This window comes from Hypanus sabinus, unplaced genomic scaffold (genome assembly GCF_030144855.1).
Source record: "Hypanus sabinus isolate sHypSab1 unplaced genomic scaffold, sHypSab1.hap1 scaffold_88, whole genome shotgun sequence".
In the NCBI taxonomy this organism is placed as follows: Eukaryota; Metazoa; Chordata; class Chondrichthyes; order Myliobatiformes; family Dasyatidae; genus Hypanus; species Hypanus sabinus.
In genome coordinates, this window is record NW_026781732.1 from 903,942 (window position 1) to 962,000 (window position 58,059).

At 44.3% G+C, this 58,059-nt stretch overlaps 1 protein-coding gene across 1 annotated transcript; it reads right to left on the minus strand.

Annotated features, from left to right (window-relative positions):
• Positions 1–11,883: 11,883 nt before the first annotated feature.
• On the minus strand, positions 11,884–42,690 carry LOC132390382 (NACHT, LRR and PYD domains-containing protein 12-like). The gene is made up of 9 exons (XM_059963000.1): positions 42,523–42,690; positions 32,425–32,517; positions 25,718–25,884; positions 24,652–24,823; positions 24,488–24,553; positions 14,012–15,749; positions 13,070–13,156; positions 12,747–12,914; positions 11,884–12,600 (listed from the first exon to the last, which is right to left on the minus strand). The coding sequence occupies exons 2-9, from the start codon at positions 32,483–32,485 to the stop codon at positions 12,513–12,515; spliced, it is 2,547 nt and encodes an 848-aa protein (XP_059818983.1). The 5' UTR covers positions 32,486–32,517; positions 42,523–42,690; the 3' UTR covers positions 11,884–12,512.
• Between the last annotated feature and the right edge of the window lie 15,369 nt (positions 42,691–58,059).

The following is a 58,059-nucleotide window of genomic DNA, read 5'->3' on the forward strand; positions in this document are numbered from 1 at the left end:
GAAGGAAATAATTTGCCATTGCTTCCCTCAAATTGAGAGGTTGTGAGTTAATGGGCAGTTCCGTGATTGCAGTAGTAAATCCGGGGTTTAGTGTTCAATCCGTGTTTGGAAAGTCTCTCTCACTGTCCCCTACAGTCAGCTAGTGGGAGTCAAATAGAAACTCCGGAACGAGAAGCTGAAGACAGACGCATCGATATTACAGAAGTACCTGCATTACAGTGGTATACAAGGAATTACAGAGGCATGAGAGGGGAAATTGGCCAGAATTGATGAGAAATGATGGAAAACTGCAGGGCAGAAATTTGTAGGAAATTGGAGGATTGGTGAGGTTGTAAAAACAAACAAAAGGCAACAAAAGCTGTTAAAAAAGTAAAGGTAGTGTACCAAATTAAACGAGCCAATAATATTAAAGAGGCTCCTACACGTTTCTTCAGATACATAAAGTGTAAAAGAGAGACACGACGGGATATCAGAACGCTGCAAACTGGGGATGTAGTAAATGGGACAAGGAATGGCGGATGAACTGAAGATGTATTTTGCACTGATCTTCACGGAGGATGTCATTAGCAGTATAATGGAAGCTCAGGGGGCATCAAGTGTGTGAAATGACCAGAACCAGAGAGAGGTTTCTTGGGAAACTGAAAGGTTTGACATTAGATATGTCACCTGGACTTGATGGCGGGTACCCCAGAATGTGGTCTCAGGGTACTTGGAGACCCATAAGAAAATTGGCCGAAGTCTTGTCTGACAAAACTGATGGAGTTCTTTGAGGAAATTGCAAGCAGGATAGACAAAGGGGAATCGGTTGATGCTGTGTATTTGGATTTTCAGAAGATCCTTGTTAAGCTTCAAAACGTAAGGTTGCTTAACAAGCTACGAGATCACGGTATTACAAGACAGATTCTAATATTGATAAAGCACAGGGTTCTGCGTTGGGACCGATTATTTTACGTCATATGCTAATGACGATGGAATTGATGACTTTGTTGCAAAGTTTGCAGACAGAACGAAGATAGGTAGAGGGGCAAGCGGTTTTGAGGAATTAGAAAGTCTACAGAAGGACTTACACAGTTAGGAAACTGGGCAAGGAAATGGAATAATGTGTCGAGAAATGTATGGTCATGCACTTTGGTAGACGAATGAAAGGGTTAGTTATTTTCTAAGTACAAAAGAAAACTGAGGTGCAAAGGGATTTAGGGGTCGTTGTGCAGGATTCCCTGAAGGTTAATTTACAGGTTGAATCTGTGGTGAGGAAGCGAAATGCGATGTTAGCATTCATCTCAACAGGACGAGAATATAAAGGAATGATGTAATGTTGAATCTGTATAAAGCACTGCTGAGGCAGCACTTGGAGTATTCTGAGCAGGTTTGGGCCTCTTAACTTCAAACAGAATATGGTGAAACTGCAGAGGGTTCAGAGGCTGTTCGCAAAAGCGATTCCACGATTGAATGGCTTGTCATGTGAACCGCATTTGATGGCTCTGGGCCAGTACTCACTGGAATTCAGTTGAATCAGTGGTGACTTTATTGAAACCTATCGAACGGTGAAAAGCATTGATAGAGTTGATGTAGGGATAATGTTTCCTCTGGTTGGATACAATACGAGCGGATGACCCTACTTCAGAATACAGGGCCCCCTATTAGAATATGGCGAGCAGGGATTTCTTTTACCAGAGAATGTTAAATCTGTGGAAGTTTGTTTGTTTGTTTATTTTTTTGCCACAGACATCTATGAAGGGCAGATCTTTATATATAATTAAGGCAGAGGTTGATTGGCTCTTGACTGGCGAGGGCATGGAAGGATTTGATGAGACGGCAGGAGATTGGGAATGTGAGGAAAATTGGATCAGCCATGATGAAAGTGCGGAGCAGACTCGATGGGCCAAACGGCCTAATTCTGCTTCTATATCGTATGGTTGAATGGAGATAGGACATTACTTAGAACATAGAATAGTACATCACGGGAACACGCTCTTTGGAATCAAACCTGGAATCATTTTCCTGAACCTCCTTTTAATCCTCTCCATTTCAATCATCCTTTCTCATGTTAGGGCCCCATACCTGCGCACAATACTCTCAGTGCTGCCTTATCAGGGCTTTTTCACCTTAGCAATTTTTAATGTTTTAATGTTTAACCTTTTAGCAATACTCAACAACTCAATCCTTCTGGCGTCCTCTAATACCTCAGAGGCTGGTGCTTCCAGACATCTATCAACATCCATTGCTGCTGATTTTCCACACACAAATGAATCAAAAGGGATTTCCCCAAAGAAATCGATAATTAATCAATACGCCCACAAATCAGTTCATATCCCGGACGCAGGCCCCAATTTTTTCTGAATCGTAACGCTTTAGAAACGAACCAGCAGCAATAGACTACACCTGGAGTCTGTTTTTGATGTTAAGACTATGTTTATTAGAATCTACTTATAATAGAGTAACTTAAGCAAGATAAACAAAAGTTTACAATGTTTTGTATATACGTGTGTAAATAAAACTCCCAAACTATTGAGCTTGGGGGAAACAAGGCTTGGAGTTTTGAGATGGTAAAGTATGAAAGTTCAGTTCAACCACGGGATAGGTGATGAAAGAGATCTTTGTAATCCAAGGTAAATGTTGAGAGAAGGCAATTATGACGAATTCCACACTTTCTATGGTGGTAAAATGCGAGAACATTCGCTCTAGATTTTATCCATCTTCTTTACAAATGTACATACGAATTATCAGCTAAAGTGACTTGTCATAAGGGATATCGTCTTCAAGTGAATTACCACACCACAGTCAGGCAAGGGTTAACACATAAGTGGTCTCCGCAGAATATCCCAAATCAGATCCACTCCTATGGATCAAACGAGGTGACATCACCACATTCGATATATGATGAATCGATAATTAACCCACCCTTGTGGGCATAGGAAAATTCCAAAGAGTGACCTTTGACCACTAGTCCCCTTGCTTTGCTCCTTCGTCTCCGTCTGACTTTGAGTGTCTGTGTCCTTGGTTAAAACAAAACAAGCGGGAGTCTCCTGGTGGCGCTCATGGAGTGAAGTTTTAACCTGGCTTCGCTCGGTTCCCTTTACTTTTATTACCTGTAGCTACCCTCTTTTGCCCTTTTTTATACCTATACCAAGGTTTATGTATTGATATATGTTTGGACTTCGGCTTTAATTCGTTGGAGCTGAATACCAGATCACGAGAAGCAAAGAACGGAAAAGTCTCGGATCCTAGTGGAAAAGAGATGCTGACCCTAAACAATCTCAGCAATGCTGATAACTTTGGAAGCGATGTGGAAACTTACAGATGAAAAACTTAATGAAGAATTTACTGTGATTGAAGGAGATTTAAAGACGGTCGAGGATCACTTAAACGTGAGGATGACCTGCAGAAAGCAACAATCTCAGAACTCGATAAAGAGACCGAAAGGTTGCAACTTTGGAACAAAATTGAGCTTCGATGTCTCAACAGCTGGATCATTATAAATTGAAAGTTACCGACCATGAAAACCATTCTCGAAGACAGTATCTACGGATAATCGGTCTCCCGGAAGATGATTCTATCAAGTTCTTCTCTCAATTCCTATTCGAGGTGTTTGGCAAACTTTTGGACGAACCTCCATTGATCGACCGCGTTCATCGCTCGTTACGTCTGAAATCGAATTATCCACGGCCAGTAATTCTTCATCTCCATTATGTTCATTTCAAGGAACGTTTGACTCGCTCAATCAACGGAAAGGCATGTTTACATTTAAAGGTTTTCAATTCCGCTTCGTTGAAGATTATAGCCCCGAGGTTTTGAAGGAACGAATGGCATTTAAACCTCTGATGTCAGAATGTTTTCGAAGGGGTCTCAAACCAGCGTTGCTCTTCCCCGCCAAATTGAGGCTTGTCCTCTCTGATAACTCTCGTTGTCTTTTTAAGACATTAAGATAAGCTCAACATTTTCTCGATCAGCAACTTTCCTCAGCTAAGGTGTAACGGTTTCCGTTTTTTTTTTGGGGGGGGGGTTTACTTAAATTGTTAAGGGATCGGTCAGTTAGAATGTGAGGGTTCCTTTTCCTGGGTTGAACTGCAGGTATTTGTAGCATTTGGAGTTTAACCTTTCTGTTCCCTTTTGGGATTTTGTTTTTTTTTAATCATTTGAAACATTTTAGTAGAGGTTTTGGTGTTTGACTTCTTTTTGTTTTGAACAGTGGTACATTCGTTCTTTTTTATACTTCATGATGTCGTTCTGTTTTCTTCTTCCCATAAGAACTTTTTTTGCTGCGTCATTTTCAATTGTTTACGCTTGGGTTCTCTTTTTTGGTTTCTATTGTTGGTATGTTTAGATTAATCTCTCTGTTCCTTTCTGGGATTCTGTTTTTTTTTTAAATATTTTATGAAATTATTTAGTAAATGTTTTGACATTTGATTCCCTTTTTTTGAATGTAGTTACATTTGTCTTGTTTTTTTTTTACACACACTTTAAGATGTTTTTACACAACTCGGACTTCATGAATTTCATTAAGGAACAGATTGATTATTTTTATTTTCAATAAACACCACTGATGAAATTTCTAGCAGGGTTTTATGGGATGCCTTTAAACCATACAGCCGTGTTCAGATTATCTCATATTCTGCTGGACTGAAAAAACGGATTAATGAAAAGGGATTGGTATGTTGGTGGATAAGATTGAAGCAATTGACAAGATATATTCTATCACTCCTACTCTGGAATCTTATTAAAAAGAAAGGGTCGAACTTCAAATGAAGCATAGTTTACATTTAACATCATCGATTGAAAATCAATTAATAAAGTGTAAGAGCCATTTTTAATTACATGGTGATAATTCTGGTAATCTATTAGCCAGCCAATTGAAATCTGCTTCGGTTAAACGTCAGATTGATAAAATCCATAAACGAGATGGAACTATGACGGTTGATCATGATGAGATAAACACATCTTTTCAAGAATTTTATACCTCCTTATACCAATCAGAATCTCCTGATGACCTCACTACAATGCAGGAAATTTTTAAGGAAATTGAATTTTCTGAAACTATCACCTAACAAACGATTAGCATTAGATGTTCCTATTACTGAACAAGAAATACAAGATGCTATTTCTTCATGAAACTCAGGTAAAGCACCTGCCCAGATGGTTTTACAGTAGAATTTCCAATTCCTTTTCCACTGTACTTTCTCCCTGACTATGTGAAATCTTCAAGAAAGCACAACTTATAGCTAAATTACCAAAACCTTTCTATGGTGCCTCTATTTCCTTAACTCTTATAAAAAGATAAAGATCCTACAGAATGTCCTTCATATAGGCCTATATCCTTAGTGAATACAGACTCTAAGATTTTTTTCGAAAATAGTAGCTACTAGATTGGAGAATGTATTGCCTCGAATTATCTCAGTCGGTCAGACCAGATTTATTAAAAACCGCTATTCTTCCTTTAATATTAGGAGATTGATGAATACTGTTTATGCCCCCTCATCTAGAATTCCAGAATGTGTCATCTCATTGGATGCCGAGAAAACCTTCGGTAGATTTGAATGTCCATACTTATTTAACACGCTTGAGAAATTTAATTTTAATTCACAATTTATATCTTGTGTTAAATTGATATATTATGCCCCTATGGCTTCGGTACTTAACAATAATATGTTATCTTCAATTTTTTTGGTTATTTCGCGGCAGTAGGCAAGGTTGTCCTATTAGCCCACTGTTATTTGATATTGCCCTGGAACCTTTCGCTATTGCTATCCGTGACTCACCTTCAATATTTGGCATCTCCCGCGGGAATGTGATACATAAGTTATCATTATACGCAGATGATTTGTTATTATATATATATCGAATCCTGAGAAAACCATTCCGGCTGTTCTACCCTTACTCGCTCAGTTTAGTAACTTTTCTGGTTACAAACTGAATCTTAATATGAGTGAACTTTTTGCTTTAAACATGACAGTTCCAATCAATAGACATTTACCTTTTAGACTAATTACGGATTGTTTTACTTATCTGGGCGTTAAGATTACTAAAAGAAACGTATGGATTTATTTAATGTTAATATCTCCCCTGAATTAATCAGGTCAAACAATCGTTTACTAAATGGCCCTTATTTTCAATATCATTGATTGGCTGAATTAATGCTCTAAAAATGATTATTTTACCTACATTTTTATGTCTTTTCCAAGCGATACCTATCTTTATTCCATAATCCTTTTTAGATATTATTGATTCTAAAATTTCATCTTAAATATGCCCGAATAAAAATACTAGGTTAAGTAAAAATATTTGCAGAAATCCAAAAAGAATGGTGGCTTGGCTTTGCCGAATTTAAGATTTTATTACTGGGCAATTAATATTCGATATTTAATATTTTGGACATATGAAGTGGATTTGAATGCTAGTCCTCATTAGGTTAATCTTGAACGCAATTCGGCACAAGGATTTTCATTGGCTTCCATCTTAGGTACTTCGCTTCCCTTGGTTCTCCCTAAATTGAATAAACAAATGGTTATCCCTATAATTAAACTCACATTACGAATATGGTTTCAGTTTTGTAAATTCTTTGGCTTGAATAAATTCATTTATTCAAGTCCTATTATATTGGATTTTTTCTTTCAACCTTCTGTCATGGTTTGGAAAATGAAGAATATAATATGTTTTCGTGATTTATTTTAGGATAACTGTTTCATGTCTTTTGAGCAGTTGTCTAATAAATACAATTAGCCCAAATCCCATTTTTTAGGTATTTCCAAATTAGAGATTTTTAAAATAAAATGTTACCGACCTTTCCGATTTCATATACAACTGAAATCATGGGGGGAGGGGAAATAGGCAGAAATCCTTATCAAAAGGGTTTAATAGCAATCATTTATGGCATGATTATGAATATACAGTCAGATATATCTGATAATATTAAAAATGAATGGGAGAAGAAACTTCAACTTTCTGTACCTTTAGAAAAAGTGGAGAAAATTTTACAATTAGTTAATTTTTTTCTATTTGTGCTAAACATACGTTGGTTCAATTTAAAGTGGTACATCGGGCACATATGTCCAAAGATAACTTAGCTCGATTTTATTCTCATATAAATCCGATCCGTGATAGATGTCATTCTGAAGTAGCTTCTCCAACTCATATGTTTTGGTCTTGCCCTCATTTGGAAAAGTTTTTGGAAGATATTTTGATATATTCTCCACAATTTTACATATGGATTTACAACCTCATCCAATTACTGCAATTTTTGGCTTACCAATGACTGATTTGCCCTTTGCAGCTCCGCCGATGATTGCATTTGCTACCTTAATGGCTAGAAGATCTATTCTATTGATCTGGAAAGAGATTAAACCGACAAACACATCTCAGTGGTTCTCCCAAACCATATTTTGTTTAAATTTAGAAAAATATTAGAAGTGGTATATTTGACCCCTTGGTTAAATATGAAGAAATTTGGGGGTCTTTTATTCAACATTTTCATAGAACGTAATTTGACATTTTCCAATTCCTTTAATTTTTATCATTGACTTGAGTCGAGGAGCGGAGTTGACGACATTATTCATTTTATATAACTGAATAGCCCAGCTTTGTTTAGTTTTGTTTTAGTTTGGTTTAGTTTAGCTTAGTTTTTATGTCGATTTCAATTTGTTTTTTTCCTCATCTTTTTATTTTTGTTTTTATTTTGGGTATCGAAGATTTGGGATGTCAATTATATATATTATAAATTATTATTTATAGCTTTTATTCCGATGTTAATTGCCAACAATGTAATTCCACTCCCTTTACACTATATGAACGTTATGTATTTACTTTTGAAAAACTTAATGTAAAGATTGGAGATATATATATATATATTCATGTTCTAATCCAGAATCCTATTGTTAATCAGCACATAACTTCTCATCGGTGATAATTTTCAATCAGTGCGTCATCCCCACCCTGTCGGTCATTTTAACTCCGCCTGTCACCCCCACTCTCTTGTCAGTGTATCACTCCCTCCATGCCGGCCATGAGGAACAAGGTGACCGCGGCCATCTTAATTCCGCCCATCGCCCCCTCCCTGGCGCCCATTGTCACTCAGCACATCACTTTCCCCCGGGAGACCATTTTCAGTCAACCTTTCACCCCCTCCCTAGTGAGGATTCTAAATCCTACTGTCGTTCCCTCCCTATGCACCATTTTCAATCAGGAGCCCCTCACAGGACAGACACTCTCGACCATCCTCCACTCGATTGCGCGGACTGTTTGTCACAAATAATAAATATATCGCAAACAATAGAGACCGATCTGACATCCTCATCTCCGGATCCTGTGCGTCATCACTCCGAGTGTCGTGGAGAGAGGAGGATACAGACACCAGGAATCGTGTGCGGTAATATTCCCGGTGTCGATACAGAGACCCGACACGGTGCGCAGTCAGACTCTCGGTGTGGAGAGAGAGATCTAGAACCGTGCCTGGCAAAATTCCCAGTTTGGGATTTGGAGACAGGGAACCGTGACCTGTATAACTTCCTGTGTGCTCTGTGGACACGGGGAACCGGGCGCAATGAATCTCCCGGTGTGGGGAAACTGAAACCATAAACCTCTCTCACACGCACCACCCACCCCCGCCATCTTCAGGCCCTTCAATCCGATCGTATCCACCGTCTCCTTCAGGATACGAGCATCGGCAGCTTTGCAAAGCCGTCAACATCCACACGACCCTGGACTTTCCCTGCAACTAATAAACCCATCGGCGTCCATGTCAAATTCCGTAAACGCCGCACTGCGTTCTGTCAAACACGGCATTCGGACCTCCCCGCCAATTTCCAGGTTCACAGACCCGTTGGCAATGAACTGGAAGGAGTCCCTTTAGGAGGCAGGTGGTGGGAGTGAATTGGAAGGGGTGGGGTCCCATTGGGAGTTCGGACGATAGGACTGAATGGGAAGCGGTGCAGACGGTGCGGGTAAATAGGAAGGTGCGGGTCCCCACTGGCAGGCAAACGGTGTGCTTGAATGGGAAGGGGTGGGGTCCAGTTGGAATGTTCGGACGATGGGAGCGAATGGGTAGGGGTGCGTCCCGTTAGGAATGCGGATGGTGGAAATGAACGGAAAAGAATGGAATTTGATTGGGATCGCGGTCCGTGTGAGTGGGTGGGAAGGGGTGGATACCCACTTTGCAAAATTATCCTCAACTTCGATTTCATCCTGGACTACTTCTCGACCCTAGAAGTCAAATGTGATTGTTAACCGCTATGGCTATGAATCCCATCTGTATTCCGCTGCCCGTTTGTGCCCCCACCCCTCCTACACTCTCCTGGTCTTTGCACACTGCATTCCTCCCCGTCTCTACGTATGTTTATCTCGTGTGTGTGTGTGTGTGTGTGTGTGTGTGTGTGTGTGTGTGTGTGTGTGTGTCTGTGTGTGTGTGTGTGTGTGTGTGTGTGTGTGAGTGTGTGTGTGTGTGTGTGTGTGTGTGTGTGTGTGTGTGTGTGTGTGTGTGTGTGTGTGTGTGTGTGCTACAATTCCGAGGAGAACACAATTAGAGTCTCCCCTGTAAATCTGTTTTAACTCAAGAGCAACTAATCTTTACTTTAAAAGATCATTATTTTCTGTGTCTGTCCCCGGGTGGGGGAGGGGTGTGTGTGATGTGACGGTGTGGAGGGCCCACTGCTACTCGGGACCTCATTGGACTGACGTCTGTTATTGCAGTCGAGTTTTAAATGTCTGCGGGGACAGGAGGACATCAGTTATTTGCTTATTTTTTATTAAACAAAATATACTTTATTCAAAAATAAAATTATGTACAATAAACCATTCAATGGCTCTCAGTCCTTTACAAATGTTTCCATTTCACTCTTTACATTTCCACACTTTTGCCACCCAGGTAGCACTGCTACTTCATATTTACATACACTTGTTGAGGGGTATACACCCCACCCCCAACCCCTCATCTCCTTCGGGAGAAGAACACTAGACTGTGGTCATTCCCCACCGGGCCCGACACCAAGTATCAGCGCGTCCCTCAGCACGTACTCCTGCAGCCGAGAATGTGCCAGTCGGCAGCATTACACCACGGACATCTCCGTGTGCCGGTAGACCATCAAGTTTCGGCCGACCAAAGAGCGTCTTTGACCGAGTTGATGATCTGCCAGCAACACCGGATGTCGGTCTCCGTGTGCGTCCCCGGGATCAGCCCGTAGATCAGAGAGTCCTCTGTTACGCAGCTGCTGGGGATGAACCTCGACACTGTCCCTTCCATCCTCCTCCACACCTTCTCCGCGAACCCACAGTGTGCAAAGAGGTGAGTAACTGATTCCGCCTCTCTGCAGTCCTCCCGTGGGCAGCGGCGTGTGGAGACGACGTCCCGGGCATACAGGAGGGATCTGACTGGGAGGGCCCCTCTCACCGCCAGCCAGGTGTGGTCTTGCTGCCTGTTGGTGATGTCTGGCGATGAGGCATTTTGCCAGATGTGCTGGGCGGTCTGATCACGGAACCACCCAACTGTGTCCATCACGTGCCTGCAGGACCTTACGTGTTGACCACTGTCTGATGGCCCTGTGGTCAAAGGTGTTGACCTGAAAGAACTTCTCTACGAAGGACAGGTATGGCGGCAATGACCAGCTGACAGCGGTGTTGCTTGGGATATCGGCTTGACCCATCCTACGTAGCCAGGGCAACAGGTAGAACATCCTGGACACATAGTTCTACCTGCTGCCCACATTCCTGGGATCTACACGCAACCTGATGCAGCCACACACGAAGCTGGCCATCAGGGTGACAGCGACATTGGGAATGCTTTTGCCCCCATTGTCCAAGGACTTGTGCATGGTGGCCCATCTGACCCTCTCCATCTTGGATCCACAGACGAATCTGAAGACGGCTCGGATGATGTACGAGATGAAGGAGCGGGGGACGGGCCACACCTGCGCCAAGTACAGTAGCATGAGAGAACCTCATACCTGTTGACCAGGTTGAACAAGATCCTGTCCAAAGTTATCGCCAACAGAGTCAAGTCTGCTCTGGAGCAAGTGACCTATCCGGACCAAACCTGTGCTGTATCGGGCAGGAAGATCTCGGACAGCCTCGTGCTGTTGAGGGACACAATCGCCTACGTGCAGGACAGTGGGGTGGACGCCTGCCTGGTCAGCCTGGACCAGGAGAAAGCCTTCGACAGGATATCGCACTCATACATGGCGGATGTACTCTCCAAAATGGGATTTGGGGAGGGAATCTGGATCAAACTGCTCTACCCGGACATCTGTAGCGCAGTCCAGGTCAACGGCTTCCCCATCAGGTCTGGAGTCAGGCAGGGCTGCGCTCTCCCCCCTGTCTTGTTCATGTGCTGCATAGAACACTTTGCCGAAGCCATCAGAAGGGATGTGTGCATGAGAGGGGTGATGCTACCAGGTAGTGGAGGGACCCAAGTCAAAACCTCCCTGTACATGGACGACCTCACCGTCTTTTGCTCCGATCCGAGGTCAGTTTGCAGGCTGATCAGCGAACAGTTCGAGCTGACGTCGGGGGCCAGGGTCACCCGCACGAAGAGCGAAGCTCTGCTCTGCAGCAACTGGCCCAACCGATCCAGCGTTCCCTTCACCATCAGGTCTGACACGTGAAGGTGTTGGAGATCTGGTTCGGAGTGGCCGAGGCGTGCAGCAGGAACTTGAAGGGTCAAACAGAAACTGGGATTGTGGGGAGGGTGCTCCCTAGCGATAGCAGGAGGCGGTCAGTTAGCCTGCAAGTGGGTTGGGTGGAGATCAGATCCTGGGCACCTAGACTCTGCCAGTCCGACCTCCCTCAGCCTGGAGCTTAGACGCTACTGTGTCAGTGTGAGGAGCTTCGACCCACTGTTGCGGTGCACAGGGTGCGGGGGACAGCAGAAACCTCAAATAAAACTCGAGTCCGGAGCCAGGACAGGAAGTTACAGCGGTTTATTTGATTTCATCATGACAAATGTAAATTAAACAATGGTTGAGCTGCTGACGTGCGGGAATAAATAAGCTGCTTCCAACTCACTCACTGTCACACACAATTAACTGACCGGCGACGACGAGTGACAGGTTGAATAATCAGTCCCGTTTCTCACCGTCAGTCTCCATCGGGGAACCGATGATTATAAAATCACACTTCAGGGCCGTGTCCGGGATCGCTGCAGATCCAGGGTCACTGCCGAGGAATTTGTCTATTTAACATCATTATATCGGCCAGACTGCCGAATGCACCGTCTTCAGGAAAGGGAGCAAATCGATTCTCTCCCAGATTGAGTCCCGGCGCCGGGGCTCTACCTGTCTGTGTAATCCCCCGGGGGCTCAGATGGGGAAGTCTCGAACCCGCACAACCGTCGGAAGTTAGGCCGTTGGACAACAGGCAGTATACGTCACCGTGCGAAAGCTTCCGAAGTCACAACGCGCCAGACTGGAGTCTGTTAGAACCATTGGGAATTACCCCGGCTAGCGGCCATTAAAGGGGAGTTAAAGTGGAGGACGGGGAATCGGCCAAAATGTCTCCATGTCGTGGGCGGGGATGTTTACACATTCAGATGTTCACACTGATACCCTCAGTTCCGGTCTGGGTTCCTGCAGAGATCTCAGTTCCTTTGCCCCGTTCTCACTGAACTGATTCCCCCACAGCCTGAAACAGATGGGAGAATAAAGATGAAACAAACAGAGTCAGTAATAGGAGACCGGGGTTAATGTTTCGACAACATTCAGAGACAAATATCACCAGAAAACACGCGGATCCAGTGATACTCTATCATATTGAACATTAACACTCACCAGATCAGCTCCAGACTCGGGTGGGTCAGTGTGAGAAGGCGGAGAACGGGGACAGATTGGTCGGTGAGTGAGTTTATTCCCAGGTGCAGCTCCGTCAGTGATCGGTTTGTACTGACAGCGGAGACGAGATCCTCGGCACCAGAATCTCTGAGACCGACATCGTTCAGCCTGCAGACGGGAGAGAGTGAGGGTGAAGGACACAGAGAGACAGGAGACGGTACAAATCCTCAATGTTTATCAGTAACACAATTACTGATCACATTAATGTTCACTGTCAGACACCCAGTGACTGTAAACAGAATCTCCCACAGTCTGGTACTTACCACAGTTTCTGTATTTTACACTCCGGGTTCCTCAGAGCCACAGACACAAGTTTCACTTCTGATTCTCCCAGTTCATTATAACTCAGTCTAAATAAAGACAGACAGATTGATTAACAAAGTGATTCAAACCGTGGATCTGAGAGAATTTCTCTCACTTGGATATTTCAGGAAACATTAAACCCTTCAGTAAATCACTGATCGGAGTTCCCATCACTGTCCATGTCCCTCAATGACCAGCTCCAGGATATTTGCCGAATGTCAGTAATTTTGTCTGTCGGTGTGACCCTGTAAACTGCACATGTTCTGTCCCATTGCCCGCTAGTTAGCAAAGTGTTACTGACAGAAATGCAGAAATGACAAAATCGAGCTAAAGGGATGTGGAAGAGAGATCCCACAGGAGGAAGTGGGATGGGGAAGAGAGATCACACAGGAGGAAGGGGGATATGGAAGAGAGATCCCACAGGAGGAAGAGAAGTGCCCATGGAGTCTGTGTATCTGGTAGTGAGCACACAGTGAAGGGCAGGGGAGGAATATCTCACAAAATTGTTTCTTTCCTTTTCACTGGGGCAGTCTACTGACGGTGTTTTGTCCCTCACCGGGAAGGGACTGTGAATCTTCAGTACAGTCAGTGTCGGTCTGGGTGTCAGTAACAGTGAGAAGGAACATTGTCAATGGACGTGTCACAGGCAGCAGGAAACACGGCCATTCCTGTGATTTACTACCATTAAACCAATGGCCGTTGTTCACTGATCTGATGAAGTCTCCAACATTCCTTGAAAAAAAAACACAGAACCCTTCCGTCCCTTGGGAATTACTGACCGATCCCCTGTTTGTCAATATTCTTCGCAATCTGATTTACTACAGTTTTATCCAAAATCACTTAAACTGAAACGACACAATGTAACAGTTTCACAGTTCAGTGTGAGAGATAAATCAAGTTACCTCAACTCCTGGCACTTGTGCAGCCCGGGAGCCAATCGCTGGATTCCTTCACACTGAATGCGGCAATACTCCAGGTCGAGGCCTTTTATTGCAACACAGAGTGCGATGACATAAGACAGGACCGCGCAGTCTATCGGGGTCAGTGTCATTCTACTGAATGAAAGTGTTTCCACAGATCCCAGTGCGGCCTGAGCCAGTCCACGATTCTGAGACTCAAACAGGTAGTGCAATGTGTTCAGGAGGCTCCTCTTACCAGCTTTACTCCTCGTGTTTCCACTTTGGCGTATAACCTCCTCCTTCACCCAGTCAATCACCCGGCAGGTTGTTTGATGAGGAAATGGACCCAGAAACTCCTCCAGGCTCCGAGCTGTCATTGGGTTGGAGAGACCAGCAACAAAACGGAGAAACACCTCAAATCGCCCATCTGTTGTGTTGTGGACTTCAGTGAGGAATTTCAGGATATCCCCGGGATGTGGATTCAGGAATTGTGCGACTGCAGCTACAAACTCTTCAATGGTGAGGTGTGGGAATGTGTACACCACGCTCTGGGCAGTATCCTCTCTCTCCAAAAGCTCCATCAGGAACCCGGACAGGAATTGGGAAGGCTGCAGTTTGTACTTGGTCAAATCTTCATCTGTGAACACAATATTCTTCCCGGACACTCCTCTGAAGGCCATCTGACCAACCCTGAGTAACACATCACGGGGGTTCTCAATCTCACGGCTGTGGTTTTTCAGGATGTTGTAAATATAGTAGGAGTACAGTTGGGTGATGGTCTTGGGAACTCGCTGTGGGTTCCTGACTCTTTGTATGAAGAAGGGGCCCAGTGTCAGAGCGAGGATCCAGCAGTAGGAGGGGTTGTAGCTCATGGTGTACAGGATCTCGTTCTCCTTCACGTGTTTGAAAACAGCTTCCGCCACCTTCTGATCTTCAAAATGTCTGATGAAATATTCCTTCCGTTCCTCACCAACAAATCCCAGGATTTCAGTCCAAACACTGATCTCTGCCTTTTCCAAAAAATGTAACGCAGTGGGGCGGGTGGTCACCAGCACTGAACACCCTGGGAGCAGCTTGCCCTGGATCAAACTGTACACAATGTCAGACACTTCACACCACCACTCCGGATCTGGACACTGGTGCTTGGGTTCTGTATCTCTCCGACTGTCAGCAAAATCGATTTTTTGTTTGAATTCATCCAAACCATCGAATATAAACAGCACTCCCTCTGGGTTCTTCCAGACCTCTCTCAGGATATTCCCAAAGTAAGGATACTGATCCAGAATCATTTCCCTCAGGTTTATTCGGCAGTTAATGGAGTTTAAATTGCGGAATTTGAAACTGAAGACAAACTGGAATTGTTGGTATATTTTCCCTGTGGCCCAGTCATAAACAATCTTTTGTACCATTGTTGTTTTCCCGATCCCCGGGACTCCGGCCACTGCTGCCGAACTCCCAGATTTGGATTTACTCCGGGAAAAGCTGCTCTGGATCAACTGATCCGCCCGGATTTTCTCCAGCTCCCCGCGGAGATGTTTCTCTCTCCACTCCTCGTGATCTCTGCCTCTTGCCAGCAGCTCATGTTCCACCAGTCTCAGATCTCGAATAGTAGAAATGACCGTGAGCTCAGCGTATCGATCAACCAGCTGGAAAACCTTCACCTTCTCCCTCATCAGGATCGTGTTCACTCTCAGTGTTTCAGTTTGTGCCCGCAGAGTCTCCTTGTGTATCTGTTGAACATCTTCCATGGGAACAGACAGTGGACAAACTGTTAGATGCCTCAACTCAGAACTCAGTATTTAAGCACACACGAGTTAGCTCAAAGCTATTGCATTAATTGGATTTGTCAATGGATATTCGTATAGTAAAGTAAATTCAATTTACAGACCGCTGACTGGACAGAGCGGCCTGCTCCAGATAAACACCGGATCATTTCAGCATTAACTGTGCTGTGAAGGTGACTATTTCCCTGGTAGTTTACTGACCTCCGACTGTCCCGCACCGGACAACTACTACTGTCACAGCTGTCATTTTGTCACTTTTCATCCCCAGTGTTGATGTGGCGTATGGAGATGGAGAAGAGGGTGGTGGGCATTCTATCAAAGAAACAGTTCGGGGAAATCACAGCTCCCCCTCCCCTCCCAGCGTCACTGATTCAAAATACAAGGAGGCAGCTTTGATGATCAGCATTTTGACACAAACACAGACAATTTCGCTCATCATCACAGACGCTGCTCAGCTCACAGAGGATCCAACGATTTCTCAAGATAGAGAATTTGCAGGAGAAGGAAATAATTGTGATTCTGGATCTGAGATAGGTCCCTGTCAAGGGTCTGCGAGGTGTCTCACAGTATTATCAGGACCCTGATCAGTGGCGTGTGTGGTCTCACAATTTGTTAAAACCCTTTCAGTGGTGTGTAGGGTCTCACATTGTGTCAGGACCCTGCCAGGGGCGTGTATGGTCTCACAGTGTGTCAGGAGCCTGTCAGGTATGTGTGCGATCTCACAGTGTGGCAAGTCCTGTCGGTGGTTTATGTTGCGTCCCACAGTCTTTAAAGACATTGTCAGTGGTGTGTGGTGTCTCACAGTGTGCCTGGACCCTGTCAGGGATGTGTGGGTGTCTCACAGTGTGTCAGGACCCTGTCAGTGATGTGGAACATCTCACAATGTGTTGGTACCCTTTCAGTGGTGTGTAGGGTCTCACATTGTGTCAGGACCCTGCCAGGGGCATGTATGGTCTCACAGTGTGTCAGGAGCCTGTCAGGTATGTGTGCGATCTCACAGTGTGGCAGGTCCTGTCGGTGGTTTGTGTTGCGTCCCACAGTCTGTAAAGACATTGTCAGTGGTGTGTGGTGTCTCACAGTGTGTCTGGACCCTGTCAGGGGTGTGTGGGTGTCTCACAGTGTGTCAGGACCCTGTCAGCAGTGGGTGGGCGTATCACAGTGTGCCAGGACCCTGTCAGGGTTCTGTGGGGTCTCTCAGTACGTCAGGACCCTGTCAGGGATGTGTGGGGTCTCACAGTGTGTCAGGAGCTTGGCAGGCGTGTGTGGGGTCTCACAGTGTGTCAGGACCTTGTCAGTGGTGTGTGGGGTCTCACAGTGTGTCAGGAGCTTGTCAGGCGTGTGTGGGGTCTCACAGTGTGTCAGGAGCTTGTCAGGGGTGTGTGGGGTCTCACAGTGTGTCAGGACCCTGTCAGGGGTGTGTGGGGTCTCACAGTGTCACAGTCCCATGTATGTTCACTTACCTTTCAGCTCACTGAGAATCTTTAGTAAAGGTTGAGTGGAAATTGGTCGATGGGAAGAATCACAACCTGTTTGAATTTAAAGAAATTGATAAAATCATTTTTGTAATACTTTAAAGTGTGCTGTGTTGCGATCAAGATTTGAATTAATGTCTGTTACAATCTCACCATATTCCTGTATTTCCTTCAGTATTTTGTCCAACTCTGGAACACCAATCCGCATTTTCACAAAGGTTTCCCACATCACCCTCCGGGCGCGGGAGCCTTTCTCCATCACCAGGCTCAGTAGGAGTTTAGAACTGTCCGCCCGCTCTCCCTTATCAGCGAGATCAGAGATTTTCTGTGAAGAGTAACGGTGAACATATTGGGGACTGACAGATTCACACAGAGAATGAGAAGTAAATGATGTGCTCTGTAACGGGATCACATTGAGCAGTCACCCGGACGGGTGCTGATCCTGTCTGGACATGGACTGTACATTCTGAGTGCAGAGCACACCCAGGGACATTCACCGTGAACCTGGTCCACCAGTCAATGAGATCCTGGCTTGTCTGTGACCGGTTCATTGACGTGGCTCCAAATCCATAAATAATTCCTCACTGGATTTGACAGTGTAAAACAGAAATCATAAAACAACAAGCACAGATGAAGAAAGATATCAGGAGGTTTTTATATAACAGATCGAATAGTCGCAGAGTAGTTGCAGAAAAGATGATCCGATTCATCCCCTCAGACCGCCAGTGTCCAACATGACAGCGGATTACCGGCTGACACCTGATGCCTTTCCTTTGCCTTTTCCAGTGGAGGTTTATTCAGTGATTACACATTACAACATGGCAGTATTCCCCGATCCACACTGTTTGCAAATACAGATTGAAACATAGTCACCTCCACCCAGAACAAAACACACTTGAGCTCCTGTGGCATTCACTGATGATGTGCCCGTTCTCACTGTCATCCTCCCGTCATGCTGCACGATCTTTCCAAAATGATACTTTTTCTCATATTTCCATTTAATACTGTAAGCCCACACAACTGTTTCCTGCTCAACGAACTCTGAATATTGAGCTGCCACCCACCATTTCCGCGGGATCTTCTCAATACTTTCTATCCCTGGTTCCAGGTTTACATCTTTGAGATTGCATGTTTAGTATTTATTTCCCAGTTGTTCATTTATCTAATTTAATATCCGATCAGTGAGAGGTCCGACACCCATCAGTCCTGTGATGTGTGAAAATTCAAACCCGTTCTCCCTCCCACTCACCCGATGTTCCTCTCCACTGAACTGATTCTCGGCCGTTAACGCCAGGCTCACTCCGTGCACCCCTCCTTCCATCGCCTGCTCCAGCCTGTCCCGGTAGAAGTCCGTCAAATGCAGCAGCTGGGAATCGCCAAGAGCTCGGTGATCACTGTGAAGGAAAATGGGGAAAATTAAAGACATTATCGAACACCTAATGGAACACAAATTTATCTCTGGAGCCTAAAGACGGGGATTCTGTGCAGCACGTCGCCAAACAGAATCGGAAATAGACACACCGAAGTGTTACAATTTGGAAAGACAGATCAGAGCAGAGAAGGAATTTCACAGCGAAAGGCAGGGCAGTGAGTAGTGAACTGAGGAAGATGGATATGTCCCCATGGATTTTAAGTGATTGAAAGTGGTGTCACGTGGAGTTAGGGGTGTAAATAAATATTTGATACATTGGATGTTATAAATCCAAACGTGAGTAGAGACATACACAAGCTGCTGTAAGAATTCAACAGTTCATGCAGCAACTATGGAAATGTGTATACAGTCGATGTTACGGGCCGAGACCCTTCGCAAACTGTCGACACTTTACTCTTTCCCATAGCTGATGTCTGGCCACTGAGTTCCTCAAGCATTTTGTGTGCATTGCTTAGAATTTCGATTTTCTCATCTCACAGAGTCTCAGGACCCTGTCAGGTGTGTGTGGGGTCTCACAGTGTGTCAGGACCCTGTCCGGTGTGTGTGGGGTCTCACAATGTGTCAGGCTCCTGACATGGGTGTGTGGGGTCTCACAGTGTGTCAGGCTCCTGACATGGGTGTGTGGGGTCTCACAGTGTGTCAGGACCCTGTCAGGGGAGTGTGGGGTTACACAGTGTGTCAGGACCCTGTCAGGGGTGTGTGGAGTCTCACAGTGTGTCAGGACCCTGTCAGGGGTGTGTGGGGTCTCACAGTGTGTCAGGACCCTGTCAGGGGTGTGTGGGGTCTCACAATGTGTCAGGACCCTGTCAGGGTTTGTGGGGTCTCACAGTGTGTCAGGCTCCTGACATGGGTGTGTAAGGACCCTGTCAGGTGTGTGTGGGGTCTCACAGTGTGTCAGGCTCCTGACATGGGTGTGTGGGGTCTCACAGTGTTTCAAGACCCTGTCAGGGGTGTGTGGGGTTACACAGTGTGTCAGGAACCTCTCAGGGGTGTGTGGGGTCTCACAGTGTGTCAGGACCCTGTCCGGGATGTGTGGGGTCTCACAGTGTGTCAGGACCCTGTCAGGGGTGTGTGGGGTCTCACAGTGTTTCACGACCATGTCAGGGGTGTGAGGGGTCTCACACTGCGTCAGGACCCTGTCAGGGGTTTGTGGGGTCTCACAGTGTGTCCGGGCCCTGTCAGGGGTGTGTGGGGTCTCACAGTGTGTCAGGAACCTCTCAGGGGTGTGTGGGGTCTCACAGTGTGTCAGGACCCTGTCCGGGATGTGCGGGGTCTCACAGTGTGTCAGGACCCTGTCAGGGGTGTGTGGGGTCTCACAGTGTTTCACGACCATGTCAGGGGTGTGTGTGGTCTCACAGTGCGTCAGGACCCTGTCAGGGGTTTGTGGGGTCTCACAGTGTGTCCGGGCCCTGTCAGGGGTGTGTGGGGTCTCACAGTGTGTCCGGACCCTGTCAGGGGTGTCTGGGGTCTCACAATGTGTCAGGACCCTGTCAGGGTTTGTGGGGTCTCACAGTGTGTCCGGACCCTGTCCGGGATGTGTGGGGTCTCACAGTGTGTCAGGACCCTGTCAGGGGTGTGTGGGGTCTCACAGTGTTTCACGACCATGTCAGGGGTGTGTGGGGTCTCACACTGCGTCAGGACCCTGTCAGGGGTTTGTGGGGTCTCACAGTGTGTCCGGACCCTGTCAGGGATGTGTGGGGTCTCACAGTGTGTCCGGACCCTGTCAGGGGTGTCTGGGGTCTCACAATGTGTCAGGACCCTGTCAGGGTTTGTGGGGTCTCACAGTGTGTCCGGACCCTGTCAGGGGTGTGTGGAGTCTCTCAGTGTGTCAGGAACCTGTCAGGGGTGTGTGGGGTTACACAGTGTGTCAGGAACCTCTCAGGGGTGTGTGGGGTCTCACAGTGTGTCAGGACCCTGTCCGGGATGTGTGGGGTCTCACAGTGTGTCAGGACCCTGTCAGGGGTGTGTGGGGTCTCACAGTGTTTCACGACCATGTCAGGGGTGTGTGGGGTTTCACACTGCGTCAGGACCCTGTCAGGGGTTTGTGGGGTCTCACAGTGTGTCCGGACCCTGTCAGGGGTTTGTGGGGTCTCACAGTGTGTCCGGACCCTGTCAGGGGTGTGTGGGGTCTCACAGTGTGTCCGGATCCTGTCAGGGGTGTCTGGGGTCTCACAATGTGTCAGGACCCTGTCAGGGTTTGTGGGGTCTCACAGTGTGTCCGGACCCTGTCAGGTGTGTGTGTGGAGTCTCTCAGTGTGTCAGGACCCTGTCAGGGGTGTGCGGGGTCTCGCAGTGTGTCAGGATCCTGTCAGGTGTGTGTGGGGTCTCACAGGGTGTCAGGACCCTGTCAGGGGTGTGTGGAGTCTCACAGTGTGTCAGGACCCTGTCAGGGGTGTGTGGGGTCTCACAGTGTGTCAGGACCCTGTCAGGGGTGTGCGGGGTCTCACAGTGTGTCAGGACCCTGTCGGGTGAGTGTGGGGTCTCCTTTCAATGTACCCGGTTGTGATAGGGAGCGTAGGAAAACATTGATTGTGGACATAGTTACTTTAGAGAATGTGATAGTAGTAGAAATGATGTTCTTCAATAATCGGGGAGTGTTTCTGCTTCATATTCAGAAAAGGGTGTGAGAATTTCACTGTTGTGTCTGTTCCCTTGGCAAGCAACATGAGGAATAGTGACGAACAAGTTTGTCGTGATTTACCAAATCCATTTTGCTGGGAAAGTGTGGGATTTCATTGAGCAGATGTGGACTGGAACACCATTGACAAAAGTGACAGAGGCATGATTAGTCTGTAAATTTCCTGATTGGATTACCAAGGGCAAATCATGCTTGACTAATCTGCTGGAGTTTTTTGAGGGTATAACAAGGATGTTAGACGAGGGTAAGCCAGTGGATGTTGTGTACCTAGATTTTCAGAAGGCATTCGATAAGGTGCCACATAGGAGATTGGTGAGTAAAATCAGAGCTCATGGCATTGGGGGCAGGGTTTCAACATGGATAGAAAACTGGTTGGCAGATAGAAAGCAAAGGGTAGCAGTGAATGGGTGTTTTTCGGACTGGCTGGAGGTGACTAGTGGGGTCCCACAGGGCTCTGTATTGGGACCACAGCTCTTTACGATTTATGTCAATGATTTAGATGAGGGCATTGAAAACTATATCAGCAAGTTTGCTGACGATACTAAACTGGTTGGCAGTGTGACATGCGAAGAGGATGTTAGGAGAGTACAGGGAGACTTGGATAGGCTGGGTGAGTGGGCAGATACTTGGCAGATGTCATTCAATGTGAATAAATGTGAAGTTATCCACTTTGGAAGCAGGAACAAGAGGGCAGAGTATTGTGTGAACGGTGTAGAGTTAGGTAAGGGAGAAATGCAAAGAGACCTAGGAGTCCTAGTTCATCAGTCAATGACGGTGAATGAGCAAGTGCATCAGGCAGTGAAGAGGGCAAATGGAATATTGGTCTTTATTACAAGGGTAATTGAGTACAAGAGCAAGGATGTCCTTTTGCATTTGAACAGGGCCCTGGTGAGACCACACCTGGAATATTGTGTACAGTTTTGGTCTCCAGGTTTAAGGAAGGACATTCTGGCAATTGAGGAAGTGCAGCGTAGATTCACTAGGTTGATTCCTGGGATGGCAGGGCTGTCTTACGCAGAGAGATTGGAGAGATTGGGCTTGTACGCACTGGAATTGAGGAGATTGAGAGGGGATCTGATTGAAACGTTTAAGATAATTAAATGATTTGATAGGATTGAGGCAGGAAATATGTTGCAGATGTTGGGAGAGTCCAGTACCAGAGGGCATGGATTGAGAATAAGAGATCAGTTATTTAAAACAGAGTTGAGGAAGAGCTTCTTCTCCCAGAGAGTTGTGCAGGTGTGGAATGCACTACCTCGGAAGATGGTGGAGGCCAATTCTCTGGATGCTTTCAAGAAGCAGCTAGATAGATACCTGATGGATCGGGGAATCAAGGGATATGGGGACAAGGCAGGGACTGGGTATTGATAGTGAATGATCAGCCATGATCTCAGAATGGCGGTGCAGACTCGAGGGGCCGAATGGTCTACTTCTGCACCTATTGTCTATTGTCTATTGTCTATTATCTCTGGTCCCGAGTTTAAATTATCATCTTTGGGATTTGTTCCTGTAAATGAGAGACCCTAAACCAAGGTTCTGGCCGAGATTCCTTATATTTCTATTGAGAGCTTCGAATAATCACATAAGTCTGATGCAATATTAATAAGTTTTGTGATATTTGTCTTTCCTACGCTCTCTCCTCTGTTAAATATGCAGTTGAGTAATCCAACTCAGTCTGTGATGATGATGTCTTACAATCTCTTGAGCCCATGCACTGCCCCGTGCTCCATTTTCACAGACATGACGGGCTTATGGATGTGGTGAGCTTCCCATCCAGACGGTCACAATTTAACTAATTGCAATATTATTTATAGATATTTCCAGTCCTTTGCACCTTCCTTGCCGCGATCCCAGAACCCTCGGTTTCTCTGTCCTAATTTCCATCTCTCACCCTTCCACAGTGTCCATCACACAACACCGGCAGACAGGAATCTCAGCTTCTGTTGGCTGAGCTGAAGAATATATCCCCCAGTCTCACCCTCTCTAACACTGTAGCAGTGTTTGCACTAGGGAGTGCAGATGTGAACACAACGGGTTTCACCTGCTGCTCTATGGTTGAACAGACCAGTTGGGATGTTCCCTGCTTTTCTAATTAAAGTGATGCTATTATTACTATTCGGTGACTGGAACTTCAGTGGACGCCCAACTCTAAGAAAAGATAATCTGCGGGAACTGGGGGAGTTTGGAAAATGGTTCAGGATGAGTCTGTTCAGGAGGGGGCAGTGGTTGGCAAGAGAAGGTTTTGACTTTTTGGTGTGAAGAAATACAAGATTATTTTTCCATTCTCCAGATCGCCCCTTCTCCACTCAGACTCCGGTGGGGATCTGTAGTTGCAGGACCCAGAGCGGTGTGACCACCTTCCTCAAACTCGCCAGCCCTCTGCCTCTTTCCTCAAAATGTCCTTTGAAAACTCTCCCGCTAGCAAACACGTTTCCCTGTGTCTCACTGTGTTCTCTGTCACAGTGTCAACATTTACCTGCTCAGATCCTTGTGGCTCAACAACTGAACCGCCCAACGCAAATTACACCCGTTGGTGGAAACAGAGGACAAGATTCAACTTGATGAACTCTGCTTCAGCCTCATCTGGGCCATTGCGTACCTTTCCGGTCACCCCACTACCGGAGGGATGTTGAGGCTTTAGAGAGGGGGCAGAAGAGGTTTACCAGGATGCTGCCTGGTTTTGAAGGCATGTGCTATCATGAGAGCCTGGATAAATTTGAAATGTTTTCTCTGGATCATCAGGGATTGAGGGAGCTCTGACAACTATCCGAAATTATGAGAATTAGATAGAGTGGGGAGAGAGAATCAGTCTCCTGGGTTTGAAATATCTGTTACTAGAGGGTGTGCAGTGAAGGTGAGCGGGGGTTGGATTAAGGGGGATGTGAGGGTATTTTTTTTTAAATCAGAGAGTCGTGGATGCCTGGAACACACTGCCTGGAAAGGTGGTAGAGACAATTTTTTAGAGACTTCTAAGAGACGTTTGGACAGGCACATGGATGTAAGGAAGATGGAGGCAGATAGACACGGTGAAGGAAGGAGAGATTAGTCTTCAGGTTTGTTTGATTTATTTCTTAGCTGTTTCAGCACAATATTATTTGCCTAATGGCCTGTTCCTGTGTTATACTCTTCAGTGTTCAATGCATGGTCACTTACCTTTCAGCTCACTGAGAACCTTTAGTAAAAGTTGAGCGGAAATTGGTTGATGGGAAGGATCACAACCTGTTTGAATTTAAACAAATTGAGGAAATCATTTTTGTCAAATTGTAACATGTACGGTATTCAATCCAAATTTGAATTAATCGCTGATATTATCTCACCATGTTCCTGTATTTCCTTCAGTATTTTGTCCATCTCTGGAACACCAATCCGCATTTTCACAAAGGTTTCCCACATCACCCTGCGGGCGCGGGAGCCTTTCTCCATCACCAGGCTCAGGAGGAGTTCAGAACTGTCCGCCCGCTCTCCCTTATCAGCGAGATCAGAGATTTTCTGTGAAGAGTAACAGTGAACATATTGGGGACTGACAGATTCACACAGAGAATGAGAAGTAAATGATGCGCTCTGTAACGGGATCACACTGAGCAGTCACCCTGACGGGTGTTGATCCTGTCTGGACATTGACTGTACATTCTGAGTGCAGAGCACACGGAGGGACATTGACCGTGAACCTGGTCCACCAGTCAATGAGATCCTGGCTGGTCTGTGACCGCTTCGTTAACGTGGCTCCAAATCCATAAATAATTCCTCACCGGATTTGACCGTGTAAAACAGAAATCAGAAAATAACGATCACAGATGAAGAAAGAAAACAGGAGGGCTTTAATAACAGAGCGAGCTGCAGAGAAGTTTCAGAAAATATGATGTGATTCATCTCCTTAATCCGCCAGTGTCCAACATGACAGCGGATTACCGGCTGACACCTGATGCCTTTCCTTTGCCTTTTCCAGTGGAGGTTTATTCGGTGATTACACATTACAACATGGCAGTGTTCCCCGATCCACACTGTCTGCAGTTATGGATTGAAACACTATCATCTCCACTCAGAACAGAACACATTCAAGCTCTTGTGACACCCACAGATGATGTCCCAGTTCTCACTGTCATCCTGCCATCACGCTGCACGTTCTTCCCAAACCAAAACTTCCTGTAATATTTCAATTTAATACTGTAAGCTCACTCTGAACATTGAGCAGCTACCCACCATTCCGCTGGGTCTTTTCACCCCTTTCTATCACTGGTTCAGATTCACATGTCTGGGATTGTATGTGGAGCATTTATTTCCCAGTTGTTCCTTTATCTAATATAATATCTGATGAGTCAGAGTTCCGGCACCCATCAGTGCTGTGATTTGCAAAAATTCAAACTCATTCTCCCTCCCACTCACCCGATGTTCCTGTACACTGAACTGATTCTTGGCCATTAACGCCAGGCTCACTCCGTGCACCCCTCCTTCCATCGCCTGCTCCAGCCTGTCCCTGTAGAAATCCGTCAACCGCAGCAGCTGGGAATCGTTACAACTTGCCAGGAGCTTGGTGATCACTGAGCCCGGACCTGTGAAGAAAAATAATTAGGAGCATTAAAGAAATTTCAACACCATACTGGGTGGTAACTTTCTCTCTGGAACCTAAAGATCTCAACAAAACACAGTCCGGGGGAGGGGAGGACACGTGATGACGTAGGATCGAGACGCGGGAAACCAGCTCTCCCGTAAAAAATCAGTAAATTAATGTTTACGTGAAGAAAAGTTAGTAAATACTTTCTAAAAGTTACTTATAAACTACTCCGGATTGTTTCAAACTGTGTCTCACAAACAGAAGATGAAGAAAACTACTACCGTGAAGACAACGCAAGTTGGAACAGAATCAAGGCCCGCTGCTGCCAGAGAATCGCGGGTCAGGTACATTTTACCTGCGGTGATGCAGAATAGGAAACTGCGGCAACATCGACCATTTCCAAAGAAAAAGACCAACAAGAACTGCGCAAACGTGAAGGAAGGAGCATGCGCAAACGCGAACAACCTGAAATACAAATCCCAGTTACGATTGAAACCGGAAGTGAAAGTGAATCTGCGGCAGATTCAGATTCTCTGGATAAATCAGACGAAGATGGAGGTAAAAGTTTTTCTGGAAATATAGAAAAAACTTTGATGCAAATAATGTGTAAATTAGAAAAAATTAAACGCATTAAAAGAAATCAAAAAAAGATAAATATGGAGATTATGTTTGATAAAATGATAAAAAGACAGGAAAAAATGGAAAAGGGAATTATAGTCTTGGAAGCCACAATGGAAGACATGGTTGAAAGAATGAATAAAACGGAAGATAATATCTCTGCCTGGACATTAGAAAGAAAACAATTGTTGGAAAAAGTGGATAAGCTAGAAAATTTGAGCAGACGAAACAATATTAAGATTGTTGGACTTAAAGAAGATATAGAAGGCGAAGATCCAATAATTTTTTTTCAAAAATGGATCCCTGAAAACTTGGAAATGGAACAAGAAACTCTAATTGAAATTGAAAGGGCTCATAGAGCCTTAAGGTCAAGACCTCAAACTGATCAAAGTCCATGATCGATTTTGATAAAATGCTTAAGATACCAAGATAAAGAAAAGATCCTGAAGGTGGCTGCCCAATGTGCGAGAAAGAGTAAAGGGACATTGGTGATAGAAGGGAAAGCAGTTCTTTTCTATCCTGATATAAGTTATAACCTTTTGAAGAGAAAGAAGGAATTTAACCCAGTGAAAAAAGTTTTATGCGAAAAGGGTTATAAATTCATAATGCGTCACCCATCAACACTGAAAATTTTTTTGGAGGATGGAAAAATATTTTTTACCGATTATCGAGAAGCGGAGGAATTCGCACGAAAACTCCTAGTTATTCACTAACTACACATAGAGATTTCCAAGCGTAATGGATTAAAGATGAAGACAGAGACAGTGAATGGAATTGATGGACATTTAAGGATGATACTGGGGGCGAAAGCCAAAATTTGAGAAATATGAATTGCGAGAAGTATTTTTTCTTTTTTTTTTCTTCTCATAGATATACTTTTTATGTCAGGGGGGAGCTGGGGAACGATTGCTACGGGATTCATGTGTGTAATCATGACGATTGCCATGACCCGTACAACAGATAGGGGTAATGTTGTGTTCTTTTTTATCCACAACATTAGTAGGAGGGTATTTTGTTTTTTACTTTACAATCTATTTTTCTTCTATTTCTTTTGGCCTGGATGATCAGTGGGGCGCACATGGCAACATGGAGAATTTTTTAAAAGATTCCCCAAGGTACCACGAAAGTTGAAAGATTAGGTATTGTTATAGATTGGAGTAACCCAGTTAAAAATAATGACTAATTTAAAAAATTTTCAAAGTTTTAATGTTAATGGGCATAATGGACCGGTGAAAAGAAAAAGAATCTTAACACACATTAAAAAAATGAAAATAGATATAACTTTTTTACAAGAAGCACACTTAATAGAGAAAGAACATCAGAAATTAAAAAGAGATTGGGTTGGAAATGTTATTGCAGCTTCATTTAACTCGTAGGGGAGAAGAGTTGCAATTTTGGTTAATAAAAATTTACCAATTAAAATACAAAATGTATTAATTGATTCGGCGGGGAGATATTTAATTATACATTGTCAATTTTTTTCAAGAACTATGGACTCTTATGAATATTTATGCACCACATGAAAATGATGTAAAATTTATACGAGGTCTGTTTGAATTTGGTTAACACACATGACAAAATATTAATAGGTGGAGATTTTAACTTTTGTCTAGGTCCAGTTTTAGATAGATCAACAAAGGTTGTCACAAAATCAAAAGTAGCAAAATTAACTTTAATATTGATGAAAGATTGATATATGGAGAATTAACACAAAAGTAAGAGATTATTCATTTCATTCAAATAGATATAAAACTTATTCAAGAATAGATTTTTTCCTATTAACGAATATTCAAGACAGTGAAAAATATGGAATGTAAAGCAAGAATATTGTCAGATCATTGATAATGACAATGATAATGATAGATAAAGAGGAATCAATTTATAGATGATTTAATTCAATATTAATAAAACATCAAGATTTTTGCGATTTTATGAAAAAGCAGATTGAGTTTTTTTTAGATACAAATTCACATTCAGTTGATTATAAATTTATATTGTGGGAAGCAATGAAGGCATATTTGAGAGGTCAGATAATAAGATACTAATAAAATTAAGAAGGAATATATGATAGAAATTGATCAATTGGAAAAAGAGTTTACAAAATTAGAATAAGAATCTCAAAGATATATGACAGAAGAAAAACGAAGACAACTTGTTAACAAGAAGTTACAATATAATACACTTTAGGTATATCGAACAGAAAAAGCAATTATGAGAGCAAAACAGAGATATTATGAACTAGGTGAAAGATCACATAAGGTTCTTGCTTGGCAGTTAAAAACAGACCAGACTTCTAAAACGATAAATGCAATTCGAACAAGAGTAAATAAAATTGCTTATAAACCTTTAGAAATTAATGAAACCTTTAAGAATTTTTATTCTGAACTGTATAAATCAGAACCACAAAATGATAATGTCAAGATAGAAAGTTTTTTATCACAAATAACTCTTACAAAATTGAATTCGGAAGAACAGAAGGGATTAGATATGCCTTTTACATTAGAAGAGGTCGAAGAAGCTCAATGATCATTTCAAAGTAATAAAGCCCCAGGAGAAGATGGTTTTCCGCCTGAATTTTATAAAAAGTTTAAAGATTTATTAATTCCTCCTTTTCTGGAGTTAATACGCCAAGTGGAAAGAATGCTTAAACTTCCAGAATCTTTTTCAACAGTTATTTTAATAGTATTGCCAAAAAAGATAGAGATCTTTTAAAGCCAACATCATATAGACCTATTTCTTTGTTAAATACTGACTATAAAATAATAGCAAAAATCTTACCTAACAGATTATCTAAATACTTACCAAAATTAATACACATAGATCAAACAGGATTTATTAAAAATAGACAATCGGCAGATAATGTAACTCAGTTATTTAGCATAATTCATTTGGAACAAAAGAGGGAGGAAATGAGTGTGGCAGTTGCTTTAGATGCAGAAAAAGCATTTGAGAGATTGGAATGGGATTTTTTATTTAAAGTATTGGAAAAATATGGATTAGGAGTATCCTTTATAAAATGGATTAAAACATTAAATACTAATCCCAAAGCTAAAGTAGTGACAAATGGTCAAATTTCAACGCCATTTCAGTTAACAAGGTCAACGAGGCAAGGTTGTCCATTATCACCTGCATTATTTGTGATGGTGATAGAACCATTAGCTGAATTAATTAGAATGGACCCAGATATTAAGAGTTTCAGAGTTAACCAGGAGGAATACAAGATTAACTTATTTGCTGATGATGTTCTGTTTTATTTAACAAACCCATTGTACTCGTTGCGTAAATTATCCTCTAGATTAGAAGAATATGGGAAAATATCAGGCTACAAATTAAATTGGGATAAAAGTGAAATTTTACCTCTTAGTAAAGGAGATTATAGTCAATGTCGATTAATAACTCAATTTAGATGGCCGATAAACAGGATAAAATATTTAGGTATAAGAGTTGATAATGATATAAAGAACATATAAATTAAATTATTTACCATTGTTGAAGAAAATTCAAGAAGATCTTGATAAATGGATGATATTACCAATAAAATTAGTAGGTAGAGTAAATACCATAAAAATGAATATATTCCCTAGATTACAATACTTATTTCAGTCACTACCAATACAACTACCCCAGAAGTTTTTTCAAGAGTTAAATAAATATGTGAGGAAATTCCTTTGGAAAAGTAAGATGTCAAGAATATTGTTGGAAATTTGACATGGAAATTTGATCTAGGAGGGTTACAACTTCCAAATTTTATTATAAAGCAAATCAACTTAGATTTATTGCATCTTTTTTTGAGAAAGATAGACTGGCATGGATTAGAATAGAACTGGATTAAATAGGAGAAAATACACCATAAGATTTTATATATAAATGGGAATCTAAATGGATACGGGAAAAGAAAGAATCTCCCATGTTAAAACATTTGATTGATTTCTGGAATAAGATAAATGTTGATGATGAGATAAAGAACTCTTTATTAGCAAAGAGATCTTTAATTCAAAATAGACTTATTCCTTTTACAATGGATAATCAAGTTTTATATAATTGGTTTCAGAAAGGGATTAGATATATAGAAGATTGTTTTGAAGGAGGTATATTAATGTCATTTGATCAATTAAAGAATAAATATAAAATATCAAACAACACTCTTTTTTGTTACTTCCAATTAAGGGCTTATTCAAGAGAAAAATTGGGTCAAACAAAGTTATTGCCGAAATCTAATGAAATAGACACTTTAATTCAAAAAGGAAAAACTAAAAAAATTATTTCTTGTATGGATAGTTTGATTCAAAAACAGGCAATTAAACAAGGAATCCATAAGTCAAGACAAAAATGGGAAATTGAATTGAATATTAAAATTGAAGAAACAAATTGGTCAAGACTATGTCTTGATATTTAGACAAATACAATAAATGGCCGGTTAAGATTAGTGCAATATAATTTTTTACATTAATTATATATTACACCACAAAAAATAAATAAATTAAACCCAAATTTATCTGAACAGTGTTTCCGATGTAACCAAGAAATTGGTACTTTTTTACATTCTACTTGGTCTTGTTCTAAAATTCAACCTTTTTGAACAAATTTCAGAGTTTTACTGGAACAAATTATTGGAAGACAACTTCCACATAACCCAATATTATTTTTATTCGGCGATATTGAAGGGATAAAACCGAAACCCAAATTGAATAAATATCAGAAAGAATTCATAAAAATTGCACTGGCAGTAGCCAAAAAGGCTATTGCAGTTACTTGGAAATCGGTTTCATACTTAAGTATAGATCGTTGGAAGAATGAAATTTCTAGCTGTATACCACTTGAAAAAGTTACTTATAATTTAAGAGATAAATATGAAACATTTTTGAAAATTTGGCGCCCTTATTTACAAAAGATAGGATTAACTATATAGGTGCTCCGAAGATAAAATAATTGGTTATTTGGGGAAAGAAATAAATATATGTACTAAAGTTACTATGAACTCCGGGGAGCATGTGGGGATCTTCCGATATCCAGGCACTCTTTCTTTCTTTTTTCTTCTTTTTCTTTTCTTCTATAGGGATGTTAGGGGGGAGGGGGCGAAGGGTAGATATTTTTTTTCTTTCTGTAATCATTTGAAAACTCAATATTTTTTTAAAAAAACAAAACACAGTCCGAGATATATATATGGGAGAATGGGTTTGGGCCGGAGGGTAGGGGTCGCCTGGGGTGTAGGAGGTGGTATAGTTCCATCTGTTGAAGTCTGCTCTTTCGTGTCCCCAGGAAAATACCTCCCTGTTTTGAAAGGACTCTGCTTATTGCTGAGAGTATAGTATCAATCACCATCACTCTCCTGGTACTGCCCATCAACACCGCTTGGCTCTGGGTTACTGTCTGCCTGCCTGGTCAACCCCTTCCTCAGCAAATCTCTGGGATTTCTCACAAAATGCTGCAGGTACTCAGCAGGTCAGGCAACATCTATGGAGGAGAATAAACAATCAACGTATCAGGCCAAGGACCTTCATCGGACTGGAAATGAGGGGACAGAAATTCGAGATAATGTCACATTACTTTCTATGCCTTGTGGTCCTGATTTGAAATGTTGACTGTTTATTCCTCTCCATGGATGCTGCCTGACCTGCTGAATTCTGCCAATATTTTGTGTGTCTTTTTGTTGGCCAAAACTTTCAGCATTTGCAGAATGTCTTGTCTTCTGGAGTAACTCGCTATTTTAATGTGCATTGTAATCTGTTAGAGGAGCAGGAGCAGACGGTAACTGTCCTCCTTCCACGTGTGACTGTGTTTTCCCCAGAGATGTTAACTCTCTCTCTCTCTCATCTCTCTAGTCAGTTTTCACAAATATTTGGAGAATTGCCATTATTGAATTAAACCCAGACGGAGAATCCGCAGAGTATTTATAAATTAAAATACTTCGCCAACATACCCGTGTCATTTCCTGATGTTGACGTCACTGGAGCTCCTCCACTGCTCGAACCTTGATCCATTTTGTGGACAGGAGTTTTCAGTTTTTGCTGTTCTGTAACAAAAAAAAAATAACAGGAGGGTCAAACATTATTGGGGTTTAAAAGAGAACACTGTTTTGTTTTTAAACTGAGGTGAACACTTCCAAACATCTTGGGCCGATCCACTGAACACGTGTCATGGCCGGATCCACCTGCACCTGTCCACCCACAGTCACACAATGTCCATTTCCGATCTCTCCATGCATTGTACACTGGGCCAGGATTCTCCAGGGTATCTACTCGCTGTATTGCAGGCAATTCCCTTTTAGGAACCAATCTTGTGTCCTGGACCGGGAGTGATGAGCCTCCGGAATGGCAAGCCAGGTTGAGCAGACAGCGCCCACTGCTTTGGTCCGCCTACCGCTGGTGGCGCTGTGGTGAGTAATGGACAAATGTTCCAGCAGTGTGGGCTGAAACATTTCTGCTGACGATGAGACGTCTATTCCTCTCGTCACTGGATTATACAGATTTCTCAGTCACACCTGATTCCCACCGTCTCCTTTCAGGTTAATATCGTCTGGCATTGACACCAATGGCAATATATGATTTGTGTCTATACAGAAACACTCTGACAACCTGAACAATGCAATCTCACACATAGCACCGTGACATCTTGTCCTGAACCACTATAATTTTTCCGGCAGGACTTTAAAACTATTATTATCACCAAAACTTGGTTAAGATTTCTTTGAGCTTATCACCTGGCTATTATCAGATAGTTAGTTATATGACACCTTGTTAAACACAATGTCGACACGCCATACATCCGAAACAGTCAGTTCAGAAAAATTGTCAATATAATTAAAACAGAATGAGGGAATTATTCAACAAGACGAGAGTATGTTAATATTTCAGGTGGAGGACCCCGTATCAGAGCTGAGCCTGTGTGCAGGAGCCATGTATCTGTTCTCTATCAGCATTGTATTCTGCGTTGTGTATTTATGATGTTTTTTTATGGTAACAAGTCGCAGTAGTGGGGGTGTGATAAATGCAAAGGGAATCAGTTACATAGTTTGCTTTGTTCCATGCAGTACACAGCTGGGGACTGACCGATGTCATATATTTTGTTATTATTAACTCAAATACGATGAATTTATGTTTGGGTACAGTTCAGTTTTATCACTTCAAGATTGTATGTTTACTGATTGCTAATAAAGGATGGAATACATATCACCGACTTTTGTAACAATCATTATTGGAGTTGAGGGAGCATCATGCAAGTACAACAAATCCACGAGGGGTCGCCAGCAATGGCAAATTAGCTTGGTTAACTTTCACCGCTACGTTCTCAACAAATGTTTCTCAACCTGCCGATCATTGAAATATTCGGAGATACTGAGTATTTTGCTTCAGTTTTCACCAGTGAAAAGGACCTTGGCAATTGTGGGGATGACTTACAGCAGACTGAAACACATGAGTGTATGAACTGTAAGAAAGAGCATGTGCTGGATCTTTTGCGAGGTATTCAGTTAGATAAGTCACCGGGACTGAACGAGACATACTCCATGCTACTGTAGGAATCGAGGGAGGAGATTGCTAAGCCTCTGACGATGATCGTTGCATCATCAATTAGGTGGGGAGAAGTACCGGAGGATTGGAAGGTTGCTAATGATGCTCTCTTGTTCAAGAAATGGAGTAGAGATAATTCAGGAAATTACAGACGAGTTAGTCTTACTTCAGTTGTAGGCAAGTTTTGGAGAAGATCCTGAGAGGCAGGGTTTATGAACATTTGGAGAGATATGGTCTGATTAGGTGTAGTCAGCATGGCTTTGCAAGGGCAGGTCACGCTTATGAACCTGATTGAATTTTTGAGGATGTAACAAAACACATTGATGAGGGTAGAGCAGTGGAAGTACTGTATATGGATTGCAGTAAGAGGTTAGCAAAGGTTCCCCAGGGAAAGGTCATCCAGAAAATAATGAGGTATGGGATCCAAGGAGACATTGCTTTGTGAATCTAGAATTGGCTTGCCCACAGAATGTGAAGGTTGGTTGTAGATGGTTCGTATTCTCCATGGATGATTGTGACTAACAGTGCTCCACTGGGATCTGTTCTAAGACCTTGATCAGACTCTGTTTGGGAATACTGTGTTCAATTCTGGTCACCTCAGTACAGGAAACAATATGAATGCTATCGAGACAGTACAAAGGAGATTGACAAGGATGTTGCCTGGATTGGGGAGCATGCCTGATGAGAATAGGTTGAGGAAACTTGGCCTTTTCTCCTTGAAGCGATGGAGGATGAGAGGTGACCTGACAGAGGTGTTTAAGATGAGAGGTTTTGCTTGTGTCGATAGCCAGAGGCTTTTTCCTCCAGGGTTGAAATGGCCAACAAGAGGGAGCATGATATTAAGCTGCTTGGAAGTAGGTACAAGGGGGATGTCAGGGGTAAGTTTTTCACACAGAGAGGGATGGGTGTTTGGAATGCACTGGCAGTGACGGTGGTAGTGTTGGATCAAATTCGGTCTTATAAAAGACTCTTAGACAGGTACACGGTGCTTATAAAAACAAAGGTCTATGCTGCAAGGAAATTGTAGTCAATCTCTCGAGTAGGTTACACGATTGACACAATATTGCAGGATGAATGGCCTGTAACGTGCTTTAGATTTCTATGTTCTATCTTCTTTACGTTTTAACGACCGAGCTGCCAAGATGATCATCACCAATCAAATCTCACTGAGATTTCTCAGGTCCTGTTGAATTTATTGCCAAGTGCACAAGTACGGGAAGGTACAGGTACAGAGAAACACTGACTTGTGGCAGCATCACAGGCAAGTACATTCAGATAACACACGGAACACAAATTATACAATTCTGTGTCACTAACAATATGAGCATACCATCTCACACTGTTTGCCCACCGAAGAGGTGAATAACTCTGGTCGCCACCACTGTGGGCTCAGACGTTTCCATAGTCGAGCCCCTCATTTCTTTTTCCCGCTGTCAATGGGCTCCTTCCCCATCCTGCTCCTTGATCCCCCACCGGGGCAAACAACCTCTCAGACTCCATCCTACTCAACCCCCCACACCATATTTATCCTCCCTCCTCCTCCTGCTGGGTTCCCTCCGTCCCCAGGGAGATGGCAGCAATCCAGTGGGCCGAGTGGTCTCCTCATACCTCTCAACGATACATCAGACACCGACCGAAGGAGAAGCTTCTTAAAAACCCCCAGCTTCTCTCGGAGGGATATTAAAATAATTCAAAAAGTGTGGCATTTACTTTGGGATTTGTTCGCTTTTACAAATTTGTTCGTGGCGGGAGTATGAGATGTCCTCAGCGAGGGTAATGCCCTCTTCGATGGTCCATCTCTGTTATTGGGTGTAGCCAGTGACTGACATCGCTTCGCACCAATGGGAAGAGTATAACTCCTCTGTAGACTGTGGGGTGGGGTGGGTGATTCAGGGAATTGTTACCTTAGACGGTAAAGTTCAACCGTCTGTTGAAGGCTGTTCTTTCTAGTCCCGGGGAATATACCTCTCTGCTTGCAAAAGACTCTGGCAATTCCTAGGAATATAGTAACCATCGCCATCACTCTCCTGGTACTGCCCATCACTACCGCTTTGCTCTGCGCTACTGTCTGCCTGCCCGGTAATCCCCTTCCGATGCAAATCTCTGGAATATCTCACAAGATGCTGGAGGTACTCAGCAGGTCAGGCAGCATCGATGGAGGAGAATAAACAATCAACGTTTCGGGCCAAGGCCCTTCATCGGACTGGAAATGAGGCAACAGAAACTCTAGATATTGTTACATTACTTTCTGTTCCCCGTGGTCCTGATCCAAAACATCATACGTTTATTCCTCTCCATGGCTGCTGCCTGACCTGCTGAGATCAGCCAATATTTTGTGTCTTTGTGTTGCCCAAAACTCTCATCATCCGGAGAATGTCTTGTCTTCCGGAGCAACTCGCTATTTTAATGTGCATCAAAATCTGTCCGAGGAGCAGGAGCAGACGGTAACTGTACTCCTTCCACGTGTGATTGTGTTTTCCCAAATATTTTGTGAATTGCCAATGTTGAATTAAACCCAGACATAGAATCACTAGTGTGTTTACAAATTAAAATAATACGCCAACAGATCCGTGTCAATTCCCGATGTTGACGTCACTGGAACTCCTCCCCTGCCCGAACCTTGACCCAATTTGTGGACAGCTGTGATCAGTTTGTGCTGCTCTGTAACTAAAAAAAATGACAGTAGGGTCAAACATTAATTGAAAAACTCGGTTTTGTTTCTAAACGGAGACAAACACTTCCAAACATCTTGGGCCGATCCACTCAAGCTTTGTCATGGCCGGATCCACCTGCACCCATCCACCCACAGTCACACAATGTCCATTTCCGATCTCTCCATGCATTGTACTCTGGGCCAGGATTCTCCAGGGTATGTACTCTCTGTATTGCAGGCAATTCCCTTTCAGGAACCAATCTTGTGTCCTGGACCGGGAGTGATGTGTCAACGTAAAGGCAAAGCAGGCTGAGCAGACAGCACCCGCTGCTTTGGTCCTCCTACCACTGGTGGCGCTGTGGTGAGTAATGGACAACTGTTCCAGCAGTGTGGGCTGAAACATTTCTGCTGACGATGAGACGTCTATTCCTCTCGTCACTGGATTATACAGATTTCTCAGTCACACATGATTCTCACCGTCTCCTTTCAGGTTAACATCGCCTGGCATGGACATCTATGGCAATATATGATTTGAGTCTATATAGAATCACTCTGACATCCTGAACAATGCAATGTCACACATAACATTGTGACATCTTGTCCAGAACCACTACATTTTCTCCGGAAGTATTTTAAGATCATTATTATCTCCTAAACTCTGGTCAACATGTTATTGAGTATTTAAAGACAAATACACTGCAGATGCTGTGGTCAAATCAACACGTATGAACAGGCTGGATGTACTCAGCAGGTCAGGCAGCATCCGTTGAAATGAGCAGTAAACGTTTCGGCCCGAGACTCTTCGTCAGGACTGAGGAAGGAGGGGGCAGGGGTCCTATAATGAAGCTGGGGGGGAGTTTGAAGGTGCAAGTGAAAAAACAATCAGAGGAAAGATCAAGGGCTGGGGGAGGGGATAGGCAGGACGTGAAGAAGGAATGTAAAGGGTGTGGGTACCCTTTACTACTGCTATAGGTAGTAGAAGGAGGCAGAATCATGAGAGAGGTGAATCCGATGTTCATACCAAGGGGCTGAGGTGTTGCTCCTCCAACCCGAGTTTGGCCTCATCATGGCAGTAGAGGAGGCCATGTATGGACATATCCGAATGGGAATGTGAAGCAGAGTTGAAGTGGGTGGCAACCGGGAGATCCTGTCTGTTGTGGCGGACCGAGCTGAGGTGCTTGACGAAGCGGTCCCCCAATCTGCGTCGGGTCTCGCTAATGTAGAGGAGGCCGCAATAGATGACCCCAACAGGCTCACAAGTGCAGTGTTGCGTCACCTGGAAGAACTGCTTGGGGCCCAGAATGGTGGTAAGAGAGGAGGTGTAGGAACAGGTGTAGCACTTACGCTTGCAGGGATTAGTACCCGGTGAGAGATCTGTGGGGAGGGACGTGTGGACAAGGCAGTCACGGAGGGAATGATCCCTGCGAAAAGCAGAGAAGGGTAGAAAGGGAAAAATGTCCTTAGTGGTGGGGTGATTCCCTCACACGCATGTCCTCCATTTCCCGCACTTCGGCCCTCACCCCATCTTCTCGTCGCCACAACAGGGACCGTGTTTCCCTTGTCCTCACCTACCACCCCGTCAGCCTCCGGATCCAGCATATTATCCTCGGCAACTTCCGCCAGCTTCAACAGGATCTCATACACCTCATATACCTCTCTCATGATCCTGCCTTTTACTACCCATAGTGCTTTCCCCTTACATTCCTTCTTCACCTTTCCTGCCTATCCCCTCCCTGCTTCCCCTCCCCCACCCCTTGATCTTTCCTCTGATTAGTTTTTCACCTGGCACCTATCAGCCTTCTCCTTCTCACCCTCCCCCCACCTTCTTTATGGGGCCCCTGTCCCTGTCCTGACGAGGGCTCTCGGCCCAAAACGTTGACTGTTCCTTTCCACGGACGCTACCCGACCCGCTGAGTTCATCCGGCCTGTTTGTACGTGTACTTGAGTGTTTACCCGGCTATTAGCAGCTTGTAACATCGCCCCTTTGTTAAACACAATGTAGACACGCCATACATACAAAACAGCAAGTTGACAAAACATCTTTAACATAATAAAACAAAAATGCTGGAATTATTCAACAAGACAGAGAGTATGTTAATATTTCAGGTGGAGGACCCTGTATCAGAGCTGAGTTCTGTGTAGGAGTCAGGTATTGTTCTCTATCTGCACTGTAGTCTGTGTTGCATATTAATGATTTTTTTTTGTTACTCAATCTGTTCCACAAAACTCCGTGCCCTCCCATTCACTATACCAGCCCCACCCTGGACTGACTGTCCAAATGCTCCAACCCTCTCTTGTTCGAGTTGAAAACCATTCGCCATTTCTCAGACCATCTCCATAACTAACCAAGATAATAGACAATAGACAATAGACAATAGGTTCAGAAGTAGACCATTCGGCCCCTCGAGTCTGCACCGCCATTCTGAGATCATGGCTGATCAGTCACTATCAATACCCAGTCCCTGCCTTGTCCCCATATCCCTATCCATCAGATATCTATCTAGCTCCTTCTTGAAAGCATCCAGAGAATTGGCCTCCACCGTCTTCCGAGGCAGTGAATTCCACACCTCCACAACTCTCTGGGAGAAGAAGCTCTTCCTCAACTCTGTTTTAAATAACTGACCTCTTATTCTCAATCTTTGAAATTTATTGTAACCTGTTGCAATATCAACTAGACTCCCGAATTTAGTATCAAACTTGATATCGTGCCATATACATATATATATATATATTCATATACAAATCAATGGCACGAATAACACATTAACGAGGTCTCGACACTGACACGCACGCCCCACTTGTCACAGGCCTCCATTCGCTAAATTCATCTTCAGTCAACACCCCCTGCTTCTTGTTCTCGAGCCCGGTGTGAATCCACCTCGCCAGCTCCCCGTGAATCCCACGTGACCGAACCTTCCCGATCAGCTGACATGCGGGATCTTGTTACAGACTTTACCAAAGTTCAGATGCAACATCACTGACCAACTTCACCCAACTCCCTAGTTAACTCTTAAATAATCTCCAAAATACTTGCCAGATATGATCTCCTATTGGGCAGTGTAGATGCTGACTTCCCCATAACCAACGTCCAACCGCCCGGGATTTCATCTTCACTACAGACTCAGAAAATTCCGATCCCAGCTGCAGAATTACCAACCTGGACTGAAGACCGTATACTGCCAGTTCCGTATCCTCAGAGTCACCAGCCCAATATCATCACCCATACAAAGATGCTTTGGTGCCGGTGATTTACCGTGGTGTTCCTGCCATTTCCGATTGACAAAGTACGATGAAATTGGAACCTAATGACCCTCTGCCGGGGCCGGTGCTAAGGCTGGTTCCCCGGTCTGTATAGAGGATGCGGATACACTTCAGCCGGAACCCAGCAGATAAACCGAGCACATTTGATCTCTGTGTCATCGCTGTGTGGGATCTTGTAGCAGGAACAAAATGTAAAGTTATAAAGTAGAAAATGATGGGAACTCAGTACATCAGACTACATCTCTGAAAGGAGAAATGGTGGAAGACCCAGTTCCAGAACTGAGACTGTCCAAGATGCTGCCGATCTGCTGAGCGTTTCCAGTATTTTCTGCGCTTCACTTTAAATTTCCTGCAACTGGGGTATTTTCTCCCTCTTCATTTTAATGCACAGATAGTAAACTGATTGCCACCCTAAACTGTAAATAACATCACACCCCAACTAATATGTTAGTTCTGAATTCATTCCTATCCTGGTGTAGTACATCCCACACAGCCAATACTCACAGCATCCCTTCCTCCCACTATCATTCTGTTACATTTGCTCCCGAGGCCACTGACTGTACGCTGAGAGGCGGTGACCACAGCGCGATGAAAAATGTGCAACTCTTCTTGCAGCTAAAGTGGGCCGTTACCCTGGAAACAGAGGAAGTGGCTCACCAAAAATAACCGAAAAAGGAAATAACAAACTCAACATCAGATGCTGTGAGTTCAATTATGACAAAGATTAACACTGGAGCCATTGTGTAACGGTGAAACTAAAATTGAAATGGCTGCTTTTACCCTGCCACATGTTGTGTTCAATTAAACCTCTGGTAGTCCTAGCTAGCGAAAAACCAATTCTGGAAAAGATGAAAAACAATACTTCACAATGAAGACAAAGTTTGAAAGATATTGTTGAAATATATCATTGCAGCAATGGGATACAGGCTGGGCTGAGGTTGTACAAGATGGTTGATATATATCATTGAGGTGATGGGAGACAGAGGTTGAACAAGGTGGTTGATATCTATCATTGAGGTGGTGGGATACAGGCTGGACAGAGGTTGAACAAGATGGTTGATATATATCATTGAGGTGGTGGGAAACAGACTGGACAGAGGTTGAACAAGATGGTTGATATATATCACTGAGTTGGTGGGACAGAGGCTGGACAGAGGTTGAACCAGATCGGCAGGGGATGAGCAGAAGGAGCCTGATGGGAGAAGGGGATCAAGGGCGATCTCTGATGGTCCCTCGCAATGCACAGATCCTGAAATAATAGTACGCACTGGTAGATAATAGATTCCAATATAACAAAACCAGAACAAACAATAAGAACTTTGGTATATGCCCTTTTCTACTCTACACACTTTATCAATGCACCGCAGGAAGTATCCCATCCCGATTCTTCACATCTTCATACGGATACTGCTCTTCCTTTAACTGAATGAAATAGCGGAGAACTGTGGACACAGCTGAGTACATCATAGAAACCAACCTCCCCTCCATGGACTCTGTCTACACTTCCCACTGCCTCAGTAAAGCAGCCAACATATTGAAAGATCCCCACAACCCTGAACATTCTCACTTCTCATACTCCATCGGGGCGAAGATAAAATAAAACAGAAACAGACCACCGGGCTCAAGGATGGTGTCCATTCTGCTGTTAGAAGCGATCAGAGTGATGAGTGGACTCCTGACCTCACAGTCTAAATCGATGTGACCTTGCACCACATATCTACCTGCACTGCACTTACTCTGTAACCAGAATGATTTGTTTTACCTCAGTGTACTGCTGCAATGTATTGATCTGTGTGGAGAATACCGGAGACACGATTTTCACTCTACCTCTGTACAAAATAAAGATTCCCTATTTCAATCGTGTGGAAATATCAGACAGCCTGGGTTTCTCCTTTGGAAATTCTGGAGGGAGTGTACACATTTCCGGGAAACCCAGATAAATGGACAAGACTTAATTCTCGCATTAATGGGGCCAGATATCGGGAAAAACACGGTCAGCATTTCGGCAAGTCGGAGCAATGGAAAGAAGATGGAAATAAACTTCCCAATACCCCGAGAGGACGTGAGAGATCTGGATCTCACTGTCCTGTCTGAACGGGGAAAGATGGAACTACTCATACACGTGGAGGAGTCTCCCGAGAGTGCGATTACTCTGTTTAACCCTCGAGTCTGCAAGAATACAATGGGCCGAACGGCCGCTTTCAGTTTGCAGGAAATATTTAAAACAATTATCGATCCCAGTCGTCGATCCAGGTGAAGTTTGGATCCGATACCGGGCCGGGTGATGGAGGTAAAGTTCCCCGGTACATCTTAATGGATGGGTTCAGTCTCGGCATCACCACCTCATCCCGCTCCTGGGACCAGAACACCGGGGGCTGAGCGGCGGCTCACCTCAGGCGGTTCGGTGTGAAGGTCCCATAACCCGGACCGACCACGACACGTTGTGTCCAGGAAGCGGGGCGAGGCCGCCATTTCGACGAAGTTAACGGGACTCTCTGCCCAACGTGAGGTTCCCCGCCCCCGGGATCGGCTTCAGTACTCACCGATGGGAAATTGTCGGTTGCGTTCAACCCCAGTGACCGGCCTCAATACTCACCGATGAGAACATCATCAATTTGTCCGGAGAGCAGCGAGATCCGTCCACCGGCTCCACGCCGACGATCAGCTTCAACAGAGAACGGAAAGAAAACCTCCGCCCATCCGGAGACTGTGAGAGCGGGGGCGGGGCCTCGGAAGCGAAAACCTGAGATGCTGCAGATCTGCGTTTGAAATGAGAGCGAAGAACCGGTGACTCTGCTCCTCGCCCCTCACACACTCTCCGACCTACCTGCCGCATTCCCCACATTATTCCATATTTACACCAGCTACATTTTTATTTTCCCTAAAATCTTCCCCGTCCCCATGGCTCCATCTCCCAGTTCTCAGAGTTAAGGGTTCGATTCCCATCCCGGTTTGACGTACAATTCCCACCTGAAAAGGAATTGTGCAGGCTATTTGAAATCAATTCTATGTTTATAAACACTTTTTTCTATTCACATTCTTCCGGAGCGTCACTGGACAGGAACACTGAAACACCAAGTGAAAAACAGCAGGAGGAGGCCATTCAGCCCCTTTAACCATCAACAAGATGGCGGCTGCTCTCCCATCTCAGCCACATGTTTCTGTCCGATCCACATTGCCTCGATCCCTTCCGTCTCCACACATCTGCCGGCCTTTGTGTTTGTTTTATGTGAAGACGATCACTAAGGTGTTGCTCCTCCACCCTAAGAGCGGTCTCATCTTGACACAAGAGGAGGCAGTTGATCGAAACGTCGGAATGGGAATCAGAATTAAAATGTCCGGCCACTGCAAATTCCCCCTTGTGGCAGATGATACAGAGATGCTCGATGAAGGTCTCCCAATTGATGGTGGGTCTCACCAATGTAAAGGAGGCCGCATGGGAGCACGGGACACAATAAATGTCCCCAGCAATAGATTCGAGATGAAGTGTTGCCTCACCCGGAAGGACTGCTTTGTGTCTCTGAATGGAGGTGAGGGAAGAGGGGTACGGCAGGTGTAGCACTTAGGCTTATGCAGGGATAAGTATCTGGAAGAAGATTAGTGAGGAGAGATGAATGAACAAGGGAATTGTGGAGGGAGTGATCCCTGTTGAACCCTGTTTGTGACATCCTAAACAGATTTGCATGAATGCAATCCCTAAATTCATTAGTTATCCATTTACTGCAACAGAAACGTTATATATTCCATACAGTGAATGTTCAAGGCATCCGGGCACCCACACCGGTTCCTGAGGTCAGTGAGGGGCGGTGACCAGAGAGCGATAAATATGTTCAATACTCTATAGCTTTGGTGGGCTGTCACCCTGGTGATGGAGGAACTGGCTCAGCAGAACTAACTGAAAATAGGAAATAAGGAATTCAACTTCACATGCTCTTTTTCATGAATTTATGAACAGTTGGAGAGGCATGGAATTATTACGAATAGACAGCTTGGCTTTGTCAAAGGCAGGTTGTGCCTTACCGGCCTTATTGAATTTTCTGAGGATGTGACTAAACACATTTATAGAGGTAGAGCAGTAGATGTAGTGTATACGGATTTCAGCAAGGCACTTGATGAGGAACCCATGCAAGGCTTATTGAGAAATTAAGGAGGCATGGGATCCAAGCGGACATTGCTTTGTGGATTCAGAAATGTCTTGCTCACAGAACGCAAAATTGTTTGTAGATGGTTCATATTCTGCCTGGACGTCGCTGACTAGGGCTGTTCCTCAGGGATACGTTCTGGCACTACTTCTCTTCGTAAGTTTTATAAAGGACCTGGATGAGGAAGTGGAGGGATAGGTTAGTACATTTACTGATGACACAAAGGTTAGGGGTATTATGGATCGTTTGGAGGGCTGTCGAGGTTATAGCGAGACCCCGATTGGAAGCGAAACTGGGCTGAGAAGTGGAAGATGGGAGTTCGACCCAGATAAGTGTGAGGTGGTTCACTTTAGAAGGTAAATATGATGGCAGAATATAGTATGAATGGTAAGACTCTTAGCAGTGAGGAGAATCTGAGGGATCTTGGGGTCTGAGTCCATATGACACTCAAAAATGCTGCGCAGCCTGACTGTGTGGTTCAGAAGGCATACGGTGTATTGGCCTTCATCAAACTTGTGATTGAGTTCAAGTGCCAAGAGGTAATCTTACTGTTATATAGGACCCTGGTCAGACCCCACTTGGAGTTCTGTGCTTGGAGTGCAGTTCTGGTCGCCTCACTGCGGGAAGGATGTGGAAGCCATAGAAAGGGTGCAGAGGATATTTACAAGGATTTCTCTGGATTGTGGAGCATGTCTTATGGGAATAGGGTGAGTGAACTCGGCCTTTTCTTCTTGGAGCGACGGAGGATGAGAGGTGACCTAATAGAGGTGCATAGAATGATGACTGGCATAGATCGTGTGGATAGTCAGAGGCTTTTTCTCAGGGCTGAAATGGTTTACACGAGAGGGCACAATTTTAAGATGCTTGCGAGAAGGTACAGAGGCAATGTAAGGGGTAAGTTTTTTACTCAGAGAGTGGTGAGTGCGTGGAATGGGCTGCCGGTGACGGTGGTGGAGGCGGATATAACAGGGCCTTTTAAGAGACTTTTGGATACGTACATGGAGATAAAAAGAAGAGGGCTGATGGGTAACCTTAGGAAATTTCTAAAGTAGGTTCATGTTTGGGAGAGCACTGCTGGGCGAAGGGCCAGTGTATTATGCTGTGGGTTCTCTATGTTTCTCTACTTCTATCTTCTCAGTTTATTCTATACAGTCAATACTCACAGTATCCTTTCCTCCCACTATCATACTGTTGCATTTGCTCCTGAGGCCACTGTCTCTGCACTGAGAGGCGGTGAACACAGAGCGATAAAAAAAAAAATGTGCAACTCTTCTTGCAGCTCTAGTGGGCCGTTACCCTGGAAACAGAGGAAGTGGCTCACTAAAAATAACCGAAAAGGAAAATAACAAACTCAACATCGTATGCTGTGAGTTTAATTATGATAAAGTTTAACACTGCAGCCATTTTGAATCGAAGAATCTAAAATTGTAAAGTCGGCTTTTAACGTGCTGTTTACAATAATACTCACAGTTCTGACTAACAAAACATGACAATAGTTAGCGATCAATAATATATTAACCTCTGCCGTGAATATACCCAGTGACAGCCCCAATCACCATCTGTTGCAACAGACTCCACAGATCGATCACTCTTTGGCTGAAGAAGTTTCTCTCAGTTTTAAAGGGAAGCTTGTTTATTCCGAGGCTGTCCTCTCAGACCCCAGACTTGGATCTAAAACTGTGATATCTCAGGGTCACACAGCTGAATCTGCCACTCACCGACCCCCGAATCCTCACACATGGTCCGCACATCTCACAGCGAGTGGTGTAATCAGAAATTTCCCCACAACCAATGCCCAACGCCCCGAGCCTTCTGATTCACTGTGAAAGGAGGATCATCCAGCCCCCATCTGTGGAAGTACTGACCTGGGCCAAATCCCCGATACTGACAGGTCTAAATGCCCAGTGTTTCCCAGGTCACAGCTCACTCAGCAGCTCGCCCAGGACTCCTTGTCGCCAGTAATGTGCTGCAGTGTCTCGGCCATTCAGAGTTCAAACAGCAACACTCCGACATCAACCTGTGGCAGAACGGGAACCTGACTGGGTCAGAGATACTGATAGCTACATAGGCCCAGTGTTTCCCAGGTAACGGCTCACTCAGCAGCTCGCCCAGGACTCCTTGTCGCCAGTAATGTGCTGCAGTGTCTCGGCCATTCAGAGTTCAAACAGCAACACTCCGACATCAACCTGTGGCAGAACGGGAACCTGACTGGGTCAGAGATACTGATAGCTACATAGGCCCAGTGTTTCCCAGGGAACGGCTCACTCAGCAGCTCGCCCAGGAGTCCTTGTCGCCAGTAATGTGCTGCAGTGTCTCGGCCATTCAGAGTTCAAACACCAACACTCCGACATCAACCTGTGGCAGAACGGGAACCTGATGAACCTCTGACTGAGCCAGAGAGCGGGCTGGAAAACCTGGGCGCGGGGCACCAGCAGGCGGGTATAATCTTTCACATTGTCTCCACCAGCTAAACTGAACACATTTTATCATTATCCTATTGTTCTCTATAGGTCCTATAGAGAACATTATCCTATAGGTCTCTATTCTTTGGAGCGTAGAAGGTTGAGGGGGGATTTGATCGAGGTATTTAAAATTTTGAGAGGGATAGATAGAGTTGACGTGAATAGTCTGTTTCGATTGAGAGGAGGGGAGATTCAAACGAGAGGACATGATTTGCGAGTTAGGGGGTAAAAGTTTAAGGGAAACACGAGACGGTATTTCTTTACTCAGAGAGTGATAGCTGTGTGGAATGAGCTTCCTGTAGAAGTAGTAGAGGCCAGTTCAGTTATGCCATTTAAGGTAAAATTGGATAGGTATATGGACAGGAAAGGAGTGGAGGGTTATGGGCTGAGTGCGGGTAGGTGGGACTAGGTGAGATTAAGAGATCGGCACGGACTAGGAGGGCCGAGAAGTCCTGTTTCCGTGCTGTGATTGTTATATGGTTATATGGTTAAATGAGATCTTGCCCAGCAAAATTGGACATCACATTTCCTGCAGGCTAACAGGAATAAAACACGTTTAATATAAAATTGAAAGTAAAGTGCTGGAAACTCGGAACATCAGATTGGATGTGTGTAAAGAGAAACTGTTGAAAACCCAGTATCAGAACTGATCAACTGAACGGTTCCAGCATTTTCTCTTTTTTACTTTAAATGAAGCACAACTATTGACCGATTACAAGATGTTTGTGACGGCCTGAACAAATGTACGCAAATGTAAGTCCCACATTCATTAGTTTTCTTTTCATTCCAACACAGGGTTAGTACAGTCGACACATTCAATACTCACAGCATCCATCCCACCCCACTATCAATCTGTTACATCTGATCCCGAGGCCACTGACTCTGCCTGAGGGATATTGACCAGAGCGATAAAGATGTTCGCCAATCCCTGCAGGTCATAAGGGCTGTTACCCTAACAACGGAGAATGTGACTCTTCAAAAATGACTGATAAAGATGCAGCAAGTTTCCTCATGGCAAATGTTGAAAGTTGAAAATAAAATTGTAATGGTGTCTTTTCTCCCGCTCATGCTACATTAAATAAATCCTCTGGTAGTTCAGATAACAAAAAAGCGATTTCAGGAATAACCCAGTGAGACAAAATACTTCACAATGAAAACAATGTAGCAGAAAGATTGTTGATATATCATCATTGGTGAGATACAGACTGGACAGAAATTGAACAAGATGGTTGTTATATATCTTTGAGGCGGCGGGGTACAGAATGGACGAAGGTTGAACAAGATGGTTGATATATATGTTTGAGTTGGTGGGATACAGGTTGGACAGAGGTTGAACAAGATGGTTGATATATATCATTGGGGGGGTGGGATACAGACTGGACAGAGGTTGAACAAGATGGTTGATATATATCATTGGGGGGGGGGTGGGATACAGACTGGACAGAGGTTGAACAAGATGGTTGATATATATCATTGAGGTGGTGGGATACAGACTGGACAGAGGTTGAACAAGATGGTTGATATATATCATTGAGGTGGTGGGATACAGACTGGACCGACGTTGAACAAGATGGTTGATATATATCATTGGGGTGGTGGGATACAGACTGGACAGAGGTTGAACAAGATGGTTGATATATATCATTGAGGTGGTGGGATACAGACTGGACCGACGTTGAACAAGATGGTTGATATATATCATTGAGGTGGTGGGATACAGTCTGGACAGAGGTTGAACAAGATGGTTGATATATATCATTGAGGTGGTGGGATACAGGTTGGACAGAGGTTGAACAAGATGGTTGATATATGTCATTGAGGTGGTGGGATACAGTCTGGACAGAGGTTGAACAAGATGGTTGATATATATCATTGGGGTGGTGGGATACAGACTGGACAGAGGTTGAACAAGATCGTTGATACATATAATTGAGGTGGCGGCAGACACTGTGAACTAAGATTGATCAAGATGGTTGATATAAATCTTTAAGGTCGTGAGATACAGGCTGGGCAGAAGTTGACCCAGATGGGCAGGAGACTGCATTGAATTGAATTGACTTTATACATGCGGAGTAAAAATATTTACGTTTCGTCTCCGTCTAAATGTGCAACGTGCAATTTATAGTAATTTATAATAAATTGTTTATACGATTTACTATAACTAATTTATACTATTTACAACAGGTCAGTCAACATAAAATAGAAATATAATTGTATCAGCTTGAATTAATCAGTCTGATTGCCTGGTGCAAGAAGCTATCCCGGAGCCTTTTGGCCTGGCTTTTCTGCAGTGATACCATTTCCCAGATGGCAGCAGCTGGAACAGTTTGTGGTTGGTGTGACTCGGCCATTTTTACACATCAGTCTCTGCAGAAGTCCAAATAGTGGGATGTTTATATGTAGTGATGCGCTGGGCTGTCCGCACCACTTTCTGCAGAGTCCTGGAATAGAGGAAATTACTGTTCTCATACCAGTGATGCAGCCAGTCAGGATGCTGTCAATTGTGCAACTGTAGATATTCCTGAGAATTTGGGGTGCCCTACCAATTTCTTCAACCATCTGAGGTGAAAGAGGCGCTGCTGTGCTCTTTTCACAACACAGCCAGTACGTACATACAATGTGAGATCATCGGTGATATTTCTGCCGAGGAACTTGAAGCTGTTCACCCTCTCAACCCCAGATCCATTGATGTCAAGAGGGGTTAGCCTGTCTCCATTCTTCGTGTCGTCCACAACCAGCTCCTTTGTTTTGGTGACAATGAGGGGGGAGGTTATTTTCTTGACACCACCGTGTCGGGGTGATGACTTCTTCTCTATACGCTGCCTCGTTATTGTTTGGGATTCGGTCGATCAGTGTAGTATCATCCCCAAATTTAATTAGCAGATTGGAGCTGTGGGTGGTGACACAAGTTATGGGTGCACAGAGAGTAAAGGAGGCGGCTAAAGAGGCAACACTGAGGGACACCTGTGGGTCAGAGGGGCAGAGGTGAGGAAGCCCACACGTACTACTTGTCGGTGATCAACAGGAAGTCCAGGATCCAGCTACACAGGGCAGGGTGAAGGCCGAGGTCTCTGAGCTTCTTGTCGATACTTCACGCCTTCGTCTGGCTACTACTCTGCCCATGACTGCAAGGAACTGCAGAGAACTTCGGTCTACGCTGAGAATATCAGAGAAACAAGCGTTCCCTGCATGGATTCCTGCTACACATCTCCCAGCGTCGGAAAAGCAGGCCATGTACTCAAAGATCCTCACAAGCTGGACATTCTCGCCGCAAATCCAGGGCCCATTAGGGAAGAGATACAAAGGCCTTAAACCGCGCACAACCGAGCTCCATGACTGCGATTATAAGCCAAATGAATGATAAAATGGACTCTACCTCACAATGTAACTCGACATGACCCTGCGTCAAGTGTCTATCTGCACTGTACCTATTCAGCGGCCATAATGCTTTGTTACACTTATTGTTTTGTCATAAATCAGCTCAATGTACTGTTGTAATGTATTGACCTGTGGTATGTTAGACAAGTTTTAACTGCAGCTCAGTTCGTGATGACTACAGTAGCATGAAAACGTGTGGGTACCCCTGGTCAAAATTTCTCTTACTGTGAATAGCTAAGCCAGTGAAAGATTACCTGATTTCCAAAAGGCACGAAGTTAAAGGTTACACATTTCTTTAATATTTTAAGCAGGATTACTCTTTTATTTCAATCTTTTACAGTTTCAGAATAATAAAAAAGGAATAGGGCCCGAAGCAACAGTTTGGGCACCCTGCATGGCAGCACATAGTAACACCCCATTATCCAGTATCATAGCCTGTAAACGCTTTTTTTTAGCCAGTTAAGAGTCTTTCAATTCTTGTTGGGGGACTTCCCTCCATTCTTCCTTGCAAAAGGCTTCTAGTTCTGTTAGATTCTTGAGCCGTCCTGCATGTACTGTTCTATTGAGCTCTCTACACAGATTTCCGATGATGTTTAGGTCGGGGGATTTTGAGGGCCATGGCAAAACTTCCAGCTTATGCCTCTTGAGGTAGACTATTGTGGCTTCTGAGGTGTGCTTAGGATCATTATCCTGTTGTAGAAGCCATCCTCTGTTCATCTTCAGCTTTTTTACAGACAGTGTGATGTTTGCCAATATTTTAACTGTAGCTCAGTTCGTGATAATTATAAACAAATTCCCGATTTAAATTGTCTGGAATTACTGGACACGACTGAGCCTCTGCTTTGGAACTTCAGATGGAAATTCGACTAACTGGGTTGTTGATTTGGAAATTCTGAAGGAAAACTGAGAAAACTTACATGAGAAGCTCAGATAAATGGGAAAATCTAAATCCTTACATAAATAAGTAATCTACCTACGCAATATTGGCTGCACTTTGGGAGGTCAAAACAGTGGAATGAAACATACTGCCATATTGCAGAAAAAAGCCATATTGTCCATCCACAACGAGAGGACGAGACAGATCTGGATCTCACTGCCTGTCTGGAAGGCCGAAAGGTGAAGCTACACGTTCACGTGGAGCAGTGGCTTGCAGGTCTGCGGAAAATTGTGAACAGCCGTTATTTCACAGTTACGCCAGCTACAGATTTAGTTTTTCTCTCGGAGGGAAATGGAAATAAACCAAAAACCGGGATATTCACTTTCTGATTTGTTCCACTTTGACGGGTGTTCGGTGCGCGACCAGGAGTATCGGAGTCCTGGTGGTTCCGCCTCCAATATTGGGTGGTGCAAACTGTGATCGATATCGCTGTGCACCAATGGTATTAGTGCAGCTCATAAACCCTCTATTGACTGTTGTGGTTCACGTGAATAGTAGCTCAGCCGTTAAACCGACCAAGCTCGAGCACAGTAGTGCGTGGGTGACGTAAGGCACCGCGTACATGAGGGCACATCCCCGTGTGGGGAACCCATGTGTGACGTCACATGTGGGGTGCGCTCGCATTTAAAAAAAAGCTCGATTGATGTTTCTTAAGATTTCAGTGGGACAACAGCATTAAGCCTGGGTTTCATCACTGAATCCATTGGCAGGTGTGTTCATTTTTCAACTCTACTGCTCCCAGTGTAGAGTGGCATCCTGCTTCAAAACATTCTCCAAGGTAACATGTCTGAACGACTGGCCTCCTGTCGCACTCACCTCAATGATAAGCCAATGCTTTGAGAGCTTGGCCATGACTACATCCGCAGCATGCTATCACCCACACTGGACTCCTCAACCATTTTCCTTCCGACACAACCGACTGTTCTTGCACTGCAGCATTTAACACCATAATTCCCTCCAGGCTGGACAGTAAGCTCAGAGACCTCGGCCTTGACCCTGCCTTGCGTAGCTGGATCCTGGTCTTCCTGTCAGATCGCCGGCAGGTGGTAACAGTGGGCCCCCCTCAACACCGGTGCTCCTCAGGGCTGTGTTCTAATCCTCCTCCATTAACCCGTGTACACCCATGACTGTGTTGCCGCCCACAGCTCCAATCTGCTAATTAAATTTGCTGACGACACTACATTGATAGGCCTAATCTCAAACAGTAACGAAGTGGCCTACAGGGAAGAGGTTATCACCCTGAAACAGTGGTGCAAGAAAACAACCTCTCCCTCAATTTCACAAAAACAAAAGAGCTGGTTGTGGATTACAGGAGAAATGGATACATGCTAACTCCTATTGATATCATTGGATCTGGGGTTGAGAGGGTAAGAGCCTCATGTACCTCGGTATAAACATCACTGAGTATCTCAAATGGTCTGTACATACTGGCTGTGTGGTGACAAAAGAACCACAGTGGCTCTTCCAGCTCAGACCATTGAAAAGATTGAAATGGGGACCTATATTCTAAGGATTTTCTACAGGGCCACAATTGAGAGCATCCTGACTGGATGCATCACTGCCTGGTATGGGAACCGTACCTCCCTCAATTCGCAGGACTCTGCAGAGAGTGGCGCGGACAGCCTAGTATATCTGTAGTTGTGAACTTCCCACAGTTTAGGACATTTACAAAGACAGGTGTGTTAAAAAGGGCCCCAAGAATCATTGGGGACCCGGGTCACCATGACCACAAACTTTTCCATCTGCTACCATCCTGAAATGGTACAGCAGCATAAAATCCGGGACGAAAGGGCTCCGGAACAGCTTCTTCCACGAGGCCATCAGACTGCTTAATTTATGCTGACTCAAATGTATTTTTATGTTGTGTTGACTATCGTGTTGAATATACTATTTATTTTAAATTAAATTGCAGATTGCTCATTTCGACGGAAACGTAACGTAAAGATTTTTAGTCCTCATATCCACGAAGGATCTAAGTAATAAAGCCAATTCATTTCAATTCTCCCGGATACGCTGAAGATCATCTAGGTGCTGCTCCAGATCCCTCACACAGTCTTCAAGGAGCTGCAGCTGGATCCCAGGACTCCAACAACCAGCACGAAGAACACAGAACCGGCATTTACTACACTAGGTACAGTGAGAGAGAAAACGTACCAGAGTCAATGACTTGTTTGAGCTCATAATTTTGTTTACCTCTATCAGTCTCCCCTCATTCTTCTATGTTCTGAAGAATGTAGTCCTCACTTGTTCATCCAGCCCCTGCAACATCCTTGTCCATTTCCCCTGTCCACTTTAAGCCTCATTTGCATCTATCTTGAAGGTAGGTGAACAAAAAACTGCAGATAATATCAGGCCTTACCAATGTCTTACAACTTCAGCATAACATCCGTCCACTGTACTTAGTAAATTGATTTATGAAGGCCAATAGGACTAAAGCTTTCTGTGCGATCCTATCTGCTTCTGCCGCCACTTCCCATGAATTAACCATATAAAACCATATAACAATTACAGCACGGAGGTATGCCATCTCGGCACTTCTGGTCCGTGCCGAACGCTTACTCTCACCTAGTCCCACTGGTCTGCACTCAGCACATAACCTCCCCACCATTCATTTCTTGTCCAGATACCTATCCAATTTTACTTTAAATGACAATACCGAACATGCCTCTACCACTTCTACTGGATGCTCGTTCCACAGAGATACCACTCTCTGAATAAAGAAATTCCCCCCCCCTCATGTTACCCTTAAACTTTTGCCCCCTAACTGTCAAATCATGTCCTCTTGTTTGAATATCGCCTACTCTAAATGGAAAATGCCTATCAACGTCAACTCGATCTATCACCTCATAATTTTAAATACCTCTATCAAGTCCCCCCTCAACCTTCTACGCTCCAAAGAATAAAGACCTAACTTGTTCAACATTTCCCTGTAACTTAGGTGCTGAAACCCAGGTAACATTCTAGTAAATCTTTAAAGTAGTAATAATGGAGCATTGCTGCTGCCATATCCCATTATGGTGCTATATTCCTTAGTGCCCTGCCGTTCACTGTGGAAGAACTACATTGTAAAGCCGCGCATTTTCTGCATTAAATTCCATTGGCCATTTTTTAGCTTTTTTTTTGCAGCAGAAGCAGATCCGTCTGCAAGCCATGATAGCCTTCTTCACTGCCCACTGCACCACAAACCTGGTTACAATCACGGATTTGATGATCCAGTTAACCACATTATCATCCAAACCACCGAGATACATGGAAAACATCAAAAGACCCAGATCGATCTCTGTGGCCCACTACTAGTTACAGGCCAACACGTACAAACAAGCAGGATGAACTCAGCAGGTCGGGCAGCGTCCGTTGAAATGAACTGTCAACGTTTTGGGCCGAGACCCTTCGTCAGGACTGAAGAAGGAAGGGGCAGGGGCCCCATAAAGAAGGTGGGGACAGGGTGGAAAACCAATCAGAGGAAAGATCAAGGGGTGGGGGAGGGGAAACAGGAGGGTATAGGCAGGAGAGATGAAGAAGGAATGTAAGCTGGAAAGCACTATGGGTAGTAGCAGAAGGCAGAATCATGAGAGAGGTGATAGGCAGCTAGAAGAGGAGATAGAGTGAAAGTTGGTGGAAGGGAGAGGGAGGGAATTACCGGAAGTTGGAGAATTCGATGTTCATACCAATGGGAGAGGTTCCTCCCTCCTCCGATCACCTCTCTCCCCCAACTTTCTTTATGGGGCCCCTGCCACCTCCTTCTTCAGTCCTGACGAAGGGTCTTGGCCCAAACGTTGACTGTTCATTTCAACGGATGCTGTCCGACCTGTTGAGTTCTTCCAGCTTGTTTGTACGTGTTGATTTGACCACAGCATCTGAAGTGTACTTTGTGTTTACTAGTTACAGGCCTCCAGTCAGTGAGGCAACCCTCTACTACCACTCTCTGGCTTCTCCCACAAAGCCAATGTCTAATCCAATTTAATACCTCATCCTGAATGCGAGTAATTCACCCTACTGGATCAGTCTCCCATGCGCGACCTTTCCAAATGCATTAGTAAAACCCATGTAAACAATATACATTGCCTTGCCTTCATCCACTTTCCTGTTGTTCTGGATAGCAATAGCAGGATCAGTGCGAGTCAGCATGGATGTACGAAGGGGAAATCATGCTTGACTAATCTTCTGGAATTTTTTGAGGATGTAACTATGAAAACGAACAAGCGAGAGCCAGTGGATGTAGTGTACCTGGACTTTCAGAAAACATTTGATAAGGTCCCACATAGGAGATTAGTGGGCAAAAGTAGAGCACATGGAATTGGGGGTAGAGTACTAACATGGATAGAAAATTGGTTGGCAGACAGGAAACAAAGAGTAGGGATTAAAGGGTCCTTTTCAGAATGGCAGGTAGTGACTAGTGGGGTACCGCAAGGCTTGGCGCTGGGACTGCAGCTATTTACAATATACATTAATGATTTAGATGAAGGGATTAAAATTTAGATGAAGGGATTAAAAGTAACATTAGCAAATTTGCAGACGACACCAAATTGGGTTACAATGTGAAATATGAGCAGGATGTTGGGAGAATGCAGAGTGACTTGGACAGGTTTGGTGAGTGGGCAGATGTATGGCAGATGCAGGTTAATGTGGATAAATGTGAGGCTATCCATTTTGGTGGCAAGAAAAGGAAGGCAGATTGCTATCTGAATGGTGTCAAGTTAGGAAAAGGGGAGGTACAACAAGATCTAGGCGTCCTTTTTCATCAGAATGCCACTGAAAGTAAGCATGCAGGTACAGCAGGCAGTGAAGAAAGCTAATGGCATGTTGGCCTTCATAACAAGGTGAGTTAAGTATAGGAGCAAAAAGGTTATTATGCAGTTTTACAGGGCCCTGGTGAGACCACACTTGGAGTATTCTGTTAATTTTTGGTCTCCAAATTTGAGGGAGGACATTCTTGCTATTGAGGGAGTGCAGCGTAGGTTCACGAGGTTGATTCCCGGGATGGCGGGACTGTCATATGTTGAAAGATTGGAGCGACTGGACTTGAAAATACTGGAATTTAGAAGGATGAGAGGGGATCCGATTGAAATATATAAGGTTGTTAAGGGATTGGACACGCTAGAGGCAGGAAACATGTTCCCGATGTTGGGGGAGTCCAGAACCAGAGGCCACAGTTTAAGAATAAGAGGAAGGCCATTTAGAACAGAGTTGAGGAAAAACTTTTTCACCCAGAGAGTTGTGGATCTATGAAATGCTCCATCTCAGAAGGCAGCGGAGGCCAATTCTCTGGATGCTTTCAAGAAAGAGTTAGATAGAGCTGTTAAAATTAGCGGAGTCAAGGGATATGGGGAGAGGGCAGGAACGGGGTACTGATTATGGATGATCAACCATGATCACATTGAATGGAGGTGCCCGCTCGAAGGGCCAAGTAGCCTACTCCTGCACTTATTTCCTATTGTCTATAGCTTCAGCAAAATCTCTGTAGTTAGACATGACCTACCACTCACAAAGCCATAATCAATGCATGTCTATCAAAATAATTATACATCCAGTCCTTTAGAATACTTTCCAATAACTATCTGAATACTAATGACAGGCTCATCAGATTATAATATCGTGGATTATGTTTAAACAGAAGAACAAGTTTGCCTATCCTTCAATCCTCTGGTAACACTCCTGTCTCTATGGATGTTTTAAATATGTGCCGGGGCGCTGGCAATTTATCCACTTGCCTCCTGAAGGGTTCAATAGAGCGCGTTGTCAGGCTGTGGGGATTGATCCACCCTGATTGTCCACAGGGTAGCAAGCATCTCCTCCTTTGTAATCTGTCCTGTTGATGGCTCTAGAGACGGTGCACGAGAGGTTCACTAAGCTATTGCCTGGGTTAGATCTATTACTAGAGGCTGGACAAACTTTGCTAGTTTTCTATGGAGCGGTGCAGGCTGGGCTGACAGTTAAAGGAGGTTTATAAGATTATGTGAGGCACATGGGTCGCTGGACTGTGCTACCTGGGCCATTGTTAAAGGCAGATACATCGGGGTCTTTTAAGAGACGTTTCGGTCTGAGGGAAAAGGAAGGATATGGACATTGTTCAGGCAGAAGGGATTAGTTTGGCTATTTGATTGGTAACTTAATGGTAGAGCAAAACATTGTAGGCTGAAAGGCCTGTTCCTGTGCTGTACAATTCTATTTTCTGTGTTTCTTGTCATGAAGTTTAGGAGTAACGGAGGCAAATGGGGTGCGTGCGAACAACACACCAGCTGGAGCCCAATATGCGAAATATGAGATCATCCGCTTCTGTAGAGGAAACTGAAAGACTAGTTGTGTCTACATGGTGGAGTACTGGGGTGCGGTGGGTAAAGAGCAAAGTCAAAGGTACATTGTCTTTATTATAAGAGTTATTGGCTATACGACTGAAATTACAGGATGAATTATTTTTGTTTCAGTGGAGTCATAAAAAAGTGCATCTCAGAACAAGGGTTTCGACCCATCTAGTCTGTGCCCAAACGTTTGACCTGCCTACTTCCATCGACCTGCGCCAGGTCCATAGCCCTACCTACCCCTACCATCCATTTACTAACCCAAACTTCTCGTGAAAGTGGAAATTGAGCTCGCGTGCGTAAGCTGCACTGGCAGCTCTTTGCACACTCTCGCGATGCTGGGAGTGAAGGAGAATCCCTCATGTTCCCCTTAAACTTTTCAATCTTATCACATAACCTCTAGTTGTTGTCCCACCAAACCTCAATGCAAAAAAGTCTGCTTGCGTTTACCCAAGTAATACCTTGCATCATTTTGAATACCTCTATCAACTCTCCTCTCAATCTTCTAAATTCCAAGGAATAAAGTCCTAACGAATTCAGTCTTCCCTTATAACTCAGGTCGTCCAGGCAGCATTCTTGTGAATCTTCTTTGTTCTCTTTTATAGAAGTGATGTCAATGAAAGCTGCATATTTACAGATGGGCTGTGAATTGTCTGCTCGACTGGGATGGGGATGGGATCCGTAACTCTGTGACCCGGGAGAGGGGAATGGGGAAGAATTGTAGGCAAGAAAAGTATGAAGGAATGGGAAAATACGGAAAGAAGCGTCGGAGGCCTGTGAGCGGCGAGGAGCAGAGTCACCGGTGTACGTGGGAGACCCTCTACCTGTCACGTGATTCGGTTACGAACTCCCAATTTACAGCAGATCTGCAGCATCTGTGGGGCAATGCTCCACGTACAAGTGCTAGTTCATCAT

Bases quoted from the DNA above. Each gene is read 5' to 3' on its own strand.
- LOC132390382 (XM_059963000.1), bottom strand. From the start codon at position 32,485: ATGGATCAAGGTTCGAGCAGTGGAGGAGCTCCAGTGACGTCAACATCA. The intron at 25,885-32,424 runs GTATGTTGGCGA...TTTTCTTCACAG, and splicing joins AACATCAGGAAATGACACGG to GTCCGGGCTCAGTGATCACC. The intron at 12,601-12,746 runs GTGAGTGTTAAT...CATCTGTTTCAG, and splicing joins CCGAGTCTGGAGCTGATCTG to GCTGTGGGGGAATCAGTTCA.